This window comes from Petromyzon marinus, unplaced genomic scaffold, assembly GCF_048934315.1.
Source record: "Petromyzon marinus isolate PM22_M1 ecotype Great Lakes invasive population unplaced genomic scaffold, UKy_Petmar_22M1.pri1.0 PM_Scaffold_26, whole genome shotgun sequence".
NCBI classification, from domain to species: domain Eukaryota; kingdom Metazoa; phylum Chordata; class Hyperoartia; order Petromyzontiformes; family Petromyzontidae; genus Petromyzon; species Petromyzon marinus.
In genome coordinates, this window is record NW_027423235.1 from 1,045,004 (window position 1) to 1,117,092 (window position 72,089).

General features: G+C 44.6%; 2 protein-coding genes and 2 long non-coding RNA genes across 4 annotated transcripts; all 4 read left to right on the top strand.

Annotated features, from left to right (window-relative positions):
• Positions 1 to 3,202: 3,202 nt before the first annotated feature.
• LOC142923079 (uncharacterized) lies at positions 3,203 to 28,439 on the top strand. The gene is made up of 5 exons (XR_012940501.1): positions 3,203 to 3,594; positions 4,482 to 4,577; positions 23,944 to 24,049; positions 27,372 to 27,529; positions 28,269 to 28,439. It is a non-coding gene; the product is annotated as an uncharacterized LOC142923079 (long non-coding RNA).
• A 9,841-nt stretch (positions 28,440 to 38,280) lies between these two features.
• On the top strand, positions 38,281 to 39,681 carry LOC142923069 (exosome complex exonuclease RRP44-like). The gene is made up of 3 exons (XM_076064006.1): positions 38,281 to 38,386; positions 38,738 to 38,905; positions 39,664 to 39,681. Exons 1-3 carry the CDS (start codon positions 38,297 to 38,299, stop codon positions 39,679 to 39,681), a joined length of 276 nt encoding a protein of 91 aa, XP_075920121.1. The 5' UTR covers positions 38,281 to 38,296.
• Positions 39,682 to 42,689: 3,008 nt separating this feature from the next.
• Positions 42,690 to 45,749, top strand: LOC142923080 (uncharacterized). Its single transcript, XR_012940503.1, has 3 exons — positions 42,690 to 43,167; positions 44,986 to 45,050; positions 45,670 to 45,749. It is a non-coding gene; the product is annotated as an uncharacterized LOC142923080 (long non-coding RNA).
• Positions 45,750 to 49,924: 4,175 nt separating this feature from the next.
• On the top strand, positions 49,925 to 56,606 carry LOC142923078 (exosome complex exonuclease RRP44-like). The gene is made up of 3 exons (XM_076064011.1): positions 49,925 to 50,081; positions 51,780 to 51,997; positions 52,975 to 56,606. The coding sequence occupies exons 1-3, from the start codon at positions 49,938 to 49,940 to the stop codon at positions 53,195 to 53,197; spliced, it is 585 nt and encodes a 194-aa protein (XP_075920126.1). The 5' UTR covers positions 49,925 to 49,937; the 3' UTR covers positions 53,198 to 56,606.
• The last annotated feature ends 15,483 nt before the right edge of the window (positions 56,607 to 72,089 follow it).

Sequence of the window (72,089 nt, forward strand, 5' to 3'; positions counted from 1 at the left end):
AGGTATAGTGGTTAAGCAGTGGAGACGGTATAGTGGTAAAACAGTGGAGATTTTAAAAGCAAAGTTTAAGATTTGCATTTGTCAATTTATATTGAGCCGATACATATGGCAAGTGAAATTAAGAAGACTTAAAGTGAGTTTTGCAGAAAGAGAGGATACATGTGTGTCTCTTGGAGAAGGAAAGGCATTGCTCAAAACTGTGCTGCAAGGTCACGTGCCATGAATCACATGAGTTTAGAAAAAACGTGACTGTAAACCGACAAGCCTGTGAATAATTATCATGGTGAAGACACCTCTATACGTTGGATACTGAAGGAAATCCATCGTGCTACACATCGTCAAAGCCCGACAACACCTGACATTCGAGAAAGAAGTACAATTGCATCGTTCTACACATCGTCAATACCCCACCACATCTGGAGAGTCACCAGCTGCATCAAGCACCTGACTGTTGTATTGTTCGAAAGACACTGTGTGTAACGACTTTACATCCGCCGGCACTGCGGGTTTCTAAATGCCTGCCATGTCACCTTCTCAACACTAGCGTCTGAGACCGTCTGATACAGACTGAAAGCTTATTTCCTTTGTTGCACTGTTTGTCTTTTCATGAATGTCATATTGTGCACTGGGTTATGCCTTATTAACCTAAATTCTGAATTTAGCTATTCATGTATTTCTATTACAGTATCACATATTCTTTGGACCAAGTGTCAATTGCCTATTTGATGACTGGTACTCTGATTCTTTTTTTTACAAATCAGGGACTTGTTTTAATTAAAATGTGTCTGTGTGTGTGGTTGAACGGTGTAACAAATCCATGCGTTACATGTGTAGTGTTGCAGCGCCGACCTGGTCAAGGCCTATGATACAATCAGTAGGCCAGGGCTCTGGATTGTTACTCGTATTTCCGGAGTCCCTAACCCTCTGCTCACAATCATTAAGGACCTTCACGATGGTGGGCAGGCCCGGATAAAGTTGCGTGCCCGGGAGTCAGAGCAATTTCCTGTTTACAGTGGGATGCGACAGGGATCTACTCTGGCTGACACATTATTTAGCATCATCTTCGACCACATAGTTCGAGAAGTTTTTTTATGGCTGTACCGGTGGATTTTTTAATATTTGCTACAGATACAATGGGAGGCTGATTGATGCCTGGGTGAGGTCAAGGGATGGCTCCCTACTGGTCAACCATGTTATGTACACTGATCATTTGGAAGTTGATGCTCACACTGAAAAATAGTTGGAGGTTCTGCTGCTAAGCCTGGAGCGTGTGACAAAGAGGTGGTGCCTTACCATCAGCCCCACCAAAACTAAGCACCCACCTGAGTATTTTGTGTAATTTAATACTCCGCCCCCTCAACTACTCTTGAGTGATGGGGTAATTGTAGAGAGAAGTTTACGTACCTGGATAGTGTGCTTATGCAAAAATTCTGGTTTGGCAGCAGAGGTCTCACTCCGAATCGGTCAAGTGGCATATTTTCATCAGCTTCGTAACACTTTGGGGTATCTACCTGGTCTGTCACTCGACACAAAACGCTGGGTCTTCTTGGCCAATGATAGAATAAATAAAAAATCTGAACCAGCTTTACACTTTCAGACTGGCCTGCCTACGATCCACCCTGGGTTTAACTAGGCTGGAATGTGTGAAGAGCTCACAGTGAGCTCCACTGGTGGGCAGGGCTGCATTGCCTGGGTCATGTAGCCTGCTTGCTCAGCCACCGCATGCCCAAGCAGCCTCTGTTTTTCCAGATAGAGGGGGCTAAATGGGCGTGGCATGGCCTGGAGAAGAGATGGACTGATGCAGTACAGGAGGATACGGAACTAAGTGGACTTGCCAAAGACTGGTACCACTGGTGTCAAGATCTGCCTCTATGGAGGAAGCTCGTGAAGGATGCTTATGGGAAGTTGGTGGCAGTTGCCCTCAAGCAAAAAAGGAGGGTGAGAGGAGCGACGCTCACAACAACAGACGGTGCACTGGATGACTAAAACGCAGCAAGTTGGCACAGTAGGATGCAAAGGTGGTGCGTCTGCTAGTCATCTCAGTCAGTCAACCCATCGCACTGGGGTCTGTCCCCTGATCTCCTGTCGGCAAGCCTTCAACACTTCAAGTGGCCTCGGAGTGCACCAGGCCTGGCACAAGCGCCATGGTGACGTCTCCGTCACTTAGTGGCGAATGAGGGCTGTTGTTGTTATCTGAGTCGGTTAGGGGCCTCCCCTAGGTCCACTCAGCCTCAAATAAGTATCTGATACGGTGTGTAAACATCGCCACTTGGGAGACAAATACGGACAAGTGTGGTGCTGGCAACCCACCCCTCGTGTGCGGTGCCGGCCGTCATAGGTGCTCACTAACAGCACTTGCTCCTACAGTGTTTCAAGGCTATACACAAGATTTCTGTCTTTGTTTGTGTCTATGTGCAGTGTCTGTATGAGTGGTTGGGAGCAGTTGTGTCTGTGGGGATCGACCTGAGTTCGATTCCCATTCACAACCATCAGTGACTAATAAATAAAACCGGTCGTGTGCCTCCCCTACATCTACTCAAACTTAAAATAGTACCTCGTGCAACGTATAAACATCAACACTGGGGAGACAAAGGCATCCGGATGCGGTGCTGACCACCCACCCCATCATAGGTGCTAACTCGCTAACAGCACTTGACTCAATAGTCTGTTAAGGCTATACGGGGATCTGTCTTTGTATACAGGTGCATGTGTCTGTGTGTATGTCTGTGTGGGAAATTACAGTACTCACTTCCCGTCGGCTTACTCATCTCTCCACCCTGCAACAAAATCACAGCAGCGCACGTGAGACTCTAATCATATCACAGCTTACAACCACCACCACCATCATCATTACCGTCCTCATCATTAAACATTTCGAACAGACACACATTCACATATAGATGTTCTCTCAGATTAATGTTATCCTGATACAGCGCGCGTGTGGATGTACTCACGGAAGACATCGCCTTGAAGGCAGAACGAGAAGTCACGGATGGTCACGTTTTGTCAATAGATTTCGTTAACTGTGTTAATGAAGTGTTCAACCTCACGGATGTTTGTCAATGAGGTTTACCAAGTAATTTAACCGCGTTATCGATGTTCACTGACGACGTTGTCGAAGTGTGCTCCCGAATGCGATCTTTAAGCACACAGAGCGCGCGTCCACCTCCGTCTGTAATGATCGACCGTTGCTAGGGAAGTGACGTCACTTGTTAAGGTAACGAACCCCGGAAACCACGTGGTCCACTGTATCCTCCAGGCCTGATTAGTTACACGACTGTCAAATTTTTACTTTAAACTTTCGTAACTTGCAGGAATTCATATTTTTGGTTCTTTCGGTAAAGTCACGTAGATAGAAAATAACATTTTAAGTGAAGGCAAAAAACCCACGAGGTTTCGGTGGCAACACAAGCGGTCTTCATCACGTGTTGCGATCGAAACGTCGTGGGTTTTTTTCTTTTATTTTAATTTATTTTTATTGTTATTATTTTCTATCTACGTGACTTTACCTGAAAGAACCAAGAATATAGTAAGGATTGTACCCTGGTCGCCACGGATGAAGAGGCCGAGCGGGCTCGGTTCGACTGTTGCCAGGTACCTCCACCACTCAGCTCGCAGCACACACACACAGTGTCCACTATGTAAAAATCAGGCTAAACTAAACCTTTCTAGAAGTTACTAAAATAATGCTATAAAAACAATGCAACAGTGATCATAAGAAATGTGATTGAAAGTTAACAATAGCGACATATATAACATATATTACTAAACCTAGCATCCTTCGCTAGCTGTTTGAGTCAATCCATAATAGCAGGAGTAACAATTATGTATGTTGATTAACTGCGAATAACCCAATCAATAACAGATATCCATTGTAATTTACATCAATACATTACCCCCCCTCCCCCCCCGTCTTCGTATCGGATCTGCTTACAAGCGACGACGTCACATTTATCCCCCGTCTACGTCTATTAAAGATCGAAACAGGGGAAGGATTTCACCACAACTCTGGCTGTCACCTGACGAGGCGGGTTGTTGTTGTAGTTACAGGCGAAACGTCACGGTACTTGAATTGTAAATGTTGTGGGTTTACTCTCCAACACACCGATGTGCTGAATTAGTCACTAATTGGCATGTTTTGTTTACGTGACAAACTTGACTAAGATTTACGCGAGCTAACCCAAACAAACAAAAACACCCTCTAATAAGTAAATATTTGTATTAATTCCATGAATGGACCTTGGCCTGGGACTGTGGGGATTGAGAAGTTATGGATGCAGCTTCTGTTTGTGCTGCCATCAGAATGACCAACAAATAAATAAATAATACACACGGATTGGTGACTACAGTACTAGACCCCCAGTGCTTTTATATTTAAAAGTGTATGTGCTTTGTGGTTGCTTTATTGCGCGTGTGTACGTACTGTGTAACACTTGTTTGAACGCAGGTGATGGGGTTGTCCATGTTGGGTGTCATTACAGCCAAAAACAAGCAGCAGTACGAAGACCAGGACGCCGTGGCCGACCATGAGGACGGAAATTGGCCTCGCCCGGTCACAACGTACGACAGCAGTACAGGTTTCCCTCCACACATGCACACACCTACGAGTTTCCCACTACATAGACGAAGGTCCCCCATATAGCCTTAACAGACTGTTGTGGCAAGTGCTGTTCGCAAGCACCAATGAAGGTCGGCATGGTATATCAGGGGGTAGGTGGCCAACACCACACCCGGCCGCCTTTGTCTCCCAAGTGGTGACGTATACACACACCGCTCCAGGTATTTATTTGAGGTTGAGTCGACCCAGGACCGGTTCAGATAAATAATCGTCACTGGCGTTGGCCATGAGCGGGACTCAACTCGCATGTTTACGGGGTTTGGAGCGTAGCATACTATCCACTGCGCCACTGCTACCTTCACATAACGCACACAGAAACAACACACAGGGACCCACACGCACGGACACACAGGGACCTGCTCAACATTGAAATGTGCAGCCCTTGTGTGGCGGCCTGCGTTGAATTTGGGCGTTCATCTCGTCACCCATACAAAAGGTCTCGACAATCAATGGCAGTCCCCCTTGCCCTGCCTGGCACGCACATCGGGCCAGTCACCCCACGCACAGCGCACACAACGTGCGCGTCGCGTATGCCAAATCAAGAGTCGTCCCCGAGTGTCCGGCAAATTGGACCGACTATCCCGGGCCCCGCGCTTCGGGGGAGGCCCCACGTGTAGACATCAGTGTCACATGTAATGCTTCCGGTTTAGTTTGAAGGCATCGGGGGGGGGGGCCCACGCACCCCCTATGGACGGCCCTGGTCAAAGCACACGGCAGCGCGGAGCACGCGCGTCACGCGCACGGGCCACGTGCGTCACGGGTACGTGACATCTACAAGGCAAGCACCTGCATCGCGTGGTCATCACTTGTAAGGCATGCCCTTTGTGCATGGGACGTGCGTAGTGTGTGCAACACGTGGCACATGTATGTCACACATGCGCATCGCAATGTGATGTCATGTGTACGTGGACATTTGAATCGCATGTAGCTGTCTGGTGGGCAGGACGGATCTACGCGTGGGCAAGTAAGGGGGTGGCTGAGTAAGACTGATACGGAGACACGTCAAGCCACACACTCACCACACACTCACCGGCACACTCACACACACCACATTCACCGCACACTCACTTACCGGCACACTCGCACACTGGCACTCACTGCACACTCACACACCGCACACTCACCACGCACTCGCTTACCGGCACACTGACTGCACATTCACACACACTCAGCGCTCTCACCACGCACTCACTTACCGGCACACTGACTGCACATTCACACACTCACCGCATACTCACTTACCAACACTCTGACTGCACATTCACACACACCGCACTCACACCGCATTCACACACACTCACACACACTCACACCGCACTCATTCACTCACACACACTCACTCACACACACTCACACAAATTTATACACACTCACCACACACTCACACTCACCGGCACACTCGTGTGCAAGCACACTAGTGAGCTTCCACAAGATGTGCTGCACATTAGTGAGGCCACACACCAGCAGGTTTACACATCAGTGAGCTTACACACTAGTGTGCACACACACAGTCGTAAGCTTACAGATTAGATAGCGTACACACCAGCTCACCGGTGAGGTGAGCTACACACTGGTGAGTTAACACACCCACCTGTTCACGTGCGCAAAGCTCTTAACCCTAAACCTAACATATCCCAAATGCCATGGCTAAAGTTATTTTACACACGCACGTCCATACACGCATGCGCATATGAAGGCACGCATGCACACATACGTGCACACAAACACACATGCACGCACATGTTTAAACATATACAATTCCATGGCGTTGGACTTGAGACTCCCAGAAGTGGAATCAGGACTCCTGAGTGTGCGATATAGCTCAGTGGGCCTTACTTGGTAAAATTTAAATAATTAATTTAGCTTCAGGATGTAGGGTTCTGAAGATATTTCATCTTTCAGTCCTTTCTGACCGTTTGAGTGTGGGTGAGTGAGTGACAACTACTTATGCATTTTTTGTTATTACAAATACAAGCATTTCCAGCTATTGACATGAAATGTATTAACTCTGGAAGATGATGGTGATACAGGTGGTGGGTAGTGGTAGTGTAGCGTTTAGCACGCTGCGCTACGAACCCGGCGACCCGAGTTAAATTCTCGCTCATGCGCAACGCAGGTAACGACTCTCTGAACCGGTCATGGGCCTCCCCTAGGTCGACTCAGCCTCAAATGAGTACTTGGTGTGGTGTAAACATCACTACTGGGGAGACAAAGGCGGCCGGGCGTGGTGTTGGCCACCCACCCCTCGTGGGCCATGCTGGCCTTCACAGGTACTTGCTTACAGCACTTGCCCCAATAGTCTATTCGGGCTATACGGGGAGTCTTTGCTTTGGTGGTGATAATACAGATGGTGATTGATTATACAGATGGTTAGGATGATGATAATGATACATTTGGTGATGATGGTGGTGATGATGGGACTGTAAGAGTGGTCCTTGAAGATATTTACTGTGTAATATTAAGACACACTAATATAAATGTAATCATTAAAGCACAATATATAACACTTGTAATTTCTGTTGAAAGCATGCGCTTTTAATGGTCACGTGTATTTGTACGTGGTTGTGCATGAATGCACGTGTTTTTATTTTCTGTATTAGGTGCTTGACGACAGCCCTTGGCCCAACAGTCTATATTGGTTGTACAGGAAATCTTTGTGTTTTGATTTACGAATGTTCCATTCACGAAATGTAGTGAAAACGAAATTGACAAATTAAGGATACTTTTCGACTTACAAAATAGAATTTCAGCGGAAACAATATATCACATGGCACGCGCCATGAGATCATCAAGCAAGAAGCTGTCATCCATTCACGACAGTGTCACGGTATCCCCATAGTGCAAAAGTAACGCCTCGTCACCTCTCCAGTCATTCCAACATGCAGATCTATTGGTGAGTTCCTTGAAGATGTTAATTATTTTTGTTTTAAATTGATTATTATTCAACCGTTGTAATATTTGTTCTCTATTATTTTTTGCATTGTGAAATATTGGTGTTTATTTTGGGTTTATAGTAGAAATGACTGTCTGAAACACATCACAAGTTTTTCGTATTCAATTAATGGGAAAAGCCATTCCGATTTGCGATATTTTGTTTTACGGGCGTTTTTAGAAGAACGCATCCCTTTCGTAAGTAGAGGCATACATGTACAGGAATCCATTGCCAACCGCTAATTTACCAACCACGAAATTTTAGTAAACACGGATTGACTACTGGACACCTGTTTACTAACCACGAGCATCTCGCTTTGAGTATTCGCGAGTCGCGCCGAGTAGTGAAATCAAAACAACACGATGTACCTTATGGGGGGGGGGGGGGTTCTTGTATTTGTTCTCGTATTTGTACGAGCTGTTGTTTGTTTATGTTACCGATGTTTACGGGGAGCGTTAGTGCAGCGGGTTAGCGAGCTGTACTATGAATCCATTAATCCTGGTATAATTTCTGCTCATGGCCAACACCAGTGGCAATTATCTGAACCATTCCTGGACCTACCCTCGGCCTCAAATGAGTACTTGGTGCATTGTGAAAACATCAGCACTGGCAGAGACAAACCCCATATGCTGTGCTGGCCTGCATAAGTGCTCATAACGGCACTTACCCAACAGTCTGTTACATGGGGGGATCTTAGTCTTGGCGTGTAAGTGAGAGTTTGTGGACTTTGCATGTTCTTCCCCTGTTGTGCACGCGTTTTCTCAGGGTTCTCAGCTTTCAAAAAAGAACAACCAATTCTAACTGTAAGATATTACCTGCAAATTACTTAAACAAGGATTACACACCGTGGCAACATCGCCCCCTTCTGTGAAAGCTGGACAGGACCCTCCTGCAAAAGAGTGAGACTTCTCTGAATAAACAAATGTAGCACGGCAATCTTTGAGATAATAAAAAAAAACTATTCACCCCTAGAGTGGACAAGGTAGCGAGGGCGATCCTAGCAAGCGAGGGAGCTGTACTCAGACGGAACGGACGACGGCTCCCAGCCGACCTCTTCGCCTTTGTCGATCTTGTCATCGTTGGAGGCCGGTCTCAGCTCTGCGAGGATCGCCTCAAACTTGGGGCGCTCTAACGGCGCGTGGCTCCAGCAGCGGTGCATCACCTTGCGGCTGTGGGGCGAGGGGAGGGTGCAGTGAGGGTGTGAGGAAGGCGAATCGTGCACAAGCTCGGACTGCGCTTTCACCTCTTCCAGTGTGCGTTCGTTCTCAGAATGGTTGAATGAGTGCCGATGATGTTAATGACGTCACAGAGGGGGATGAAGGGGGTCAGGTGGTGAGGGGGGTGAGGGGGGGGTGAGTAGGTAGAGGGTCATGAAGGCATAAAATATCTACAGAATGGATTCACACAGCGGCGTCTAAATGGCACTGCATCTCCATACGTAGTGCAGAAACACTGATCATGTTTATCTTGTAGAGAGAGAAGCAGTCTGTGGGTCTCTACAGTGAGGGAAAAAAGTATTTCATCCCCTGCTGATTTTGTACGTTTGCCCACTGACAAAGAAATGATCAGTCTATCATTTTAATTGTAGGTTTATTTGAACAGTGAGAGACAGAATAACAACAAAAAATCCAGAAAAACGCATGTCAAAAATGTTATGAATTTATTTGCATTTTAATGAGGGAAATAAGTATTTGACCCCTCTGCAAAACATGACTTAGTACTTGGTGGCTAAACCCTTGTTGGAAATCACAGAGGTCAGACGTTTCTTGTAGTTGGCCACCAGGTTTGCACACATCTCAGGAGGGATTTTGTCCCACTCCTCTTTGCAGATCTTCTCCAAGTCATTAAGGTTTCGAGGCTGACGTTTGGCAACGCGAACCTTCAGCTCCCTCCACAGATTTTCTATAGGATTAAGGTCTGGAGACTGGCTAGGCCACTCCAGGACCTTAATGTGTTTCTTCTTGAGCCACTCCTTTGTTGCCTTGGCCGTGTGTTTTTGGTTATTGTCATGCTTGAATACCCATCCACAACCCATTTTCAATGCCCTGGCTGAGGGAAGGAGGTTCTCACCCAAGATTTGATGGTACATGGCCCCGTCCATCGTCCCTTTGATGCGGTGAAGTTGTCCTGTCCCCTTAGCAGAAAAACACCCCCAAAGCATAATGTTTCCACCTCCATGCTTGACGGTGGGGATTGTGTTCTTGGGGTCATAGGCAGCATTCCTCCTCCTCCAAACACGGCGAGTTGAGTTGATGCCAAAGAGCTCCATTTTGGTCTCATCTGACCACAACACTTTCACCCAGTTGTCCTCTGAATCATTCAGATGTTCATTGGCAGGGAAAAAAGTATTTGATCCCCTGCTGATTTTGTACGTTTGCCCACTGACAAAGAAATTATCAGTCTATAATTGATGAGTCTATATTTTTAATGGTAGGTTTATTTGAACAGTGAGAGACAGAATAACAACAAAAAAATCTAGAAAAATGCATGTCAAAAATGTTATAAATTAATTTGCATTTTAATGAGGGAAATAAGTATTTGACCCCCTCTCAATCAGAAAGATTTCTGGCTCCCAGGTGTCTTTTATACAGGTAACGAGCCGAGGTTAGGAGCACACTCTTAAAGGGAGTGCTCCTAATCTCAGCTTGTTACCTGTATAAAAGACACCTGTCCACAGAAGCAATCAATCAATCAGATTCCAAACTCTCCACCATGGCCAAGACCAAAGAGCTCTTCAAGGATGTCGGACAAGATTGTAGACCTACACAAGGCTGGAATGGGCTACAAGACCATTGCCAAGCAGCTTGGTGAGAGGTGAGAAGAGTTAAAGCGATTATTCGCAAATGGAAGAAACACAAAAGAACAGTCAATCTCCCTTGGTCTGGGGCTCCATGCAAGATCTCACCTCGTGGAGTTGCAATGATCATGAGAACGGTGAGGTCGTGGATGGGTATTCCAGCATGACAATGACCCAAAACACACGGCCAAGGCAACAAAGGAGGGGCTCAAGAAGAAGCACATTAAGGTCCTGGAGTAGCCTAGCCAGTCTCCAGACCTTAATCCCATGGAAAATCTGTGGAGGGAGCGGAAGGTTCGAGTTGCCAAACGTCAGCCTCGAAACCTTAATGACTTGGAGAAGATCTGCAAAGAGGAGTGGGACAAAATCCCTCCTGAGATGTGTGCAAACCTGGTGGCCAACTACAAGAAACGTCTGACCTCTGTGATTCCCAACAAGGGTTTTGCCACCAAGTGCAGAGGGGTCAAATACTTATTTCCCTCATTATAATGCAAATCAATTCATAACATTTTTGACATGCATTTTTCTGGATTTTGTTGTTATTCTGTCTCTCACTGTTCAAATAAACCTACCATTAAAAATATAGACTGATCATTTCTTTGTCAGTGGGCAAACGTACAAAATCAGCAGGGGATCAAATACTTTTTTCCCTCAATGTATATGTGCTTTCTTGAGCAGGGGGACCTTGCGTGCGCTGCAGGATTTCAGTCCTTAACGGCGTAGTGTGTTACCAATTGTTTTCTTGGTGACTATGGTCCCAGCTGCCTTGAGATCATTGACAAGATCCTCCCGTGTAGTTCTGGGCTGATTCCTCACCGTTCTCATGATCATTGCAATTCCACGAGGTGAGATCTTGCATGGAGCCCCAGGCCGAGGGAGATTGACAGTTCTTTTGTGTTTCTTCCATGATGCGCACCAACTGTTGTCACCTTCTCACCAAGCTGCTTGGCAATGGTCTTGTAGCCCATTCCAGCCTTGTGTAGGTCTATAATCTTGTCCCTGACATCCTTGGAGAGCTCTTTGGTCTTGGCCATGGTGGAGAGTTTGGAATCTGATTTATTGATTGCGTCTGTGGACAGGTGTCTTTTATACAGGTAGCAAGCTGAGATTAGGAGCACTCCCTTTAAGAGGGTGCTCCTAATCTCAGCTCGTTACCTGTATAAAAGACACCTGGGAGCCGCTTTCTGATTGAGAGGGGGTCAAATACTTATTTCCCTCATTAAAATGCAAATCAATTTATAACATTTTTGACATGCGTTTTTCCGGATTTTTTTGTTGTTTTTCTGTCTCTCACTGTTCAAATAAACCTACCATTAAAATTATAGACTGATAATTTCTTTGTCAGTGGGCAAACGTACAAAATCAGCAGGGGATCGAATACTTTTTTCCCTCATTGTATGTGAGGAGTCTGTGGGTCGCAACAGCACGTACGTCTGGAAGTAGGACATTCCAGACTAAGAGGGTTCATAATGGCCGTGTCAACGAGACTGAACCAGCCAGCACAACTCACTGCTAATAACACATCACATAATTCACCCTTAAGCAATTGTTCAATCAATTAATTAAATCACTACAATTAAAATCAAAGAATATCCCAGAACAAACACTTCGCACTCTCCTCCGTCAGCCACCTGCATCGACAATAGAAACGCATCAGTCCAGCAGTGGATAAAACCTGGCGTTGGAGGTATGGGGGGGCGGCTTACACTTGCGGTGGACAGCAGGGGGGTGGCTGCATGCAGTAGCCATCGCAGATGAAGCGGTAGAACTTGTCATCGACTGCCATGCACCAGGGTAAGGGGCCTCTCCTACACCCACACACATCACACCGAGCGGTACACACGTCACACCGAGGAGCACGCACGTCACACACCGAGCAGGTTGCACAGGTCTCCTTTATCAAGACAAACGTGGAGCAGATTACAACTACAACTCTTCTACGCCTGTCACAATGCCCCCCTCTCCCCCCCCCCCCCCCCCAGTTTATGGGGGGGCGCGGGCCTCACTCCCCCCTTCGCGTCAGCCCCCCCTAATAAATGGTCCGGTTGCATTGTGAATGCACCACTCGAATGACGTGCAGTCCCGTGGCGCACTGTAACGGGCTCGTGATTTACTCAATAAAATTCAACGTAAAAAAATAAAAACGATCCCAAGACATTATTTAAAATAATGTATGGCCATCGTGTGTCAGCATCACAGGCGAAAATTGGCATGTAAAAAAAAACTTCACTGCGACTCACTCAATTGGGATTGCTCGCAGCAAACAGCACTTGACCCGCTTACAGGTTAGGTGCTGAATAACCGTGTGTCACACAGAGAACAGTTGCCACTGAGGCTGCCCTTTTCAAATGCTTGAGATGAGATGTGATTATCGCGTGTAAATGTACACACTAAAATAACGAAAAAATTATAAGCGAACTATTATCGTTTCAGGTGGCAGGGTGGTGCAGCGGTGATCTTTGACCCTCGCAACAGGAAAGGCCTTGGTTAATGATCCGACTGGCACTTTGCGGAGTTTTCTACGTTCTCACCTTTGTTCTGTATGGGTTATCCAGTTTGCTCACATAGCTAGAAAACACACAATCACAATGTAACTGGGTATTGGCCAAGCATCCCAATGCTAAAGTTACCTGCAAATTACTTCATTGGGATGACACTCGGCAGCAGAGCCGGATGATGGCATTGCTGGGGCCCTATGCCATTGTCAAGTTTAAGAGGCCCCTTCTATGAATGCCTGTATATTTTTGTCAGCAGAATGAAAATAACTGCTTTGGAGAGTCTTTTTTTCTCACCCATCTTTATTTATTAAGCAATTATGTTAAAACTCGAAACCTCGTGTCCATTTCTTGTTTCGTATTTAGAGATCCCCCCCCCTCTCTTAATGCGAGGCCCTAAGCTGCAAGTGTAGCCGGTCTGAGCTCGCCTGTGATGAATCACATGTATAATTGTGCACTCTAATTTTCTATGGGTGGCCAGGAGAATTTATTATTATTTAAGTGAATGCAATGGTGATCAGGGGATTGGATCCAGAGCCCCACGGGAGGAGAGAGGACAGGGTGGACCGGCTGCATGAGCTTACTCTCCGGCACTGCACAGCACAACATCGCCTCCCTACTGCAAAAATACTCGGCAGGACCCTCCTGAAAATGAAAGTCTTCGGAATCAGTGAGGCCTGTCCTTGGGAGGACAGGCGTAGTCTTGGTCGTCACAAGCGAACATTTGTTTCTCCACATGAATTTGTATCCCCGGGTTACCATCAGGGCTGGGCGCTGCAAGCTTAGCTTCTGAGATCTGATGAGACTGGCCGTTTTTTAAAAGGTAATTTCGGCATCTGGAGCCCAAGCATGCAACAACTTTATGCAACTTCTTGGTTATTTTGATAAAGTCACGTAGAATGGAAATAAAATAATAAAAATAAAACATAATAAAAAATAAAATTCTCACGACGTTTCTGCCAAAACACAAGTAGCCTTCTTCAGGTGAAGGAACAGAACTGTCGGGACAACAGCGCTTCAATAACTGCTGCTAAGATTCCCAGCGTCTTTTAAGCTAGGTGGGAGAGGTAAAGCGCCTTGACAAAGGAGTTTACATATCAAACAGGAGAATTTAGCATTGAAATAGCTGTGTTAAAGTGTTGGATCAGCAGCGTGTTAAAGTCAGAAATAAGCATGTAACTGGGAGATTAGCATGATGTTAATGTGAGGGATTAGCATGTGACTGGTCACGGAAATAGCTATGTTAAAGTCAAAGTTTACATCTCAACAGAGGCGTTTAGTATATGGACGCTAAAGGACTGCAACTACCCAACTATCATACAATAAACCGATGTGAAAAAAATAAGTATAAACAACATCAATATAATAAATGTACTCAATATGTTCTTCAATACGTTGAGCTATAAACATAAAGTAACTGAGTATACATTACACTATATAATGAATACCATATAGTAAACGAATTAATAAAACTAAAATATAAACTACATCAATGTTATTAATAAACTCTATATACTCTCCAATCAGCTGAGCTACTAACAATAAGTCATTATACATTACAATGCCATATGGCGAAAAAAAGGGTGGCGGTTTTTTCCTTCTTTCCAACGTTAGCACCACGGAGAGCGACGAGCCTCGTTCAGACGGACGAGTCCATCCATGCTCGGAACGGAGGAGGGGGGAGAAACAGCCACGATGTGCTGCTCTGTCCTGTGTTGCGTTACAACCATGCCATAAACTAGACTACTATACATTGTAACGTTATACCTTCCAATCTAAACTACATTGTATAATATCGTATACACAGCCCAATGTAAGCTCGAACATTATGCAGTATATTTATATGTCTTCAACTAAACTTTTTCCTACATTACACGACTATACACCGTAATATACACTACCATAGACAAACCCACCCTTGAATTATAAAATGCGTTACTTTACACTACCCTATACTTTAGACTGTAAAATGTTAGACTTGTAATATTACACTATGTATTATTCTACCAACCCTACTGTATACCACACTGCTGTATATTCACAATACAATTACGATACTATATATTGCCTTATGAATTATGTTAAACATTACAATGTTATACTATTTATTATTATGTAACATGCTATAAACCATACCATTGACCGTCGTGTGAAGAGGCAGTGCCAGCGAATGGACTGCAGTCTGAATGTCACCATAAAATACAATCAATTAAGAACTGAAATTGTTTATAACGTCTTTCCAATGAAATTTTGATTTAAAGCTTTTGTGACTGCAGTAATTAATATGCTTAGTTCTTTCGGTAAAGTCACGTTGAAGGGAAACAACAAAATAATAAAATATATATAAAACAATAAAAATTCTCACGACGTTTCGACCATAACACAAACCAATTCCTCAACCACATCAATTCCATACACCCAGCCATCAGATTCACCATGGAGGTCGAAAAAGATGGCAAGCTACCCTTTTTGGATGTCCTAATTAAAAGGAGACCTGATGGTTCAATGAGCCACTCTGTCCACAGGAAAGCTACGCATACGAATGCTTACTTAAAACTGGATTCCCACCACCATCCATGTCAGAAGAACTCCCTCATCAAGACTCTATAGCATAGAGCCCAATGCATTTCCGACCAGGAACACATTGCCAGTGAACTTAAGCACGTACACCAAGCTCTCAAGGCTAATGGTTACTCCGACTACACAATCCGCAAAGCCATCACTCCAGCCATGAAGAAGGATCCTCTTGAGGAGCCATTCAAAACCATCACCTTACCCTACATTGCGGGGGTCACAAAAAAGATCTCCAAAATCCTGAATAAACACAAAATCCAGGTCCGATTCAACACAGTACATAAAATCCGTGATCTGGTTCCGTCTGTAAAAGATGTGGTTCCAGACATACAGTACCCGGGCGTCTACAAACTAAGTTGCCTCTGTGGTAGCAGTTACATTGGAGAAACCAAACGACATATCTGGGACCGCATCCGTGAATATAAAGCAGACTTGAAACACGGTAGGACGAGCACCTCAGCCGTGGCAGATCACTGTTATAATTCAGTGGGCTCACATGACATTGACTTCTCCAAGACGGACGTTCTCTGCAAGCCATCCGGCTACCATGAGAGATTCGTTCATGAGGCCATCCACATATACAAACACAGAAACAATTTCAACCGAGAAGATGGATTCTGGCTTAGTAACCATTGGAAAGATGTTGTAAACCATTTTGGTACTTAATTGATTGTATTTTATGGTGACTTTCAGATCGCAGCCCATTCGCTGCCACTGCCTCTTAATACCTTTCACACGACGGTCAATGGTATGGTTTATAGCAGGGGTGTCCAAACTTTTGTTTCCCGAGGGCCACATACAGAAAAATATACGAAGGATTGGGCCACTCACTAGACGTGAGGTATACTGCCTCACTTCTCATGCACTAATATTGTCAAAATCAATCAAATGCAGGTAAATTACGTTTGATTATTGAACATGTTTGAAGAAAAAAAGCCTCCATCATAGCTCTTCATTAGTAGATTTAATTTTATTTTTTACAAAAAGGTTGGCAGGTAATTCTCTCAGTGACAGCCTCAGATTGGTTCTTAGGGTGCTGATCCCCCTTCATTGTCCATATGAAGGGAGAGACAAGAAGACAAATAGGGGATGTGGATATTTCAAGCTTATTACACAAATAAATTATTGGGCTTGTTAACACATCAACTAACGTTTGTTAAAAACATTGTCATCAACTTTAATTGACTGAATTTATGAAGTAATTGGGCTTATTAACAAATGAAAACGGTGTGTATATTTTTAACTCACCTGTAATGGGAATAATGTTATGCTCAGTGGGAGCAGTGATGCTGCGCTTTGGTCTGAAGGATAGCTGGCAGGTCAGGAGTAAGTTTGGTGGTTGAGATGCGAAGGACGTCACGGAGATGGCTGTCGGTCGTTCTGGTTCTCAGCCTGCTTTTGTTCAGCGTTAACAGAGAGAATGTCTGCTCACATATGTATGTTGAGCCGAACAGACTCATCATTCGTTTTGCATGGCGTCTCGTCAGAGGAAACTTGGCCTTTTCCAAACTCCGGTAGAAGTCAGGTAGGGAGAGAAGCTGATGCTGATTCTTCAGAGTATCATCACACTGAATTTCGATCAGTTCTAATTGCAGACTCTCCTCCACTTCTTTTGCATCCATTGAAAACGGAGCCGCAAACAGTGTGATTTCCTTCTCAATGACAGAAAAATCTTGGAAGCGCTGACTGAATTCTGTCATGAGAGATGTGATCACAGACACATATTCTCCCATTTTTGCAGAGAGCTTGGCATTTGGAAATGCGCATTGATTTCGGTCAGCGTGGGGAAGTGCGCTACATTGAAGTTGCGCAGTTGTGACTCGAAGAGACGGAGCTTCGCACGGAATGCTTTCATGTGCACATACAGCTGTGGTACCAGCTGCTCTTTGCCTTGTAGTCTCTTGTTCGGGGTGTTGAGATGATCAGTGAGATCAACTAAAAAAGCCAGGCCTGCCAACCATAAAGGGTCACTGATCTCATGGAGAGGTCTGCCCTTTTCTTTCAAAAACTTGTCGATATTTGATCTCAGGGAATAAAACCACTGCAGCACGGAGCCGCGACTGAGCCAGCGCACTTGAGAATGGTAGAGTAGGTCCCCGTATTCAGCATCGACATCAGAGAGGAATGCTTGCAATTCTCTGTGGTAAAGCCCTCGGGCCATATTTTTTTTGACATTTTTCACAACTGTGTTCATCACATCGCCAAGCTGGATTATCTTGGCACAGAGGGCTTCTTGGTAGATGATACAGTGCATTTTAACAGTCTCACCTCCGCTCTCCTGCACCTTGGCACTCACCATAGAAGCCATTCCTTTGCGCTCGCCTGTCATTGCTGGAGCCCCATCCGTTGTAATTCCACACAGCTTGTCCCATTTAAGTCCAGCCTGGTTAATTGAATCTGACACAGCTTCAAAACATATCCTTCCCAGCTGTTGTCCCCTTTAGACTCCGAAGATCAAGCAGTTCCTCCGTAATGCAAAAATTCTCATCAACTCCCCGCAAAAAAATTAACAGCCGTGCAGTGTCCGTGGCATCTGTGCTCTCATCACATGCAATCGAGTAAAAATCGAAAGCACAAGCTTTATCTGACACTTGCTGTTTTAAGTTAGCCGACAAGTCTTCAATTCGCCGCACAACCTTATTTCTGGACATACTAACATCGTTAAAATCCTGCATTTTCTCCAGGCACATTCCCACGACTTTAGTGAGGCACTGTTTGATGAAGTCACCGTCTGAGAAAGGTTTCCCGTGTAGGGCAATGAGTTGAGCTACTTCATTGCTGGCTATTGTTGCATTTTCTTGAGCTTTGTTAGCATGGAAAAAAAAAACCCTGCTGCTGCGTTAGCAGGCTAGCTTGCCATTTGCTTTACCTTCTCTCTCCGCTCGGCGCCAGTGTAGGACGTGAAGGTCTAATGTTTCGTTTCATAATGCCGTCGTACATTGTACTCTTTCATCACGGCAACACTCTCATTACAAATCAAAGAAACACACTTCCCCTTGGTTTCTATGAAAAAAAAATCATTTTTCCACCGAGTCTGAAATTTTCTGCACTCGCTTGCAACTTTGCGTCTCTTCGGTTCCCGCATTTCTGGTGACCCTGAGCAAATGTTTTTTTCGATTGCTTGCTTTGTGGAGACGCTGCCTTGTTCAAGACAATAGCGCCATCTAGTGTTTAAATTAAGAAATGCAATACAGTGGGCCATAGTCCATTATATTTTTAAACTTTGATACGGGCCAATTAAAAATGGATGGCGGGCCGCAGTTGGCCCGCGGGCCGTAGTTTGGACACCCCTGGTTTATAGCATGTTATATAATAATAAATAGTATAACATTGTAATGTTTAACATAATTCATAAGGCAATATATAGTATTGTAATTTTATAGTGAATATACAGCTGTGTGGTATACAGTAGGGTTGGTAGAATAATACATAGTGTAATATTACAAGTCTAATATTTTACAGTCTAAAGTATAGGGTAGTCTAAAGTAACGCATTGTATAATTCAAGGGTGGGTTTGTCTATGGTAGTGTATATTGCGGTGTATAGTTGTGTAATGTAGGAAAAAGTTTATTTGGAGACATATCAATATAATGCATAATGTTAGAGCTTACATTGGGCTGTGTATACGATATTATACAATGTAGTTTAGATTGGAAGGTATAACATTACAATGTATAGTAGTCTAGTTTATGGCATGGTTGTAATGCAACACAGGACAGAGCAGCACATCGTGGCTGTTTCTCCCCCCTCCTCCGTTCCGAGCATGGATGGACTCGTCCATCTGAACGAGGCTCGTCGCTCTCCGTGGTGCTAACGTTGGAAAGAAGGAAAAAACCGCCACCCATTTTTTCGCCATATGGCATTGTAATGTATAATGACTTATTGTTAGTAGCTCAGCTGATGGAGAGTATATAGAGTTCATTGATAACATTGATGTAGTTTGTATTTTAGTTTTTTTATTAGTTTACTATATGGTATTCATTAGATAGTGTAGTGTATACCCAGTTACTTTATGTTTATAGCTCAATTTATTGAAGAATATATTGAGTACATTTATTATATTGATGAAGTTTCTACTTAGTTTTTTTTCACATCGGTTTATTGTATGATAGTTGGGTAGTTGCAGTCCTTTAGCGTCCATATACTAAATGCCTCTGTTGAGATGGAAACTTTGACTTTAACATAGCTATTTCCGTGACCAGTCACATGCTAATCCCTCACATTAACATCATGCTAATCTCCCAGTTACATGCTAATTTCTTACTTTAACACCCTGCTGATCCAACACTTTAACGCAGCTATTTCAATGCTAAATTATCCTGTTTGATATGTAAACTCCTTTGTCAAGGCGCTTTACCTCTCCCACCTAGTTTAAACGACACTGCGAATCTTAGCAGCAGTCATTGAAGTGCTGTCGTCCCGACAGTTCTGTTCCTTCACCTGAAGAAGGCTACTTGTGTTGTGGCCGAAACGTCGTGAAAATTTTATTTTTTATTACGTTTTTTTTTCCATTCTACGTTACTTTACCGAAAGAACCAAGAGGATGAATCCCTGCAGTCACGAAAGCTTTAAATCTGAACTTTATGCAATTAAAAATCATAGTGTAAGATAAGACTACAATCGTTGTCTGCTGTGAGGATCTTCTGTACTCAGGGCCCCGAATGTTTGTGGCAAGTGAAAGTTTGTCTCAGCAAAATATAAGATTTCTCACAGTAGCATACCGTATGACCACACGTCGCTCTGCACCTTGTAGAGCCCATGGAACATGCTTTCTGAAGACATCCACTTTACAGGCAGAGGCACCTAATGGACATGACCACATGGCCACAAGCACAACAACAATACGTTCAGTAAATTCAGTTCAGGCCGATGCATCGCGATTCGTCTTACGTTTTTTGCGTCAGGCCACATTCATCTGGCCAAATTAGCGTCATCTAGCCCTCCACTACTCTGAAGGGTTAAATGTGTAGTGACATCACGGGATGTCACTGTGTAGTGCCGGCCCTAGAGAGGCACGGCGTGCGGTGTATTGACATCGCGGATACCACTCTGGTGTGGGTGTAGTACCGGCCCTAGAGGGGCTCGGTCAGCGCTGATTGATCCCGCTGGATGGCATCACGCTTGGCGTGCAGTGCCAACCCAACAGGATAGGGTGTGGGAGTGCCGGCCGTAGGAAACGGGTTACTAAATGCTATGGCACTCTGGTTGACCCGAGAGGACACGTGACCGGTTAAGTCTACAAAGGGGCCCCAAGTGGGGTCTAGGGGTGGTCACGTGGTCGGGGTCCAGATCCTGCTGTTCGATGATTCTAGAAGGTGGTCGTGGCCAAGGGCGGAGCCAGCCACGCCACAGAGAATATAAGCCGGGTCCCCCAGAGGGACCGGCGTTATTGTTCATACTGAAGAATCTTTGTCTACGTCTACGTTCTACCGAGTCTCCAACACATGGACTGGGACCCGAGCTGTGGTCCCGTTCTGTCGTAGCTAGTCATGTTGTAATTAGTGTAGTTAGCCTGGTGGTCACCACCACAGGTTCTTATTCTGGGCCAGTTACCCCGTGTACCACATGGGGTGGGGAGGAGGAAGGGGATTTGTGAAATTGCCCCATATTTTGAACTGTCGGCAGAGCAGGGAGATTGAATCCAATTGCCGACCTCTGGATTGCAAGTCCAGGGTGGGAGAGCCATTGCACCACCGTGTGTGGCAGCACCCCCGCTCTTTTTTTTTTAGGGGCTGTGCAAAATAAAATAAAAACATTGAGTACAATGAAAGTGATGGGCCTTCCATTCCGATGATGGTGATGACATTGGCGATACTGATAATGATGCTGATGATGCTAAGTAAGGTGAAGGACTCACTTTGCCCTTCACCACGTAGTTGGGGTCAGTCTGGACGTTCCGTGCCAGCCCAAAGTCGCAAATCTTGGCGATGTGTCCATGCGTTAAAAGCAAATTCCTCGCAGCCAGGTCGCGGTGGATGCACTAAAAAAAAGAAAAAAATTCCCTGTGTGGCCTTCAACAAACTTGGGGCAACTTCTGTGAAGGTCGGCCATGGTACACGACGGGGTGGGTGCCCAGCACCACGCCCGGCCGCCTTTGTCTCCCCAGTGTAGATGTTTATACACCGCACCAGGTACTCATTTGAGACTGAGTCCATCTGGGGAGGCCCATGACCGGTTCAGATAATTGTCACTGGTGTTGGCCGTGAGCGGGAATCGAACTCTGGCCATTGGGTTCGTAGTGCAGTGAACTAACCACTGAGCGACCACTCGCCACCCAGACAGACATATTAAGGGCAACAAAGACGTGCACCACAGACACAGTCACATACAAAGACACAGTTAAACACGCACAGTCACAGAGATACAGTTAAACATACTCTTTGGTTCTTTCGGTAAAGTAACATAGGTATAAAATAAAACAAATCACGACGTTTCGGGCGCAACACAAGTGTCCCTCATCAGGTGGGAAAGCATGATCTGCTGCTGAGGCAGACTGTTTTAAAAGGTTTGAAATAGGTGTAGCCTAAGGGTCATGAAGAAGTGGGCGGGGCTAGTGATGTTAATGTGAGAAATTAGCATGTAAATGTAAGATCGGAGAGCGGCCTCCTCGACGAGGGCTTCAAATCAAGACAGTTAAACACGCGCAGTCACACATGGTCAAATTGAAACACAGAGGTGAATTTCCGGAGGTTCTTAAAGATGGTCATGGCCCTGTAGGGATAGAGACAGACAGGCACGGAGATACATACAGAGAGACACAGAGACAGGTTAAAATCATCACGTATTTTCATCATTATGTTCCACCACTCTTTTAACCGAGGAGAGAGGCTCACTGCTGATTCACTCATCTCGCGACTCACATTCTTGTGAGCGAGGAAGGCCATACCGCTCGCGACCTGCTCCGAGAAGCTCGGGAGGTTGTCCACCCCGGATGGAGTAGAGTCGCTCACGATCGCTTCTCTCTCCGACGACGACGCGTCCCAGCCTGCGGCGCACAAGGAAGCCCGGACGATTCAGAAATGCCCTAACTATAGAGTATCTATAGTAGATCATCGATTATACGGGGGGGAAGGGGACGCCAAATTTTTTAACAACGCCGGATATTCACTACATAATAATTTTAAAAAGCTAATTTTTTGCACATTCTTGCATAGCATTGTTTTTAAATGTTGTGAATGTTTTGTTGTCTTTTAAATTAGTTTACTATATGGAATTGGTGTGAATAAACATACAAATACACAGAAATAAATATCCTACTGTAAAATGTAACCTATTTACTGTACCGTACTTACCAATCCAATCTCGAAGACTCTGAATGGAGTGATGTATATACGTGCAGTATTGTCATTTTTTAAAGTTGTATTTAGTGTATAATGTACCGTCCGTAATATTTAACACTGAAATGAAGTCGGTGGCCGCTCTGGTTAATAACGCGGTCTACTTCGCAGTAGACACAGTTAGAGCGAACACGTACATGATTAGAAAAAGAGAGTCGGCCAAGTGTTGTGTGGTGTAATTACCCAAATTTGAGAAATTTACTCGCAAATTATACCATCGGGGAAGCTGCCTAATAACATCACAAACCCACTTGGCAGGGTAAAGCCCGCTTGCAAGGCTGTGGCTGCACAGGGGCAGCTGCCCCCAGTCCATGGAAACTGGTACTGATGTAGTTTACGAATCGCCATGGGCGGCATGGTGGCACATTGGTAAGTAACCCTTGCGCCTTGCAGCAAGAAAGCTGGGTTTGATTCCCGACTCGGGCGCGTTTCGGCGTGGAGTTGTCATCTTCTCTCCCCCTGTTCGTCAGAGTGTGTAAGTGCAATGAAGTGTTTGAGTGAGTGTGTGAGCGAGTGAGTTAGCGTGAATGTGTGAGTGTGTGAAGATTGTATGTTCTCCCCCTCTTCTGGGTCTCCTCCGTGTTCTCGAGTTTCCTCCCATAGTAAAAAAAAATACCCAATACAACGAGTCTGGCATTGGGCAAAACATCCCAATACTGAAAAATCACCTGCAAATTACTCAATTGGGACTACACAGTGACGGCAAAAACTTCGCAGGACCCTCATGAAGAAGTCTTGAGTTTTTGCACAGTAAACAAATGTAATAATAAATCTTGACTTAAAGCTTTTGTAACTGCAGGAAGACATTCTTTGGGTCTTTCGGTAACGTCACGTAAATAGGTTCAAATGAAATAACCAAAAATAACAAAAAACTACGACGTTTCGATCACAACACAAGCTTTTGTCATTAGGAAGAAAAAAAGAGAGGGGGACAGCTGCTGAGGCAGACAGTCTGCCTTATCTCAACCGGTGTTGTGCCTATCCTAGGTAAACTCTGTCTTAAATGAGTACCTGGTGCAGTGTGTAGACATGAGCACTGGGGAGACAGAGGTGGCTGCATGCGCGTGGTGCTGGCCACCCACCTCCTCGTGGGCCATGCCGCCTAACAGCAGCACAGTCTGTTAAGGCTTATTTGGGTGATCTTCATCTTTGTTGTACGCTTGTGCCATCTTGTGTGTCCGCTGTCACAGATTCCAGGCTACAACCCTCCGGAGTCCACCCCATGCGGCTCCCCTTCTCCCCGGCCCAAAAAACCCAGACAGTACTCGTGCATCATGTATGCGGTGTCAGCAAGAGGTAAGAGGTGCATGAGTGGGCACACACTCTGGGTTTTACATCTGCAGAGTTAGTTAAGTGTACATTGTGCTCGCAAGCAGAGGTGAACAATACAAAAATCAGTGGCGGTTATGAGAAACGCTACCCTGAAGTAACGGGCGGTTTGCACTCTGAACTTGCAATCCAGAAGTTACTGGTTCGTTTTCCCATCGCAGCATTTGAAACAGTATCGCAATTTTCTTAAATTTACAATTTTTACCTTTCCAACCAGTACAAACAGCCAGGTGAGGTGTATAAGCGTCACTATGTATGAATAGTTTAGGACATCTTATGCTCACAAACTCACCCATTCACGCACTCAACCACCAACTCAATCTCACTCAAACCACCAACTCACTCAAACCACCAACTCACTCAACCATCAACTCACTCAACCCATCATCTCACTCAAACCACCAACTCACTCAAACCACCAACTCACTCAAACCACCATCTCATTCAAACCACCATCTAACTCAAACCACCAACTCACTCAAACCACCAACTCACTCAAACCACCAACTCACTCAAACCACCAACTCACTCAACCACCAACTCACTCAAACCACCATCTCACTCAAACCACCAACTCACTCAACCATCAACTCACTCAACCCACCAACTCACTCAACCATCAACTTACTCAAACCACCATCTCACTCAAACCACCATCTCAAACCACCATCTCACTCAAACCACCATCTCAAACCACCAACTCACTCAAACCACCAACTCACTCAAACCACCAACTCACTCAAACCATCAACTCACTCAACCACCAACTCACTCAAACCATCAACTCACTCAACCACCATCTCACTCAAACCACCAACTCACTCAAACCATCAACTCACTCAAACCACGATCTCACTCAAACCAGCATCTCACTCAAACCACCACCTCACTCAACCACCAACTCACTCAAACCACCATCTCACTCAAACCAGCATCTCACTCAACCATCAACTCACTCAACCCACCAACTCACTCAACCATCAACTCACTCAAACCACCATCTCACTCAAACCACCATCTCACTCAAACCACCAACTCACTCAAACCACCAACTCACTCAAACCACCAACTCACTCAAACCACCAACTCACTCAAACCATCAACTCACTCAACCACTATCTCACTCAAACCACCAACTCACTCAAACCACCATCTCACTCAAACCACCAACTCACTCAAACCATCAACTCACTCAAACCACCAACTCACTCAAACCACCATCTCACTCAAACCACCAACTCACTCAACCACCAACTCACTCAAACCACCATCTCACTCAAACCAGCATCTCACTCAAACCACCATCTCACTCAACCACCAACTCACTCAAACCACCATCTCACTCAAACCACCATCTCACTCAAACCACCAACTCACTCAAACCACCAACTCACTCAACCACCATCTCACTCAAACCACCATCTCACTCAAACCACCATCTCACTCGAACCATTAACTCACTCAAACCACCATCTCACTCAAACTACCAACTCACTCAAACCACCATTTCACTCAAACCACAAACTCACTCAAACCACCAACTCACTCAAACCACCAACTCACTCAAACCACCACCATCTCACTCAAACCACCATCTCATTCAAACCACCATCTCACTCAAACCACCAACTCACTCAAACCACCAAACTCACTCAAACCACCAACTCACTCAAACCACCAAACTCACTCAAACCACCAACTCACTCAAACCACCAAACTCACTCAAACCACCATCTCACTCAAACCACCATCTCACTCTAAAAGATTGAAGGTTAAGGTGCAGGCAGCCCTGAAAATATATTGGCTCGCGCCACTGCAAGCTCCCTTCTGGAGGATATGTTGTTGAGCCAGACGTTTGGAAGAGGTGGGAGTAACCCACATTTTACCCCACCACACACGAACTGCCGATGGACTACCCATTGACAGTGCTGAGTGGACAACGGCAGGGCCAGTGAGGGGGGATTTAAGAAACGGTTCAATCACCTGCCGCGCTTGGAGGATGAACCGGCGGCATTTGGGTTGCCAAGCCCAGTGTGATAACCGTCACATTATGGCAGCATCATAATCTGAATATTTTTCCTGGATCAATCCGATGAGCTATAAAGCTCTTTTTCACAGGTGTCCAGCACCACTTCATCATTTGGATGAGGGGTTCCTGAATCAGGTGAGAGACAGATTTGTCCTCCTCTACCAGGTGAGGTCGGGCAATTTTACTTCTCACTTCACCTTCCTCACCTCAACTGGTAAGGTAGGAAAATCATTGCTCCTGAACTAGGTGAAAGCCCAATCAGGTGTGACCTGTGGTGCATAAGGGGACCACACCAATGATAAAAAAATACTAAACTAATTTTTTATTTTCTTGGTTCTTTCGGTAAAGTCTCGTAGAAGGGAAATAATAAAAATATAAAACAATACAATTCTCACGACGTTTCGACTGCAACACAAGCAATCATCATCGCTTCTACGTGACTTTACCGAAAGAACCAAGAATATGAATCCCTGCAGTCATGAAAGCTTTAACTAAAAATATTTTTTATTTATTTATTTACCAAGGTCACATCTATAACAGCAGCCACTATACCTGACCAGTGTTACTCATTTCTACTGTTACCTATTATTATTATGATTAGTGTGTGGACCCACCACAATGCGTTATACCCCTGCTACAACTTTATCACCTTAGTTCTCATCTGATCTCCGATGCTAAGCAGAGTTAAGCCTGGGCTTGCCCTGAGCTACAGAGGTGTGACTGTCAGGTGACCAGGGGATGGCAGTGCTGAGTGTTTTCTTCAGCTGCAAGCCGAATGTGGGGAGTTGTGTCGACTGACAGGCAAAGCTGTACCAACTCAGCGCTCAGACCTCTTGAGACACACACCCACATTACGATCATATGATATAATAATGTTTAGTTTTAGGTGGAGCGCCGTTCATGCAAATTGCATGAACAATGTCACTGCAGCCAAGCGGTGAGCCAGCACCAACAATTGCCCAAGCTCTATATACCAATATATTCCAGCCAATGTATGCGTGTTTATTCACGTGGGGGGGGGGGCAACACTTTATCCCATACAGAAGGGACAGATAATATTAGTCCACATTTTGCTCTGCTGCCTTTTGGCATATCCAGGGTATGGCACTTCCTGCATGCTCACGGGAAAGAAGTTTCGCAACATTTGCGTGATCCATGAATCCTCGCCTCAACGCTGCTGGATTACAGGCATGCACCACCGCCGCCCCGCTAATGAATGCTCCCCTCGTGTGTACGTTTGCGTGTGTGCTTGCTTCTCAGATTGACCTGCTGGAGGACCCGTGCCTGCTCAACGTGGTGATTCTACAGACGGTGTTGCAGGAGATCCGCCATCGCTCCGCTCCTGTCTACAAGAGACTTTGCGACATCATCTCCACTCCGCAGAAACACTTCTACGCCTTCACCAATGAGCACCATCGGTAGGCGCAGCTCTCCAACCGGTCCTAGCCATCTCGCCAATCCAGTGTGCACGGCACACGAATTGACGCCTCTTTACTTCTGAACTGTGGCACACGGTGGCGGTTGGTGGCGCAAAGTCTCGTTGGGACTGTTTCCCAGTGCCATGAGGGCCAGCAGAGTTGGTGGCGTAGTGGCGTTGTGCATAAGGCTGCCCCTGTCCAGATGGCTAAGGATTGGTAGCTGATTTTTTCGCCAGGGCTGAAATTAATTGCACTCCCTTTATTGAATTTTGGCACTCTGTGGGGTGGGGTTTGAATTGTATGTATGTTGAACTTCCTTCACACAGTACATAGCCAACTGTGCTACGTACAGTTGAGATAATAAACTGTGCATCTGATTCGGCTCGTGGGACTGAACGCCCCCGTGGCTTGAGTTACCGAGCAGAAAGGCGTTTTATAAATGTAATTCATGATTATTAAATACATTTCTTGTCATTAAAACTGGATTCCTGAAGGCGTTTCCAGCACTCGGAGGGAAACCTCTGACATGCCTAACAACTCACGGAACTACATGACTTACACTTCTCGCAGAGCTGTGCTCATTTTACTGCCCCAGAAGAGGTACAAATTTCCTAGTCGACCTCTTAAGCGCCATTTCAACTCCACAACTTTGTTACTGTGACTCGCGTGGAAGTGATTACACAGCAACGCCCAGTGTGATTGTCTAACAGCGCCGTAACTTGATTGTCGTGTGTCTCAGAGACACGTACGTGGAGCAGGAGAAGGGGGAGTCTTCCAATGACCGTAACGACCGAGCCATCCGATATTCTGCGTTGACTATTCCACCTGAAGACAGAAGCTTGTGTTGCCTCCGAAACGTCGTGATTGAATTGTTTTCTTTTATTTGTTTTATTTTATCTACGTGACTTTACCGAATACTACCAAAGAGTATGAATCCTTGCAGTCACGAAAACTTCAAATCTTGTCACACTGCTTTGCACATGTAACAGCCCTCTTATTTCAGTTCACTGCTGGGTGTGGGCCTCGTTCTGTGCGAGGTTGTGCAAGGTTGTTTGACCGTACGGTAGATCCCCGTTGAATGCGCGTTCACACTACGCGTTTTGGCTTTAACACGGTTTTACCATTTTATGGAAAGTTTTTAGATTTTAACGCTCAACCGCGCTCGCTACATTGCAAGTATAGCGCGTGGTCACGGACTACTTTTCTGAGCGGCGTCGGTGTTAGCAGTGTTGTTGGATGATGCTAGAAGCTGTAGTACTGATGTATGCTGTGATACCCAGCGTACCTTCCTCTTCCTCGGTCTTTGTTCCAGCAGGATCTTTGTGCGCGGAGCGTCATCTCGCTCCATTATATTTTTCACTCACCATATCTCTCACTTTAGATTTTATTAAAGGAGTGTCATACTTAGCATATTGATAGAGATACTATATAAACACAACACATTTTAAAATAAACATGTAAAACAGTGTACTGTGCTATCAAAAACAATTAAATTACGGGCTGGAACGGCACCCCCATCTTTACCGTTATTTGTTATGGGAAAATTACTCCCGCTGAACGCAGATTAGTTTCACTTAGCAATTGTCAGGAACGCAACCCCCGTGTTAAGCGAGGACTTGCTGTATCTCACAACTTTGGTCAGTGCGGGTTGGTGACGACGATAGCGCGGAACAAAACAATGGACATTGCTTCACCGCCATATGCTGCCCACCACAGCCTATAACAATCTGCTGCGGTCGACTTTACCAAAGGCTGCTTTATAATACTCCAATGGCATGACAACAATACGATGATAATATCCGAGTAGATGGGAGCCTCGGAAAGAACGATTTGCCCCCCAGCTTCACGATTAAATGAATACCACGGCTCGGGGCCGTGATCCCATTTAAGGATCCCTCTCTTTAACAGTGGTTAATGTAGTGCCTCTTACTCTTTGTTTTTTTTCGGTAAAGTCACGTATAAATAAGAAATAATAAAATAACATAATAGCGTACGACGTTTCGGTTGCAACACAAGCAGCCATCATCAGGTACAGAAGAGCTAAATTTACGAGAGAGAGGAAACACTTTACCGAAAATGCTAAGAATATAACCCCAGATGTATATACAGACACACCAGTAGGGGGGAACTAACACAGATACAACAGGGGACACAGAGAGAGAAGCATACCAAACAAACAGGGTTTAGCAAAATTTGGAAACCATATAAAGCAACACAGATGGTCGGTCAAAGCACAATTAACGCATAGTCTGGTTGATTACGCTATTTCAAAGATTGCTAAATTGCAAGTTAAGTATGAAATTTTAAATACAGACCGCGCACACACACATAGACATCCAAGTAGAGCGAACCAGCACAGACACGCACACAGTGAAGTCGCCTTAAATAGGCAGAGAAGGTAAGGCTGAGAGACAATGGGACAATTTAGCATGAGGTATGCATGGAGCAAAGGGGGCGCAGCAGCACACACTCGGAAACACCAAGGCCCACACACAGGCAGAGACAGCACAGAGACACAAATCCAAGCCAAGACACAAAGGCAGGTACACAAGCAGAGACAACACAAAGACACAAACCTCATACCTCCCCGTAGAGGTGGATCAGACTTGATTAGAAGCTTTCGTGACTGCAGGAATTACTCTTAGTTTTTTTTCGGTAAAGTCACGTATAAATAAGAAATAATAAAATAACATAATAGCGTACCACGTTTCGGTTGCAACACAAGCAGCCATCCTCAGGTACAGAAGAGCTAAATTTACGAGAGAGAGGAAACACATAACCCCAGATGTATATACAGACACCCAAGTAGGGGGGAACTAACACAGATACAACAGGGGACACAGAGAGAGAAGCATACCAAACAAACAGGGTTTAGCAAAATCACTGGTTGTAATCGCCAGGGAAACGATATACAGTCCTAGAATGAAGGACTGTGCATTTGATAAGGCCACGTAAAGGTGTTGTGATCCCCGCTCTCTATTAGGGTGAGGGCTATCTCTTTGCAAACACCCATGACCTCACGACCACAACAAAGAGCATGTAATAGATTTGTGGCTGGCCAGATGGTGTCATACACACGTGTCATTTGGCATTGTGGTGAAACAAATTCAGCTCCATTATAATGTGACTGGACATGCCCGGGAACAATGCCCCATATAAACGTGGATGTCCAGCCAGATGAGCTGGCACGCAGCTGTAGGCTGACCCCATAGCCAAGTGATATCACACTCCTCCATAATCTTGTTGTTGTGCTCAGTTGAGGTGATGCCTACCTGTAGTTCTACTGATTGGAGGCTGACACTCATTGATCATTTGAAGACGAGAACAATTCACTTTAATGGGCAACATCAAGTGCACAGATCCTCATACGCTGTTATCTACATTTTGTATCGCCTCGGTGATTTAGTTAAAGTGCAATGAAGAGAACTGGTGTATAAATCAGCCAAACGTGTGCTCAACGAGTGTACGGTTGGCAGATATAAATAGATCTTGTTGTTTTCTGCTCTACTGACAAACCATGACTTTATTTACCAATATATATTTTAAAATATATATGCGGATAAAAAATAGATGTTGCTTGACTGCTGCTGCTTATCTTGTTTAAATTAAGCCTCTTCTTTGGTTCTTTCGGTAAAGTCACGTAGAATGAGAATAAAATAATAAATTGATAAAATAAAATAACACAATAATATTCTCACGACGTTTCGGCCACAACACAAGCAGCCTTCATCAGGTGAAGGGACGAGACTGTCTGGAGGACAGCGCTGGAGTGAAAAAGCCAGGCTCAGATCGCGACCTTTAAGCTGTGTGAGAAGAAACAAAGCGCCTTGACAAAGGAATTAGCATAGAATTTAGCATTGAAATGGCTGAGTGATTAGCTTGTGACTGGTCACAGAAATGGCTATGTTAAAGTTAAAGCATACACATCCGCAGAGGCACCCCTTGACAAAGGAATTAGCATAGAATTTAGCATTAAAATAGCTAAATGGTTACTCCGACTACACAATCCGCAAAGCCATCACTCCAGTCATGAAGAAGGATCCTCTTGTGGAGCCACTCAAAACCATCACCTTACCCTACATTGCAGGGGTCACTAAAAAGATCTCCAAAATCCTGAATTAACACAAGATCCAGGTCCGATTCAACACAGTACATAAAATCCGTGATCTAGTTCCATCTGTAAAAGATGCTGTTCCAGACATACAATACCCGGGCGTTTACAAACTAAAGTGCCTCTGTGGTAGTAGCTACATTGGAGAAACCAAACGACATATCTCGGACCGCATCCGCGAACATAAAGCAGACTTGAAACACGGTAGAACGAACTCCTCTGCCGTGGCAGATCACTGTTATAATTCAGTGGGCTCACATGACATTGACTTCTCCAAGACGGAGGTTTTTTGCAAACCAACCGGCTACCATGAGAGATTCGTTCATGTGGCCATTCACATATACAAGCACAGAGACAATTTCAACCGAGAAGATGGATTCTGGCTTAGTAACCATTTGAAAGATGTTTTAAACCATTTCCGTTCTTAATTGTATTTTACGATGACCTTCAGACCGCAGCTCTTTCGCTGGCATTGACTCTTAATACCTCTCACACCACGGTTAATGGTATGGTTTACAACATGGAGTATAACAGCGCCTCGCAGCTGTCTCTCTCCCCCTCCTCTGTTCCGACCATGGATGAACTCGTCCGTCTGAACGGAGCCCGTAGCTATCCGTGTTGCTAAAGTTGAGGGTAAGAATCCACCCATTTTTTTCGCCATATAGCATTGTGATATATAACGACTTATTGTTGGTAGCTTAGCTGATTGGAGAATATAGAGAGTTTATTGATAACATTGAGGTAATTTATATTTTAGTTTTTATTGGTTCACTATATAGTATTCATTATATATTGTAGTGTATACCCAGTTACTGTGAATAGCTCAGATGTGTAGGCCTTGACTTCAACATAGCCATTTCTGTGACCAGTCACAAGCTAATCACTCAGTTATTTCAATGCTAAATTCGCCTAGTTATTTCAATGCTAAATTCTCCTGTTTGATTTGTACTAGGTGCCTCGGTGAATGTGTATGCTCTGACTTTAACATAGCTATTTCTGTGACCAGTTACAAGCTAATCACTCAGCTATTTCAATGCTAAATTCTATGCTAATTCCTTTGTCAAGGGGTGCCTCTGCGGATGTGTATGCTTTAACTTAGCTATTTCAATGCTAAATTCTATGCTAATTCCTTTGTCAAGGGGTGCCTCTGCAGATGTGCATGCTTTAACTTTAACATAGCCATTTCTGTGACCAGTCACAAGTTAATCACTCAGCCATTTCAATGCTAAATTCTATGCTAATTCCTTTGTCAAGGCGCTTTGTTTCTTCTCACACAGCTTAAAGGTCGTGATCTGAGCGTGGCTTTTTCACCCCAGCGCTGTCCTCCAGACAGTCTCATCCCTTCACCTGATGAAGGCCGCTTGTGTTGTGGCCGAAACGTCGTGAGAATATTATTGTGTTATTTTATTTTATCAATTTATTATTTTATCCTCATTCTACGTGACTTTACCGAAAGAACCAAAGAAGATGAATCCTTGCAGTTACGAAAGCTTTAAATCGAAATTTAAATTAAGCATCTTTAATTTCTGGCCCTCACTCTCAGCAATAAAAAAAGACTTGGCACTGACTCCTGGCCCTTTACATGGGGAGATTATCTGAACATTTGCAATGAATACGTTTTCACCCTTAAATGTTAAGTGTTACGTTCACAAAATGTGTCTGATTCCAATAATATGCGTTAATTGTGTTTTGACCGACCGTCTGTGTTGCTCTATATGGTTTCCAAATTTTGCTTAACCCTGTTTGTTTGGTATGCTTCTCTCTCTCTGTCCCCTGTTGTATCTGTGTTAGTTTCCCCCTACTTGGGTGTCTGTATATACATCTGGGGTTATATTCTTAGCTCTTTCGGTAAAGTGTTTCCTCTCTCTCGTAAATTTAGCTCTTCTGTACCTGATGATGGCTGCTTGTGTTGCAACCGAAACGTCGTACGCTATTATGTTATTTTATTATTTCTTATTTATACGTGGCTTTACCGAAAAAACCAAAGAGTAATTCCTGCAGTCACGAAAGCTTTGAATCAAGTCTGAACCGCCTCTACGGGGAGGTATGAGGTTTGTGTCTTTGTGTTGTCTCTGCTTGTGTATCTACCTTTGTGTCTTGGCTTGGATTTGTGTCTCTGTGCTGTCTCTGCCTGTGTGTGGGCCTTGGTGTTTCCGAGTGTGTGCTGCTGTGCCCCCTTTGCTCCATGCATACCTCATGCTAAATTGTCCCATTGTCTCTCAGCCTTACCTTCTCTGCCTATTTAAGGCGACTTCACTGTGTGCGTGTCTGTGCTGGTTCGCTCTACTTGGATGTCTATGTGTGTGTGCGCGGTTTGTATTTTAAATTTCATACTTAACTTGCAATTTAGCAATCTTTGAAATAGCGTAATCAACCAGACTATGCGTTAATTGTGTTTTGACCGACCGTCTGTGTTGCTTTATATGGTTTCCAAATTTTGCTAAACCCTGTTTGTCTGGTATGCTTCTCTCTCTGTGTCCCCTGTTGTATCTGTGTTAGTTCCCCCCTACTTGTGTGTATGTATATACATCTGGGGTTACGTGTTTCCTCTCTCTCGTAAATTTAGCTCTTCTGTACCTGATGATGGCTGCTTGTGTTGCAACCGAAACGTCGTACGCTATTATGTTGTTATTTTATTATTTCTTATTTATACGTGACTTTACCGAAAAAACCAAAGAGTAATTCCTGCAGTCACGAAAGCTTTGAATCAAGTCTGTAGTGCCTCTTGTTAAACAGTGCTTCAGTTAAACAGGAAAATTAATAAATCCAGCAGGCATGACTTGAAAAGTAACAAATTTACAATTTGGGTGGCACTCTAAATCGTCCGGTAAATCGTGTCGCCAATTATAATGTCTGCGTTTATCTGCGCGTGTCTGTGTACCCCCAGTGGAGGATTACGTGCGCAGCTTGCTGGACAACCCTGAGTTGATTGACCGTCTGGCACTGGCCTCGGAGCAGGTGAGACTCCGTATGCGTGCATCAGCTCTGCCCCCCCCCCTCATATTTATGGTGCGGGCCTGTACCCTTGTCCGACCCCTCACTTCCGCGTTGCATCCAGCTGCCTCACTGAAGAAAGGGACACTTGCCTTGCGCTGAGTACGACGTTTCGCTGGTTGTAATCGCCAGGGAAACGATATACTCGATTTGTAAGTGTTGTGGGTTTACTCTCCAATACACTGGCATGCTGCAGTAGTAACTAATTGACACGTTTTGTTTTACGTAACAAACCTTACTAATTGGCTGTACCGGGTTAACTACACACATTTACGCGCTCTTACCCAATAAACCTTTATTATGGATAATATTGGTCGCAAAAGAATACGTGTTAAACAGCTCCATTTTAGAACGTCTCATCCTCACGAGCAATGGTCAATCAATCAAATAAATCCTAGATTTATGACGTGGCATATTTAGCAAAAAGCAGAGACGGAAGGGTGAAACTCTAGAGGTAGCTCTATGATATCCGCTTTTGTGGAACGTTCTCTAACACGGATGGCCGTACTGCTCTGAGATAAATCAGACTGGATCCTTCGTCTCGTTACGTGATGGCGGTTAAAAAATTGTTGTTGACGCGTGCATGTGCCGTGCGTGTGCTGTGTACGTGTGCAGGATGTGGTGGAGTCCCGGGTAATCTTCCCCGAACATCTCCCGCTGTCCCAGCTGCAGCAAGGTGTGCGCTCCGGCCGGTTTGTCCAGGGAACCTTCCTTGCGAGTCGTGAGAATTACCTGGAGGGGACTCTGAGGGTGCGAGGGGACGGTGACAGTGATAAAGAGGTACACGTTTCACAAGCCTGCGTCTGGAAGGAACAATGCTGTCCGATCGTATCTGTGTGAGTTTTAAAAACACATTTATAATTAAGCAGTGGCATAGCGTTCTTGGCATGAGCAGTAGCTCTTAACCTTTACTGCAAGGCTGCAGTAAAGGTTAAGAGCTACTGGGCTAAAATATTTGTATTTTGAACGTCTTTTGCACCCTACGTAGGTGTCATAGCCTGGCTCCTGCCCCCCCGGCCTGTGAGTCTTGGTGCAGTTGCACTGCCTGCACACTCGATAGCTACGCCACCACAACTACAGTATATACGTTAATTGTGACTACTTTAATAATAGGGTTTTTCCCTTTTTTTTCTGGCAACAAAACTGAAACCTTTTACAAGGAATCATGTGTGCATTAACCACAATACTTGTGGTCAAAATGCAAACAAAAAACACACTATGATAATATATGCATTGTCCTTGAGACTGATTGGTCCACACCAGGGACGGCTTTCTTTTGAGCCTCGACCCAATTGGTGCGAGACCAGAGGACGCCAAAAGGCGTACGCATATATTGCAAATATTATCAGTGTTTTTTTGTTTGCAGTCCAGAAATTGCCCTGCTTGAACATATGTTACTGAAAAACATTGGTTTCAGAAGATTCATGGGCTCATAGTCCTACATTTTAAATTGTTTATTCGTTGTATTAAAACTCTTGTACAGTAAAACCTTGGATTGCGAGCATAATTCGTTCCGGAAACGTGTTTGTAATCCAAAGCACTCGTATATCAAAGCACTCGTATATCAAAGCACTCGTATATCAGTTGTGATCACGTGACGCTCGGCAGTACAAAGCTGCTCGTATTGCAAGACCCTCGCTCGTTTATCAAATTAATATTTATAAAAAAATTTGCTCGTCTTGTAAAACACTCGCAGACCAAGTTACTCGCAATCCAAGGTTTTACTGTATATGCTGCTCTCTAACAGCACTTGGCCCAGCGGTCTGTTAAGGCTATACGGGGGATCTTTTTTGTCTCCGTGCAGGTGTTGATCCAGGGGCTGCAGCATTTAAACCGCGCGATGCACGACGACATCGTGTGCGTGGAGATGTTCCCCGAGGAGCGCTGGGTTGCCCCCTCCTCGCTGGTCCTGCACGATGAGGGCGTCGCAGGGGACGTTGCAGAAGAGAATGAGGAGGATGTGGTGAGTGGAGCGTCAACACTGCCGAACCAAAATCAAACCCAGACACCTGCAGTGTGCGTGTCTCTCTCCCCGTGGTCGCATGGATTTTTCTCCAGGTCCTCCGGCTTTTCCCTCCACAGTTACAATCTGACAGGCACTTAGAGTATTTGGCTGCTATCAATTTCAAATGTGATAAGATACTTCACTGAACGATCATTTGTGGCCAGGTCACTTAAAAAGAGCTATATAGCTCTCAGGGTCCTTACCTGGTAAAGTTAAAATAGTTTATAGTTTTTAAATAGTTTTAATATAGTTTAAACAAAGAATAACAACAAAGACTCAACCACTTCAAGAGAGACCTTAAACATAATGAACACCGTGTGACCAGACAACAATCCACATTAGAGATGCTGTTAGCTTGATTTTGCATTTATTAAATGACTTTACATTACATTACTTCAAAATCAAGTCAGGAGTGCTAATCATTTCGTACAATTTTTGTATGTACGTAGGGGTTATTTGACCATACTTCGATGCGGGTTGGTGAAGGGGGGGGGGGGGGCATAGATCACGAGCATAGAAGGACAGGACAACAGTTCATTTTGCTGTACTGCGCTCTGCTGCCAGCCATTTTGGCGCAGAGCCTATACCACCTGTTATGCATATCCAGGCTCAACACGGCGTCGCTTCCACGGTCTGAGCTCCTTTTTAATGTTTATTTTAATTAACTTAATTAGAACTCAAGAGATCAGGACACGTATCATTTGCGAGAGTGACCTTGGTCACAGGGTGGCCTCTATATTGAAAACTAATTTCTTTAGAACTGCTTTTTGTATTTAGATTGTAGTCCTTGCCACGCACCTCTTTTTAGCATGGTTGGCTGTGTACGGTGCGAAATAAGTTCTACATGCATACATACCACAGTGACAAAATGCAAAACATAATAAAGTACAGCAATGAAGTTAATTAAAATTGGCACGAAAACAACTGTGGTTTATGAAAAGTCGACAATATTGCACAAACATAAACAAGTGTTAGATATTAAATCGCATGTAGTGCAAGTTGGCTTGGGCAGATTATTTATAGGCTGATCATTGCACAGTTATACTTATTAAAACGTTACGTAAACATTAAACACATATAGGGTGACTGATGTGCTAAGCAGGTAAGAGAAAATGTCAATCAGTGAAATCATAAAGAATCGAGAGATTAAGCATCAAATTGTGAATTAGATGGGAGGGTAACCTTTGTTGTAGATAATATTGGTCGCAAAAGCTTACGCGTTTTTTTTTAAACGTGTGGTATCTGATGGGCGTGTTCCGGTTGATTCTATCAATCGCCAGAACTGTTTTAACTTATAAATATTTACGGAGGACTCCTCACTGTGATCTTTTGTCATTTTAACAAAGCGTCAGTCTCATTATTGACATTGATGAGCAGCATGAAACCACATCCGCAGGTTAAGCGCTATTGTTTTGGATTGCTCCTTCCCCTTCAAGCCAAATTGTATTGTGTTACGCAGTGAGTTGGTTAAAAAAATAGTTATTTCATTATTTCAGTGTGTGAGAGAGACGCTACTGTGGTGAGTGCTCATTTGAGTTTGCGTTGTCATCTCCCGGTGCTATCCCAGCTGCTGCTGCTGTCGTCGTTCTTGCTTAGATTACGCAACACGATGTTTGTCCTTTGTTTTGGTCTCCAGCTGAAAGCCGAAAGTGGGAAGATGCGTCGGCCCACTGGCAAAGTGGTCGGCATCATCAAGCGGAACTCGAGGCCGCTGTGCGGCATGCTCATGCCCAGCCCAATCAAGGAGGTGGGCTGATCTGCATGTGTGTGTGTACGTGTGGGGAGCGGTAATGTAGCGGTTAGCGCGCTGCGCTACGAATCCTGGGACCCGAGTTGGATTATATTTATCGCTCATAACCAATAAACAGCGCCAAATGTCTGAACCTGTCTTGGGCCCTTCCCTAGGTCGACTCGTCCATAAATGAGTCTCTGATGTGGCATGTAAACATCAGCGCTGTGGAGACAAAGGCGGTCGGGCATGGTGCTGGCCGTACCCACCCCGTCGTTTGCCGTACCAGCTTGAATAGGTGTGTGCTGACGGCACTTGCCCAAACAGTTTGTTGAATGCCTTACTGGGGGCTCTTTGGGCGTGTTGCAGGCCACCCGCCACCTGTTCACGCCCGCGGACCGCCGCATGCCACGAGTGCGGGTGGAGACAAGACAAGCAGCGTCCCTGCAGGCCCACCGCATCGTGGTGGCCATCGGTGGCTGGCTGCGACACTCCCGCTACCCGAACGTACGACTGCACCGTGACGCCCCGGACGCCGTGACACCTCACCCGTCTGTCCCGTGGTCGGCATCGTCGGGCTCATCCTTCTGTCACTTGACGCGCGGCCACGCGGCTCTGTATGCAATACAGCCGTCGAACCCAAAACACGAACGGTGACACGGTGAATTGGAAGTCAGGGTGGATGAAGTGGCACCACTGTGATATTTTTTTGTTTGAAAGCATGGCAAACTCACCTGTGATTCAACCTAGGTTATTAAGGTGTTGTAAGTTGATAGTCTCAGCCCAGTCACCAATAACTGCACCAAAAACGATATTAAATTTGGTCGTGCACTTCGATTGTTTGATTTCTATCTCTGAGAAAACTACTGCGTTTGACTGCCATGTGATGATTGGCAGAGTGGTTGGAAAAGCACTGCCCCCCTACAATTTGGACTGCATTTCACTTCAATGGATCTTAGAAGTAGCTCTGTTATGTCTGCTCCTGTGGGTCGTCCTTGACCACGAAGGGTTTGTATAGATTGCTTGTCTTGTGCGATACCATTAACACAATGAGAAACAAAATTGGTGAAAAGTTAAATATATTGTTAAGATGTATTCTTTGGGTTGTATCTTTGTTTAAATAGATGTCGGTTAATATTCTACATAATGTACGTTAGGTACAAGGTTGGCATTGTGGTTGTGCTTTTCATACCTATTTGCCACTGCACAACCGTGCGACACCATGGCTGGCACGGTTTAGTAGGCTGCAGGTTGTTTATCCACTGCAAAAGCGGATCCATGTCATGGACGGTCAGTGCTTTGAACAAGGCTAGGCACGTGCAGATGACGCTGTGGTGCCACGACCCGCGGTGTACTGACTGCCGTCACACAATTAACGTGTCGCTAGCCCCGCCCCTGGCCCTGCTCGGCCCCCGGATATATTTGGATGCCTTGTGGGGCCAGCATACTACGGTTTGGTTCTGGTTCGACACGGCAAAAAGCCAGTGGGTGACCACAGACACTTCGAGAGATCTGCACTGTCTGGGTTCCAATGTACCAGTGGAAAAGGGATACCGGTGACGATTGGCCACGTATGTGCATATGCATGTTGAACTTCTTCCGTACCATACGTAGACAACCGTGCTAATCGTCGGTGTGCTTGTGCAGGGCCATTTTGTGCGCTCTCTGGGCGAATGTGGGGATAAGGAGACGGAGACGGAGGTGCTGCTGCTGGAGCACGACGTGCCACACCAGCCCTTCAGCCAGGCCGTACTTGCATGCCTGCCCCCTCCCACGTTCAGCATCACAGCAGAGGTACGCATGAGACGTGTGACGATATGTCAATTCATCGATTGAGTTCAATTCTTACGACTGCGGTGTGTTGGTGTGTTTGGTCATGCATGTGAGAATCCTTTACGTCAATGTTCTTTATTACAAGGCCCACGGGCCACTGGTGGCCCCTGGGTGGCCTTTGGTGTGGCCCCCGACGTATAGGCCCCTGACAATAGACAAATGCGAAAACACCCCGCATCATCATCATCATCGTGCTGTCAAACCTCAATAGTTTCAAGATGTTTGGCCTGCGTAGAATACCTTCTAGAGGGCCTCTCTGGAGCTCTCCCTCCAGTCGAGGTCCTTCCGCTGCACTGGCATGAACGAGAAGCCACGGGGCTCTACACCTTTACCGCAGACCGTATATAGAAAAGCCGTCGACCTGAAAGAAAGTCGATGGCTCGGACACATCATCGTAAGAAGAGAGGAAATTCACATCGGAGGAAGGAAGGCGACGGACTTATGGAAGCACCAGGGCGGAGACCCGAGAGGCAGGCCTCGAGAGATGCGGATCAAAGTGGTGAGCCAGGATGTGGAGGACTCTGCAGTAGCCGTGAAGATGGTCCAGTACAGAAATGAAAGGAGCAAGGGGACTACAGACTTTTTTCCTATAACGCTGTACTTGCGTTCCTGAAGAACACCGAATTGTGGAAAAATCGCATAATAAATAATATAGGGTAAAGCACAGTCCGTGATAACACGTGAGATGCGTACGCAGGCTTAACAAAGACTTCGGGTACGTGAGTAGCATCTAGAAGCATCCAGAAGCATCCCACCTTGTGTTATGCTACACCGAGGCAACCGTACAACCGCTTATTCTGCCTCGCACAACGCAGTTCTGTTCACTCGATCGCCTTTTATCCAATTCGCATCCATGTTATGAAAAAAATGTGTTCCCTAATGCATTCATCGCATTATATCTAATTCACGATATGAAAACACGCAGAGTTATAGGAGAACGGACTGTACTTTCAAAATATTCAGTCGCCTATTGAGAAGATAGAACGCCATTAGAATGAAGTTGGTTTACCCATGTATGGCTCACCCTGTGTTTTGTTTGTTGTAAGGCAGCGTTTTGTTGAACCTGGTGCTGTGTGTGTCCCGTACAAGTACCAGGCTGGCAGGGAGGACCTCCGTGCGTTGTCCATCTGCAGTGTGGATCCTCCAGGCTGCACAGACATCGACGATGCCCTACACTGCAAACCGCTCGACAATGGGAACACCGAGGTATTCATTTGGTGGTGGTAATCGTGGTCACGGTCGCGGTAATTCGTGCCTATTCCTTTCATGGTTTTGTCAATGCTAGCGGAGGTGACAAGGGGAGTCTAGTGGCACAATGATAAGTGCACTGCACATTCATCCTGTCAAGCTGGTTTAGTTCCAGTCATGGCTAACACCGGTACAGAGTGATATCTAAAAAAACTGCCCAAGTTCTCCCCTTCACCACCTGAATTGACCATCGTAATAAAGCAAGGTCAAATGACAATCGCGACCCATTATGGCATGGAGAAGCCCTCATCCTGCAGTGGATTGACAAAGGGGTGGACAATATTCCTGTTATTAAGTTTCCAAACATTGTTGCCTTAGTGCCCGTATTCTTGGTCTCTGCTCGGCTCAGGACTGACTTCAACATGGCTCGGTTCTGGCTTGATCTGCTCCGTTGCCTCCAAAGAAGCATGAGTGGCTCAGCTGTGCCTTGGCTCAGGCTCAGCTCACAGAAATTCTGAGCGTGGCTGGGAGCATGCAGAGATATACGAGGAGGCACAAGAGACACAGAGGCTCAGGGCTGGAACCATGCTTAGAGGCAGCTCGGGTTTTAAGCCTTGCTTTGATGTGGATTATTGAGAATTATAATCATAATATTTATACTGGAGGAATCCGATGAGCTATAAAGCTATTTTGCACATGTCCAGCAGAGGCGAGTAAGAACATTACAACAACAAACAGTACAAAAACATCATAGTAGTGCAAAGTACAAGAAAGATAAACAAATAACCCAAACACAAACAAATACAACGAAACCATCCCCATCCTACCAGGCAAAGCCCACTGAGGTATTGATTTATTTTTGATTAGTGACCTGGCCACAAATGAATAGCTCAACAAAGTGGCCCATCATTTGGACATTTATAGCAGCCAAAATAATAGAAATAATCTCAATGCATTTTGCGCGAGAGCCAAGCCTGAGCCAAGCCATGGCTAAGACCCCACTGGCCTAAGTGTCCACGTCACTGGCCGAATGCCTGGTTCACAATGAATGCACCAGGTAGTAATGGATGTGCATTTCATTTCACATTATTGTGCTTTGGTTGGAGTGGCTATGGTGGAGGTTATGCATGCATGTGGAGTGAGTGACTTCCGACAGACGTCTAGTAGAAGGCGTCTTTTTTATTAAAAGCACACAGGGCGATACACTTCGTAACGCGGCTACACCTAGGCTGTACAAGCACGCAGCCCATCTCCGTCCTGCGTAGCTACGCTGGCTGGTTGACGAGCGTAGCGGCGGAGACAGAGCTGCTCTTGCAGAAGAACCAGCCACGTGGTCGAAGACAAAGAGATGACGACGGTAGCGACGCAACCAGGACCCATACCCCACGCTAACAGCCCCGAAGTTCTGATTCGGTGCTCTTTATATCTGCCTGGAGTGGCCAAGCTCCACCTCTGGCCACGCCCCGTTTCTAGAACCTTCTAGGCCCTTCGGGATGGTTCCCGGAGCTTCTCGACTGACTCCGCCGTTGACCTTTACCCCAGATACGCCCCTTCATAATAAGGCATTATGTAATGCAGCTATAACCTTAATTACCCTTACAGGCCGGCAGGTATCACCCTGTCATTACACATCCATGCATGTGAGGGTGGTGACGGTGTATTAATGTGTGTTCTAGGTTGGGGTACACATCGCCGATGTGAGCTACTTTATCCGGCCGGGGAATGCCTTGGATGAGGAGGCATCTCTGCGTGGTACCACAGTTTACCTGTGTGAGAAGGTGAGATGTGGATTTCTTCTTGCAACAATATCAAGTGTTTTATGACCCGCCGATTTCATCCTTTCATTCTTAACTTTACGACATGATGTAAAATATTACGATGTAATGATCATCGCGGTACCAGTTTCCCCACAACTGTAATTGTATTTGACATTTTCACCACATTTTTTGCGTGCTTTTCAGTACTTCCTGTATGAATAACGATAACTTAAAATTAATTAGAATAAAAAAATGTGCAACAACAATGCTATATATCTCTCATGATGTTTTAAACAAGGTGATTTTTGTGGATTTCTTATCATATGATGTACCGTGACATCATGAGCGGCAGGCTATCGGCGCAGTGGTAACACTCGTGCCTTGCAGCAAGGAGACGCTGGGTTTGATTACTCAACTCTTGTGCCTTTTCGCTTGCAGTTTTGTTTGTTCTCCCCCCTGTTAGTGAATGGGTTTCCTCTGGATTCATCAGATTTCCTCTAAATAAAACCCATACAATCTTAACTGGCATTCACGAAAACATCCCCTTGCTGAACAGTTACCTACAGGTGACTTAATCATGTGTGGGTTTGCTTGCAAAACACTCGTTGAGTTGGTGCATATGTATATGCCAGATTGTGTTTATTGACAGAGAAGTGGTTGCATTTTGATTTAAAGCTTTCGTGACTGCAGTAATTCATATTCTTAGTTTTTTCGGTAAAGTCATGTTGAAGAGAAACAACAAAATAATAAAATATATATAAAACAATAAAAAATTCTCACGACGTTTCGACCATAACTCAAACGGTCATCTTCAGGTGTGTTGGTTTGCATAAATTTATTTTTAAACGGCGCATTTATTTATTTATAAAAAACGTTAGCGTCACGCGCAGCGATTTGGCAGTTTACCCAGGACTAGTCCATCTATATTTTGAAAAGACGAGGGGGGAGACGAAATTTTTTTTTTTATATATATATAATGTATGCTGTCTGAAAGCCAATGTAAGCGTGAACAATCAATTAAGAACTGAAATGGTTTATCAAATCTTTCCAATGATTGCTAAGATAGAATCCATCTTCTCGGTTGAAATTGTCTCTGTGCTTGTATATGTGGATAGCCTCATGAACGAATCTCTCATGGAAGCCAGATGGCTTACAAAGAACCTCTGTCTTGGAAAAGTCAATGGCATGTGAGCCTACTGAATTAGAACAATGATCTGCTACGGCCGAGGTGTTGGTCCTACCGTGTTTAAGGTCTGCTTTGTGTTCACGAATGCGGTCCGAGACATGGCGTTTGGTTTCTCCAATGTAACTACTACCACAGAGGCAACTTAGTTTGTAGACACCAGGGTATTGTATGTCCGGAATCACATCTTTTACAGACGGAACCAGATCACGGATTTTATGTAATGTGTTGAAACGGACCTGGATCTTGTGTTTATTCAAGATTTTGGAGATCTTTTTTGTGATCCCAGCAATGTAGGGTAAAGTGATGGTTTTGAAAGGCTCCTCAAGAGGGTTCTTCTTCATGGTTTGAGTGATAGCTTTGCGGATTGTATAGTCGGAGTAACCATTAGCCCTAAGAGCTTGGTGTACGTGCTTGAGTTCACTGCTCATGTGTTCCTGGTCGGATATGCATTGGGCTCTATGATACAGAGTCTTGATGAGAGAATTCTTCTGTGATGGATGGTGGTGGGAATCCGGTTTCAGATAAGCATCCGTATGGGTAGCTTTCCTGTAGACAGAGTGGCTCATTGAACCATCAGGTCTCTTTTTAATTAGGACATCCAAAAAAGGTATCTTGCCAGAAGTGGTTGCATTTATGTGTTTGTGCGCCTGCAGAGGATTGATATGGTGCCAGAGTTATTGAGCTCAAACCGGTGTTCCTTGAGATCCAACGTCGACCGGTGAGATGCACCAACAACTGTGAACTCGCGAGTGCGCATATTGCAACCCATACTCAGCAGCTAACGTGCGTTGTTGCCAGGTGCACATGTAATCCCATGATGCGTGGCACTGTTAAAATGTCATGGTACAGATCCACACAAGCATGTGTACATACATAAGCAGCCAAACCAGGATGGCACAATGGTAACACGTGTCTCACAGCAAGAATGGCCTAGGATTGATGCCCGACTTGGTTGCCTTTCCATGTAGATTTTCTATGTTCTCCCCCTATTTAGCATGGGTTGACTCCAGGTTATCAGGTTTCCTCTCATCGCTAACATAAATGTGTTATTACTACTATGATCCTTAACCAAGAAAAGCCTCACTGAATCTCATCGAACAATGGTTGCTACGTATATATTCCAGTTGAGTAATTTGTAACAACCCAAACCGGTATTTGGCCAAATATCCCGATGCTGAAAGAATGACTCGACTCACAAAAACTTGGCAAGACCCTCCTGAAAAAGAGTCTCGAGACTTTGCGAAGCTTTCCTGAGTGAACACCCTGCACCACTCCAATGACGACGACTCCGCCACTCGACGGTGAATGGCGATGGTGCATGTGCTGTGCGCGTGCAGGCTGGCGTTCTCGTGCATATGGGAGATGACTCCAAAGGCTGAGATCGTGAGCACACGTTTTACCAAGAGCATCATCAATTCCAAGGTGATTTCCCCCCCCCCTCCCCCACAGACGTTCAGTTTTTGTAAAACTCTCGTTTGCTTTCACGTGTATTGTATCGGTGCCTTGCTATGTTAGTGCAGTTGAGGTTTCCGGATGGCTGAGAGGTCAGAGCGTTGAGCTTGCACCTCTGGGTTCACAAGTGGAGCGAGATGAACCGGGTTCACAAGTGGTAGTATGTATGTTGAACTTCTTTTGCACCGTACGTAGCCAACTGTGCTAATCGGAGGTGCGAGGTAGAACATGAAAGTAGTTAGTTGATGGTCTCTGTCCAGTCAACAATCACTGCACAAAACACAGGTTTTTTTTTAGGTCGATCGTGTAAATATGTAAATGTGTCATTAAACCCACCCCCACCCGACACAGCCAACTAATAAGGGTTGTCACGTAAACAGAACATGCCAATTCGTCACGAGTACAGCACACCGCTGTGTTGTACCAGTGACGAATTGACCACGTTCTGTTTATGTGACAACCCTTACCTGTCGGCTGTGTCGGGTGGTGGCGGGTTTAACGACATATTCATGTATTTACACAATCTAACCCAAAAAACCTGTATTATGGATGATATTGGTCACGAAAGCCTACGTGTTAAACTCACTGCACAACCCTCAGTGGTCATCGGGAGCCACGTAGACATCTGTTGAGTTCTGGCTTGGGCTTGGATCAGGCGTGGGCATTGTGTAATTGCGAGGACCCCATGGTTCACCCGTGGTGTGTTCATCGTATCCCCGCAGGCGTCTCTGACGTACGCAGAGGCTCAGCTAATGATGGACGACGCCGGGCGGAAGGACCCGGTCACCAGCAGCTTGCGTGGCCTCAACTCCCTGACCAAGATCCTCAAGCAGAGGCGCATTCAAAACGGGTAACTCACTGTCAAGATCCTCATCCCCTCCACCGCCTCTGGAGCGCTGAGCAGTATTAATGGGTGCACCACATTTAGTCGATCGGCAGGTCGCCTGTGGCGCGGTAAAGTGTGGTTACTCCCGTGTCTTCTAAGACATCCGGCCAGCGTGAAAGAGTTGGCTAAAATACATTGAGAGGGACTGTAAAAGGGTGTATCTCTAGAGGGGCCCCCTCTTATGGGAGCCCCCTTCTTCCAGCAGTGGCTTGAGCAAGCAATTGCAAGGCTGCACCTGTAGCTTTTTTTGACCCCATGATGCATGAGGCTTGGGTGAATACCATGCACAAACAAGTGTTACAGGATTCATACTCTTTGTTTTTTTTTCAGTAAAGTCACGTAGGTAAAACTATAAAATAAAATAACAACTAAATTAAATCACGACGTTTCGGGCGCAACACAAGCGTCCTTCTTCAGGTGGGACAACCACAGCCAGAAACAATTGCTGAAGTGGGCAAAAAAGGGCTGTTGTAACAAGAGGCTATATAGGTAAGAGAGTGGGGGGGAGCAAGGGGGGAGAGATAGAGAGGGGGGGTGTGGGGTAGGGGAAGTGGGGTGCTGCTAGAGGGATTAAAGGGGCGAGCACGGCAAAATGCCGGGGGGGGGGGGGGGGGTAAGTGAGCGGGGCTGGGAGTGGGAGGCTGAAGAAGCTGGAGATGTGGAAATGAAGGCAACAATAAAGAATTTTGATTTAAAGCTTTCGTGACTGCAGTAATTCATATTCTTAGTTTTTTCGGTAAAGTCACGTTGAAGAGAAACAACAAAATAACAAAATATATATAAAACAATAAAAAATTCTCACGACGTTTCGACCATAACTCAAACGGTCATCATCAGGTGTGTCGGTTTGCATAAATTTATTTTGAAAACGGCATATTTATTTATATATATAAAAATAACGTTTGCGTCACGCGCAACGATGGCAGTTTGCCAGGACTAGTCCATCTATTTTTTTTTTTGAAAAGAGGAGGGGGGAGACGAAATTTGTTTTTATGTATGCTGTCTGAAAGGCACTGTAAGCGTGAACAATCAATCAAGAACTGAAATGATTTATCAAATCTTTCCAATGATTGCTAAGATAGAATCCATCTTCTCGGTTGAAATTGTCTCTGTGTTTGTATATGTGGATAGCCTCATGAACGAATCTCTCATGGAAGCCAGATGGCTTACAAAGAACCTCCGTCTTGGAAAAGTCAATGGCATGTGAGCCTACTGAATTAGAACAATGATCTGCTACGGCCGAGGTGTTGGTCCTACCGTGTTTAAGGTCTGCTTTATGTTCACGAATGCGGTCCGAGATATGGCGTTTGGTTTCTCCAATGTAACTACTACCACAGAGGCAACTTAGTTTGTAGACACCAGGGTATTGTATGTCCGGAATCACATCTTTTACAGACGGAACCAGATCACGGATTTTATGTAATGTGTTGAAACGGACCTGGATCTTGTGTTTATTCAAGATTTTGGAGATCTTTTTTGTGATCCCAGCAATGTAGGGTAAAGTGATGGTTTTGAAAGGCTCCTCAAGAGGGTTCTTCTTCATGAAGAAGAACCCTCTTGAGGAGCCTTTCAAAACCATCACAGAACCCTCTTGAGGAGCCTTTCAAAACCATCACTTTACCCTACATTGCTGGGATCACAAAAAAGATCTCCAAAATCTTGAATAAACACAAGATCCAGGTCCGTTTCAACACATTACATAAAATCCGTGATCTGGTTCCGTCTGTAAAAGATGTGATTCCGGACATACAATACCCTGGTGTCTACAAACTAAGTTGCCTCTGTGGTAGTAGTTACATTGGAGAAACCAAACGCCATATCTCGGACCGCATTCGTGAACATAAAGCAGACCTTAAACACGGTAGGACCAACACCTCGGCCGTAGCAGATCATTGTTCTAATTCAGTAGGCTCACATGCCATTGACTTTTCCAAGACGGAGGTTCTTTGTAAGCCATCTGGCTTCCATGAGAGATTCGTTCATGAGGCTATCCACATATACAAACACAGAGACAATTTCAACCGAGAAGATGGATTCTATCTTAGCAATCATTGGAAAGATTTGATAAATCATTTCAGTTCTTGATTGATTGTTCACGCTTACAGTGCCTTTCAGACAGCATACATAAAAACAAATTTCGTCTCCCCCCTCCTCTTTTCAAAAAATAGATGGACTAGTCCTGGCAAACTGCCATCGTTGCGCGTGACGCAAACGTTATTTTTATATATATAAATAAATATGCCGTTTTCAAAATAAATTTATGCAAACCGACACACCTGATGATGACCGTTTGAGTTATGGTCGAAACGTCGTGAGAATTTTTTATTGTTTTATATATATTTTGTTATTTTGTTGTTTCTCTTCAACGTGACTTTACCGAAAAAACTAAGAATAACAATAAAGAAGTTAAGGTTTTACCTGGTTAATAACATCCTTCTAGATTGGAGTGTTACAGGCTGCTGCGGGGCTACATTGTGGGCAATAGAGGACAATGCAGTGACATAAATTGTTTTACTCTACTTAATGCTCCCATGTCTGTGCTCCCCCACCTTTGCCAATGCGTACTGACCACCACGGTTAAGTACGGTAAAACCACCCCACGACCCGCATGACATGGGGCGGCCCTCTTCCAGCAGTGGATTGACTTAACGAGCTGTGCATGTTCAACTCAAATATCTGAGTTTGTGAAGTGTCTTATATTAAGATTCTGTGTTGTTTTGGCTGGACATGATAATCGCTCATGTCCCTTCTCCACCCGTAGGGCATTGACTCTGGCATCCCCTGAGGTCCGATTCCACGTGGACAGCGAAACCCATGACCCGATCGACCTGCAGACCAAGGAACTCAAGTGAGTCTCGTCAAGAAGACACCTCCCATGACTGCAATCCGACTGTTGTGCAGACCTCTCTATCAGAATCAAAATATATATTTCTACTGGAAGAATCCGATGAGCTATAAAGCTCTTTTTTCACACATGTCCAGTTGGGGCAGGTCACAACGTTACAACAACAACAACAATACAAGCACACGTTAGGATTGCAAAGTATTGGAAAGGTAAACAAATAACTTAAACAAATATACAAATAAAACTAAACTATTTTTATCTTTCCAAGTAAAACCCTGACCACAAATGATAGCTGAACAAAGTGGCTTATCACGTGGGAAATTTATTATCAGCAAAATAATCTAAGATAAAGATTCTTGACCCTTGTGATTGATGAGTTGTGGTGGCGGAAACTGGTGCGTGTACACAGGGAGACCAACTCGATGGTGGAGGAGTTCATGTTGCTCGCCAACATCTCCGTGGCGGAGCGCATCGTAGACGAATTCCCCGAGTGTGCGCTGCTCCGAAGCCACCCGGCGCCTCCGCCTTCCAACTACGACATCTTGGTGAAGGCGGCGAAATCAAAGGTAGAGTTAGAACCCCTTTTAACGACCACCCTTGTTAACTAATCGCTTAACAACAGGCCTCCAATGTGTAGGCTTAACCGACCATTTCCCTGTTAACGACGGGCTGTTGTAGGTACAGTAAATATGAATTAATGCCACGTAGAAGGGAAACAATAAAATAATAAAAATATAAAACAATAAAATTCTCACAATGTTTCGACTGCAACACAAGCAATCATCATCAGGTGTGAAAACCACAACAAGAAAATTTGAAAAAAAGTGCCAGTTATTTTTAACGTTAGCACCACGGAGAGAGATTTGACAGTTTGTTCAGATGGACGAGTCCATCTATGTTCGGAAAAGAGGAGGGGGGAGACGAAAAATAATGGATGCGTTCTGAAAGCCACCTTAAGCGTGATCAATCAATTAAGACCCGAAATGGTTTATCAAATCTCTCTCCGTGGTGCTAACGTTAAAATAACCGCCACTTTTTTCACATTTTCTTGTTGTGGTTTTCACACCTGATGATGATTGCTTGTGTTGCAGTCGAAACTTCGTGAGAATTTTATTGTTTTATATTTTTATTATTTTGTTGTTTCCCTTCAACGTGAATTTACCGAAAGAACCAAGAATATGAATCCCTGCAGTCACGAAAGCTTTAAATCAAAATGAATTAATGCATTTATTAACAGTGTTTATTTTAATATGATGTGTTTATAATGTTTAGTATCTTTATGTATTAATATCCATTGTTTAAATATTATAAAGTACGTTTTTTGGGTGAACAAGGGAAACTTTCGATGCTATCGGAACGAATTAAGCTTTTAACACGTCTTTCCTATACTCACTTAATGACCAAATCATTTAATGCTCGTGTTCGTGGAACCAATTACCGTCTTTAAGAGGGGTTCTACTGTCTCTAGATTGCTGTTAACCTTCCTTCAATATCATCCTCCTCGCAAGGAATTCAGAGGTCGCCGGGTGGCTCAAATTTTAGTTTGAGGTCTTTTGGTTTAACCGGGTGAGAACTCAAGAGACCATAATAGTCTCATTTGCAAGGGTCACCTGGGTCACCCTATGACCCAGAGATTACAGCTGGATCCTGGCTTCTAAATCCAGCACCCGCATTGAACATACTGTGTTATCAAGTGTAGGGAGTTGAAGGACTCGGCTCGTTTCCCAGCTACTCCACAGAAATAAGCAACAAAAAACCATCACGATAAATGTAGTACTGTATTTAATTTTAGATAAATTCCAGCACTGAAATGTTGAAATATCAGGTCGACTTATTGTGATGAACATTATGCTCAAAATGGGTGGGAATGTGCTACCCCCTACTGTGAAGCAGAGGTGTCTTGAAACGATGTCAGTATTGGCCTGAGCGAGCAGTTGCAGGGCTGCACCTTTTACCTTCATCTTGAGATGTAGCCGTATAGTTTCCACTCGCCCTTAGAGGCAGAACAACTCAAAAGCTGTGATGAACCACAGACAACGCTGGAAGGCAGCCAGGCACTGTGCCAGATGTAGATTAATCCACTTGCTGTACTGCCTTCTCCTGGCAAGCCAGGTTATGGAAACCTGAATGCCTACAGGAAGTGCGCTGAATAACGTTTTCTTTCCAATACACCACAACCCTTGCTGCTTCCCCAGCACTGATCTACAAGCCACGTGCGGGATAGTCACCTCACAAACGCCGGTGTGCCCGATTTTTTTGCGCAGAACATCGAGATCCAGGTGGACTCGGCTAAGGCGTTGGCCGAGTCCCTGGACCGGGCGGCGGTGCCGGGAGCGCCACCATACCTCAACACTCTGCTGCGCATCCTGGCCACGCGCTGCATGATGCAGGCCATCTACTTCTGCTCCGGCATGGAGCCCGACACCCACCACTACGGGCTCGCCACCGCCGTCTACACCCCCTTCACGTCGCCCATTCGACGGTGACGTGCTCTGGCGTCAGGCACACGCGTGAAATCGACCTTCGCGATTATTGAGGGGACTATGTTGTTGTCTTGGTGTGGTCTGGGACTGTGCTGCCTTTCCCAAGTTTAGGAATTTATTCATTAATTGATGTACTTATGCAATGTTAACTTGTCATTATGGCACACCTCCGATTAGCACGGTTGGCTACGTACGGTGCGAATAAAGTTCAACATACAACTTGTATATCTTTTTTCTATTATTTACTTTTAGTGATTTGTTTACCTTTCCTATACTTAGCACTCCTATCATCTACCTACTGGACATCTGTCAAAAAGAGCTTTTATAGCGAATCGGATTTCTCCAGGATAAAGATTTAGATTTTGACTTATTTTTCTAAAAGGTCCTATAAACGGGAAGTTTGGCCAATTCCTTAAATGGTTGTTTGGCTTGTGTTGGAGAAAAACTAGAGGATCCGGAGAACACCAACGCCTACAAGGAGGGTGACAGTGTTCCACGTGCAGAATCAAGAATCCATTGCCGTGTTGCAGCGGCGGCCAAAAGTGAATTGCAATTCTGCCATGGATCGCTAACGATTTTGTTGTGGATCTTAAATAAGAACACAGATATGAGCAGGCAGCAATTTGCGTTACATCTGATGACAAATAAAAAATCCTCAACAAAGAATTAAATTCATACATTAACAAAGATAATTTCCACCAGCAGATGGTGCTAGAACGTGGTATGTCCAGAGTACAGTATTCTATCACAGCGTTAAATCCATCTGAGTCATTGTTTGCGTAGCTTTCTGGTGGATCGTGAAACCCGCTGAGATCCACCAGAATGAATCGCAGTGCTTGGTGGATTAATACCGCTGCTCCGTTGGCATCTCGTGGCCATACCGCAGCCTGTATCTACTGTAAATTTAATCTTCATATTAAATAGAGGCTACAACAAATGTGAATATTGTTGTTGTTGTCTCCCTGTACCGTTACAGATACTCGGATGTGATTGTGCACCGGCTGCTGGCCGTGTGCGTGGGCGCCGACCCCACGTACCCGGCGCTCACCGACAAGCTGGGAGTGCACAGACTGCGTGAGTCTCGGGATCAGTATGAGACTGGGGACCATGGTGCATCATCATCAATCCATCGATTACAAGCATTTCTTGAGGCGGCCCCATACCTGCGCGATAAGTGTAACTTGGTTGCATGCAACTGAATCGGGTTAGATCGCGTAAATATATAAATGTCGTTAAAACCCGGCACCACTTGACACAGCCATCTAGTAAGGGTTGTCACGTAAACAGAACATGCCAATTCGTCACTAGTACACACCGGTGTGTTGGAGAGCCAAGCCACAAGATTTACAATCTGAGTACGACGTTTCGCCAGTAATTACAACCAGCTTCATCAGGCGACAGCCAGATTTGTGGAGAAGTCCACGTGTTTCGTTCCTTATATAGAGGCATAGATGTGGTGATCACACTTCTGCGAGCCCTTTGATCTTGTCCTTCCTGTCCATTGTGTATTAAAATAGTCGTATCAACAGTAATCCCTATTGAAGTATGGTACTCTGTATAGACATGCATTTACGCAATGTATTGGCCAGTCGTAGCTAGTTTTGCTCAGAACTTCAACATTATCAAAATTAATTGAGTGTTCTTGTTGGCACGCGTGTATTTAATATTTATCTGATATTATTTTAGTCCCGTGCTGATCATTCGTCCTGTTTGCCCGACATAACATTGGCCATAAGTGCAGTTAATCCTGTACAAACCTTCTGTTGATAGCTTCGGTAATACATATTTTGTACCAGAAGTCGAGTTCAAGAAACATAAGTACGTTTTTATTACAACTTAAATATATACATATATAAATATACATGTCCATCCAACCACATCTCAATGTCTATGTCTGGGAGAACACGCTAGTTTATCCCTCTGCAGAGTCTCCACCACTTTTCTTTCTTTTTGTTTCCCAGCTGCTGGTCTTGGCGCTCCTTCCCTCTGTCTCCTCCTCGTTCATTCTCCTCTTCCTCATCTTTCTCCAGCTGCCGTGTGCAGCACAGGGAGCTCCAAGTCCAACGCCAGAAACTGTCCTTTCTCTCTCTCTTAGAAGATGGGATGTGCTTAATCTCTTTCTTTTCTTCCTGAACACTCTCTGACCTCCAAGGTTGCTCACATCTTCCTTCCTCATTCACCACTTCCTGCTTTGTATCGTCTTCAATCGTGTCGACCTCCTTCAGCTCTACCTCATTTGCCTCTAACTCAATAGCTCCTACTTCTTTTGCCTCTACCTCTATTGCCTCTACATCATTCGCCTCTACCAAAATCGCCTCACTCTCCTCTACCTCAATAGCCCCTACCTCCACTTCTACCTCAATTACCTCTACGCCATTCGCCTCTAACTCATTCGGCTCTACCTCCATAACCACCTCCTGCTTGGCCTCTCCCTCAATCTCCTCTACCTCTTTTGCCACTTCCTGGATGGCATCTACTTCATATGCTTCAACCTCATTTGCCCCTTCCTGCTTTATCTCCTCCACCACGTTCTCAACTTTTTTTGCCATTTCCTGTTTGGCCTTTACCTCATTCGTATCTACCTCATTGATCAAGACCTGCATGGCCTTTTCTTCGATCGTGTCGACCTGAATTGCCTCGACCTGTTTCACCAATTCCTGCTTTGTATCTCTCTCAATCCCTTCTACGACATTGGACACTAACTCTTTCACCACTTCCTGCTTGGCCACTGCATCTACCTCAATCACTGCTACCTCTACCTCACTCGCCACTTCCTTCTTGGGCTCTCCATCATTCCCCTCTTCCTCAATCTCGTTTTCCTTCATCTCTTCTACTTCCTGAACTTTCATCTCAGTCCTTCGTAGCTTCCTATTCCTACGTTTCCTCTGAACACCATCCTCTCCTTCTTTCTTTGTCTCCACAACATTATCAACTTTCTTAGCCACTTCCTGTTTGGCTATTCCCTCATTCCTATTTACCTCACTTGCCTCTACCTCTTTCGCTAAATCCTCCTTGGCATCTCTCTCAATCCCTTCTATGACATTGGCCAATACCTTTTTCACAAATTCCTGTGTGGCCACTGCATCTATCTCAATCACCGCTACCTCTACCTCATTTGCCTCTACCTCACTCGCCACTTCCTTATTGGGTTCTCCATCATTCCCCTCTCTCTCAATCTCGTTTTCCTTCATCTCTTCTACTTCCCGAACTTTCATCTCAGTCCTTCGTACCTTCCTATTCCTACGTTTCCTCTGAACACAATCCTCTCCCTCTTTCTTTAGCTCCACAACATTATCAACTTTCTCCGCCACTTCCTGTTTGGCCATTCCCTCATTCCGATCGACCTCATTTGGCTCTACCTCTTCTGCTAATACCTGTTTTGCATCTCTCTCAATCCCCTCTATGACATTGGCCGCTATATCTTTCACCACTTCCTGCTTGGCCACTGCTTCTACCTCAGTCACCGCTACCTCTGCCTCATTCGCTAATTCCCGCTTGCCATCTCCTTCTAATACCTCTTCCTTATTCAACTCTACCTCATTAATCACATCCTCCAAAGCCACTACCTCCATCATCTCTACCTCAATCGTCCCAACCTCCTCCACTTCCTGCATGGGCTCTCCCTCACTCCCCTCTCTCTCAGCCACCTCTTCTTTCACTGTCTCCTCCAGAACTTTCTTCTTGTTCTTATGTTTCTTCCTACTCCCACGTTTTCTCTTCATACCATTTCTATCCCCCACTTTCTCTATCTCTTCCATCTCATTCTCAGCCTTCTTGCTATTCTGACATGTCTGCTACACATCCTCATTACTAGTGTTGACTTCCACCTGCTGCTGCTCTTCTGCCTTTTGCTGCTGCTGCTGGTGGTGGATGATGAAGTTCTTCAGCTCGGTGCTGTTCTGGAATTCCAGCAGCTCCCGCTGATACTTGGCCTGCTGCTGTGCACAATGATCCAGCAGGATCATCTCAAGCTCTCCAATCTGGCGCTCAGCTTCTAGTTTTGTGGCACAAAGCATCCTCTTGTGCTGCCCCTTCGAGCGACGGTCTGGGGAGTAACATGGGAAGGAGAGCAGCACCACAATTGATTTTTTAATGGGTATTTGAGTATTTCCTGTATGATAATAGGTTTTTCCCATTTTTTCTGGCAACAAAACAGGTGTTAAGATGTTAAAACACCAAACTGAAACCTTTTACAAGGAATCATGTCTGCATTAACCATGATGCTTGTGGTCAGAATGCAAACAAAAAACATACTCTGATAATATATGCATTGTCCTTGAAACTGATTGGTCCACACTAGGGACAGCTTTCTTTTGAGCCTCGTCTCAAACGGTGTTAGACCAGAGGATGCCAAAAGGCATATTTCCTGTATGTTATTTTGGTAAAGAACCTTGGCACCATTGACAGGAATCTAACTTAACTTGAGATCGATGTAACAATGATAACACTGTAGGGAGGTCTGGAGCTTGACTCATGTGCCGGAGACACCTCCTCCTCCAAAGAACTTCATTAGATTTATGGGCTGGCTGGGGAGGCCGTATTAAGTTTGCGAGGTCTAGAAACTCCAGGCCAAACATAGATAAACTTCTGTTATCTCCGAAAAAGTAAGATGGATTGATGACCAAGCTGTGGAGGTCTGGCTAAATTTATAAGATGTCCATTGTTTCATAAGAGAGAGCATGAATCGGATAAGAAATACACTATTCATTCTTATACACTGGTCCATTCATACAATTAGTATATTAGTGGGCTACGTTAGAGAAGATAAAGGGAGGAGAGTAGAAGAGGAAGGCCGGGGTGCCCGGAGGACAGAGAGTGCCCAGAGGGGCCAGAGAGCCAGGGGCAACCCTGATGTTTATGCTGGTTGGATAGCATGTGCTCCCGTGCATTTGAGGTTGCTCTCAACAGAAGTCATTCCTTGCACGAGAATGGCTGAAATGCTGAGTAACCACTCAGAGGTAGTGGAGACGGTATAGTGGTAAAACAGTGGAGATTTAAAAAGCAAAGTTTAAGATTTGCAGTTGTCAATTTATATTGAGCCGATACATACGGCAAGTCAAATTAAGAAGACTTAAAGTGAGTTTTGCAGAAGAAATCTTGGAGGAAAGAGAAGATACATGTGTGTCTCTTGGAGAAGGAAAGGCATTGCTCAAAACTGTGCTGCAAGGTCACTTGCCATGAATCACACGAGTTTAGAAAAACGTGACTGTAAACCAACAAGCCTGTGAATAATTATCATGGTGAAGACACCTCTATACGTTGGATACTGAATGAAATCCATCGTGCTACACATCGTCAAAGCCCGACAACACCTGACATTCGAGTAAAAAGTACAATTGCATCGTTCTACACATCGTCAATACCCCACCACATCTGGAAAGTCACCAGCTGCATCAAGCACCTGACTGTTGTAATGTTCGAAAGACACTGTGTGTAACGACTTTACATCCGCCGGCACAGCGGGTTTCTAAACGCCTGCCATGTCACCTTCTCAACACTAGCGTCTGAGACCGTCTGATACAGACTGAAAGCTGATTTCCTTTGTTGCACTGTTTGTCTTTTCATGAATGTCATATTGTGCACTGGGTTACGCCTTATTAACCTAAATTCTGAATTTAGCTATTCATGTATTTCTATTACAGTATCACATATTCTTTGGACCAAGTGTCAATTGCCTATTTGATGACTGGTACTCTGATTCTTTTTTTTACAAATCAGGGACTTGTTTTAATTAAAATGTCTCTGTGTGTGTGGTTGAACAGTGTAACAAATCCATACCTTACATGTGTAGTGTTCTAGATTTAAAGTTTTCGTGACTGCAAGGATCCATACGCTTTGAACTCGCGAATTTAAAAACAGAAGTGATATAGTCATCCTCTCAGCCGATAAAGGCAACGCTACTGTAATTATGGATAAAGATTCATACAACAACAAAATCCAGAATCTGCTCAACGATGGAAGTTACTCAAAAATTAAAAATGACCCTACCAATAGCCTAGCGATAAAAACCAACAAGATCATCACAAGTTCGACCTCCCCAATCGACCCAACTAAACGTCCCTCCCTAAAACCTTCTGCTGCAAGACCCCCTAGATTCTATGGTCTTCCCAAGATTCATAAAGAAGGCACCCCACTACGACCCATCATATCCACGATCAACTCCCCTACCTATAGACTAGCCCGTTTTCTGTCAGATACCTTGCTGCCTTTCACTGGCAAGACCGCCTCAGCAGTACTTAACTCAGCCCAATTGGTCTCTATGGTCAAAGACGTTGTACTGTCCCCTGACGATACCCTTGTCAGCTTCGATGTGGTCTCTTTGTTCACCAAGGTCCCAGTACCTGATACCATTGAAATAATTGAAAATTTGGTCCAACATGGACTAGACCCCGATACACCTGCACTGGTTAGGCACTGCCTCAACAATACCTACTTTACTTGGAATGGCTCCTTCTACAAACAAAATGAGGGTACCCCCATGGGATCCCCCTTGTCACCAGTGATAGCCAATATTTTCATGGAGAAATTTGAATCAGACGCCATCCAGACTTCCACCCTCAGACCTTCCCTGTGGAAGAGATATGTGGATGACACTTTCGTCATTTGGCCACATGGCCTCCCAGCTCTGAACCTTTTCCTACACCACATCAATTCCAGACATCCCGCCATCAAATTCACCATGGAAGTGGAGAAAGATGGCAAGCTACCATTCTTAGATGTTCTGTTTGAGAGGAGACCTGATGGCTCATTGGGGCATTCTGTCTACACGAAACCCACCCACACAGATTCCTACTTGAAACCTGATTCCCACCACCACCCAGCCCAAAATAATTCTCTCATCAAAACGTTATACCATAGGGCTCATTGCATTTCGGACCAACACCACCTGACCAGTGAATTAAAACATGTACACCTGGCCCTCAAAAGGAATGGATACTCTGACCGTACCATCCGCCAAGCTATTTCTCCCTCCATACAGAAACAACCACTTGATACTCCGGTCAAAACCATCACACTACCATATATAGCAGGCGTTACTAAATAGATTTCCAAAATTCTAAACAAACACAAGATCCAGGTCCGGTTCAATACAGTACACAAAATTCGTGATCTGATCCCATCCGTGAAGGATGTCATTCCTGACTTACAGTACCCCGGGGTTTACAAATTGAGTTGTACCTGCAGTGATTGCTATATCGGGGAGACAAAGCGACATCTCTCTGACCGAATTCGCGAGCACAAATCAGATTTGAAACACGGCAGAACGAATTATTCTGCCGTAGCTGATCACTGTTACAACGCTGTGGGTGATCACGATATAATTTTCTCCGATACCAAGGTTCTTTGCAAACCCTCGGGTTTTTATCAGAGATTTGTTCACGAGGCAATTCAGATCTACAAACACAGACACAATTTCAACCGAGAAGATGGTTCAAATTAAGCAACCATTGGAAAGATGTTTTAAATCGAACCAAACTAATTTTCAATGGTACAGTATATTTTTCAAGTAGTGGTACCCCAAACTTTCGCAGCTCTTAAAAATGCCCTTTTCACACCATCAATAGGTAAACTCCCCCTTCCCCCCCCCCCGCGCCAACCGGCATGTGCACCCGCATGTACACCACCTCTACACTGTTCATCATGCTAAGTCGGCCAATCAAATGCTAATTTTTATGCAAATTCCTTTATCAAGGCACCTTGTTTCCTCGCACACAGCTTAAAGGTCGCGGTCTGAGCGTGGCTCTGTTTCACTCCAGCTCTGTCCTCGAGACAGCCTGGTCTCTTCACCTGATGAAGGCCGCTTGTGTTGTGGCCAAAACGTCGTGATTTTTGTTGTTTTATTTTTTACCTACGTGACTTTACCGAATAGAACCAAAGAGTATGTGTAGTGTTGCAGCGCCGACCTGGTCAAGACCTATGATACAATCAGTAGGCCAGGGCTCTGGATTGTTATTCGTGTTTTTGGAGTCCCTAACCCTCTGCTCACAATCATTAAGGACCTTCACGATGGTGGACAGGCCCGGATAAAGTTGCATGCCTGGGAGTCAGAGCAATTTCCTGTTTACAGTGGGATGCGACAGAGATCTACTCTGGCTGACACATTATTTAGCATCATCTTCGACCATATAGTTCTAGAAGCTTTTTATAGCTGTACCGGTGGATTTTTTTCTATTTGCTACAGATACAATGTGAGGCTGATTGATGCCTGGGTGAGGTCAAGGGATGGCTCCCTACTGGTCAACCATGTTATGTACACTGATAATTTGGAAGTTGATGCTCACACTGAAAAATAGTTGGAGGTTCTGCTGCTAAGCCTGGAGCGTGTGATAAAGAGGTGGGGCCTTACCATCAGCCCCACCAAAACTAAGCACACGCCTGAGTATTTTGTGTAATTTAATACTCCGCCCCCTCAACTACTCTTGAGTGATGGGGTAATTGTAGAGAGAAGTTTACGTACCTGGGTAGTGTGCTTATGTAAAAATTCCGGTTTGGCAGCAAAGGTGTCACTCCGAATCGGTCAAGTGGCATATTTTCATCAGCTTCGTAACACTGTTGGGTATCTACCTGGTCTGTCACTCGACACAAAGCGCTGGGTCTTCTTGGCCAATGATAGAATAAATGAAAAATCTGAACCAGCTTTAAACTTTCAGACTGGCCTGCCTACGATCCACCCTGGGTTTAACTAGGCTGGAATGTGTGAAGAGCTCACAAATCCTTGAAAGATCTGGACACATTCCCATCAGTGAGCTCCACTGGGGGGCAGGGCTGCATTACCTGGATCATGTAGCCCGCATGCTCAGCCACCACATGCCCAAGCAGCTTCTGTTTTTCCAGATAGAGGGGGCTAAATGGGCGTGGCACGGCCTGGAGAAGAGATGGACTGATGCAGTACAGGAGGTTACGGAGCTGAGTGGACTTGCCACAGTTGTTTGACGGTGGGGATGGTGTTCTTGGGGTCATAGGCAGCATTCCTCCTCCAAACACGGCGAGTTGAGTTGATGCCATAGAGCTCCATTTTGGTCTCATCTGACCACAACACTTTCACCCAATTGTCCTCTGAATCATGCAGATGTTCATTGGCAGGGAAAAAAGTATTTGATCCCCTGCTGATTTTGTACGTTTGCCCACTGACAAAGAAATGATGAGTCTATATTTTTAATGGTAGGTTTATTTGAACAGTGAGAGACAGAATAACAACAACAAAATCCAGAAAAATGCATGTCAAAAATGTTATAAATTGATTTGCATTTTAATGAGGGAAATAAGTATTTGACCCCCTCTCAATCAGAAAGATTTCTGGCTCCCAGGTGTCTTTGTAGACACCAGGGTATTGTATGTCCGGAATCACATCTTTTACAGACGGAACCAGATCACGGATTTTATGTAATGTGTTGAAACGGACCTGGATCTTGTGTTTATTCAAGATTTTGGAGATCTTTTTTGTGATCCCAGCAATGTAGGGTAAAGTGATGGTTTTGAAAGGCTCCTCAAGAGGGTTCTTCTTCATGGTTTGAGTGATAGCTTTGCGGATTGTATAGTCGGAGTAACCATTAGCCCTAAGAGCTTGGTGTACGTGCTTGAGTTCACTGCTCATGTGTTCCTGGTCGGATATGCATTGGGCTCTATGATACAGAGTCTTGATGAGAGAATTCTTCTGTGATGGATGGTGGTGGGAATCCGGTTTCAGATAAGCATCCGTATGGGTAGCTTTCCTGTAGACAGAGTGGCTCATTGAACCATCAGGTCTCTTTTTAATTAGGACATCCAAAAAAGGTATCTTGCCATCTATTTCGACTTCCATGGTAAATCTGATGGCTGGGTGTATGGAATTGATGTGGTCGAAGAATTGGTCTAGAGCAGGCCGGCCATGTGGCCAGATGACAAAAGTGTCATCCACGTACCTCTTCCATAAGGTTGGGCGCATAGTGGCAGTCTGGATGGCGTCAGTCTCAAATTTCTCCATGAAAATGTTAGCTATAACTGGAGAAAGGGGGGAGCCCATTGGGGTGCCCTCAGTTTGTTTGTAGAAAGTTCCATTCCAAGTGAAGTATGTATTGGTTAAACAGTGTCTCACCAGGGGGGGTACCTCAGTGTTTAGTCCTTGATGAACCAAGTCTTCAATGATTGCAATGGTGTCAGGTACAGGAACCTTGGTGAATAAGGAAACTACATCAAAACTGACAAGCAGGTCGTCTGGGGACAGGGAAATACCCTTGATTGTTGATACCAGGTGAGTAGAATTTTGTACCGCAGAGGTGGTCTTTCCAGTGAAAGGACGCAGGATTTCAGACAAAAAACGAGCTAGTTTGTAGGTGGGGGAGCTGATAGTAGAGACTATGGGACGAAGAGGTATATCAACTTTATGTATTTTTGGTAAGCCGTATAATCTTGGTGGCCTGGCAGCAGAAGGTTTCAACGAAAACTGTTTAGATTGATCAATTAATGCGGTTGAATCAGAAATTATTTTGTTGGTTTGTGTGACGAGGCTGTTGGTGGGATCTCTTTTTATTTTTGTATAACTACCATCGTCGAGTAATTCTTTAATTTTGTTGTTGTATTCTATTTTATCCATGATGACAGTAGCATTGCCTTTGTCAGCTGAGAGAACTACAATATCATTCCTCTTTTTTAATTTATATAATTCAAAACGCTCATCTTTGCTGAGGTTGCTAGCTGGCATCTTAGCATTTTTGAGGGTTGCAGCGATTTCAGATCTTGCTACGTCTGCAGCGATGTGACCCAGGCCCCTGAGAGCAACGTCTACTTGGGCAATTATATCATTAACTGGTATGTGTTTAGGTGTGACTGCAAAGTTTAGACCTTTAGCTAAAACGGATTTCAGACCATCGGAAATAGAACTGTTACTGCGATTAATTACGACTTTATTAACGTCTAACTTTTTGGTGTGTGGGTCCGGTCTTTTGTTGAAGAGGAGGTTAAATTTGGAAATCAGGTTTTCCTTACATTTGGTCGACATAGTAGCAGCTGAAGAGGCAGTCATATTGTCTACATGTTCCCAATCCGATGTGGACATTATTGCCGTCAATGATAAGTGTGATTTGTAGAGTGTCTTGTCTAATTGATCTAGTTGTGTGCGTATAAGTCTGATTTTTTCTGAGATAAGAGCTAAGCTAGTTTTGAAAAGAATTCGTTTCGCATTAGAAGAAGTTACAGCAGCAGAGGTCAATGTAAATGCGATTGGTATTACCCCAGAGTCGCGGCATCTCTTCAGGAAGGTGAGAGACTCGATCAGCTGAGCTTTCTTATCCCGGAGTTTGTTGAAGGATCTTAAAGTTATGTGAAAACCCTCCCCGTAGAGGCGATTAAATTTTGATTTAAAGCTTTCGTGACTGCAGTAATTCATATTCTTAGTTTTTTCGGTAAAGTCACGTTGAAGAGAAACAACAAAATAACAAAATATATATAAAACAATAAAAAATTCTCACGACGTTTCGACCATAACTCAAACGGTCATCATCAGGTGTGTCGGTTTGCATAAATTTATTTTTTAAAACGGCATATTTATTTATTTATAAATAAAAAACATTTGCGTCACGCGCAGCGATTGGCAGTTTGCCCAGGACTAGTCCATCTATTTTTTTTTAAAAGAGGAGGGGGGAGACGAATTTTTTTTTTGTATGCTGTCTGAAAGCCACTGTAAGCGTGAACAATCAATCAAGAACTGAAATGATTTATCAAATCTTTCCAATGATTGCTAAGATAGAATCCATCTTCTCGGTTGAAATTGTCTCTGTGCTTGTATATGTGGATAGCCTCATGAACGAATCTCTCATGGAAGCCAGATGGCTTACAAAGAACCTCCGTCTTGGAAAAGTCAATGGCATGTGACTAATGAATACCATATAGTAAACTAATAAAAAAACTAAAATACAAACTACATCAATGTTATCAATGAACTCTATATACTCTCCATCAGCTGAGCTACTAACAAGTCATTATACATTACAATGCCATATGGCGAAAAAATGGGTGGCGGTTTTTTCCTTCTTTCCAACGTTAGCACCACGGAGAGCGACGAGCCTCGTTCAGACGGACGAGTCCATCCATGCTCGGAACGGAGGAGGGGGGAGAAACAGCCACGATGTGCTGCTCTGTCCTGTGTTGCGTTACAACCATGCCATAAACTAGACTACTATACATTGTAACGTTATACCTTCCAATCAAAACTACATTGTATAATATCGTATACACAGCCCAATGTAAGCTCGAACATTATGCAGTATATTTATATGTCTTCAACTAAACTTTTTCCTACATTACACGACTATACACCGTAATATACACTACCATAGACAAACCCACCCTTGAATTACACAATGCGTTACTTTACACTACCCTATACTTTAGACTGTAAAATGTTAGACTTGTAATATTACACTATGTATTATTCTACCAACCCTACTGTATACCACACTGCTGTATATTCACAATACAATTACGATACTATATATTACCTTATTAATTATGTTAAACATTACAATGTTATACTATTTATTATTATATAACATGCTATAAACCATACCATTGACCGTCGTGTGAAGAGGCAGTGCCAGCGAATGGACTGCAGTCTGAATGTCACCATAAAATACAATCAATTAAGAACTGAAATTGTTTATAAAGTCTTTCCAATGAAATTTTGATTTAAAGCTTTCGTGACTGCAGTAATTCATATTCTTAGTTCTTTCGGTAAAGTCACGTTGAAGGGAAACAACAAAATAATAAAATATATATAAAACAATAAAAATTCTCACGACGTTTCGACCATAACACAAACCAATTCCTCGACCACATCAATTCCATACACCCAGCCATCAGATTCACCATGGAGGTCGAAAAGATGGCAAGCTACCCTTTTTGGATGTCCTAATTAAAAGGAGACCTGATGGTTCAATGAGCCACTCTGTCGACAGGAAAGCTACGCATACGAATGCTTACTTAAAACCGGATTCCCACCACCATCCATGCCAGAAGAACTCCCTCATCAAGACTCTATACCATAGAGCCCAATGCATTTCCGACCAGTAACACATTGCCAGTGAACTTAAGCACGTACACCAAGCTCTCAAGGCTAATGGTTACTCCGACTACACAATCCGCAAAGCCATCACTCCAGCCATGAAGAAGGATCCTCTTGAGGAGCCATTCAAAACCATCACCTTACCCTACATTGCGGGGGTCACAAAAAAGATCTCCAAAATCCTGAATAAACACAAGATCCAGGTCCGATTCAACACAGTACATAAAATCCGTGATCTGGTTCCGTCTGTAAAAGATGTGGTTCCAGACATACAGTACCCGGGCGTCTACAAACTAAGTTGCCTCTGTGGTAGCAGTTACATTGGAGAAACCAAACGACATATCTGGGACCGCATCCGTGAACATAAAGCAGACTTGAAACACGGTAGGACGAGCACCTCAGCCGTGGCAGATCACTGTTATAATTCAGTGGGCTCACATGACATTGACTTCTCCAAGACGGACGTTCTCTGCAAGCCATCCGGCTACCATGAGAGATTCGTTCATGAGGCCATCCACATATACAAACACAGAAACAATTTCAACCGAGAAGATGGATTATGGCTTAGTAACCATTGGAAAGACGTTATAAACCATTTTGGTACTTAATTGATTGTATTTTATGGTGACTTTCAGATCGCAGTCCATTCGCTGCCACTGCCTCTTAATACCTTTCACACGACGGTCAATGGTATCGTTTATAGCAGGGGTGTCCAAACTTTTTTTCCCGATGGCCACATACAGAAAAATATACGAAGGATTGGGCCACTCACTAGACGTGAGGTATACTGCCTCACTTCTCATGCACTAATATTGTCAAAATCAATCAAATGCAGGTAAATTACGTTTGATTATTGAACATGTTTGAAGAAAAAAAGCCTCCATCATAGCTCTTCATTAGTAGATTTTAATTTTATTTTTTACAAAAAGGTTGGCAGGTAATTCTCTCAGTGACAGCCTCAGATTGGTTCTTAGGGTGCTGATCCCCCTTCATTGTCCATATGAATGGAGAGACAAGAAGACAAATAGGGGATGTGGATATTTCAAGCTTATTACACAAATACATTATTGGGCTTGTTAACACATCAACTAACGTTTGTTAAAAAAATTGTCATCAACTTTAATTGACTGAATTTATGAAGTAATTGGGCTTATTAACAAATGAAAACGGTGCGTATATTTTTAACTCACCTGTAATGGGAATAATGTTACGCTCAGTGGGAGCAGTGATGCTGCGCTTTGGTCTGAAGGATAGCTGGCAAGTCAGGAGTAAGTTTGGTGGTTGAGATGCGAAGGACGTCACGGAGATGGCTGTCGGTCGTTCTGGTTCTCAGCCTGCTTTTGTTCAGCGTTAACAGAGAGAATGTCTGCTCACATATGTATGTTGAGCCGAACAGACTCATCATTCGTTTTGCATGGCGTCTCGTCAGAGGAAACTTGGCCTTTTCCAAACTCCGGTAGAAGTCAGGTAGGGAGAGAAGCTGATGCTGATTCTTCAGAGAATCATCACACTGAATTTCGATCAGTTCTAATTGCAGACTCTCCTCCACTTCTTTTGCATCCATTGAAAACGGAGCCGCAAACAGTGTGATTTCCTTCTCAATGACAGAAAAATCTTGGAAGCGCTGACTGAATTCTGTCATGAGAGATGTGATCACAGACACATATTCTCCCATTTTTGCAGAGAGCTTGGCATTTGGAAATGCGCATTGATTTCGGTCAGCGTGGGGAAGTGCGCTACATTGAAGTTGCGCAGTTGTGACTCGAAGAGACGGAGCTTCGCACGGAATGCTTTCATGTGCACATACAGCTGTGGTACCAGCTGCTCTTTGCCTTGTAGTCTCTTGTTCGGGGTGTTGAGATGATCAGTGAGATCAACTAAAAAAGCCAGGCCTGCCAACCATAAAGGGTCACTGATCTCATGGAGAGGTCTGCCCTTTTCTTTCAAAAACTTGTCGATATTTGATCTCAGGGAATAACACCACTGCAGCACGGAGCCGCGACTGAGCCAGCGCACTTGAGAATGGTAGAGTAGGTCCCCGTATTCAGCATCGACATCAGAGAGGAACGCTTGCAATTCTCTGTGGTAAAGCCCTCGGGCCATACTTTTTTGACATTTTTCACAACTGTGTTCATCACATCGCCAAGCTGGATTATCTTGGCACAGAGGGCTTCTTGGTAGATGATACAGTGCATTTTAACAGTCTCACCTCCGCTCTCCTGCACCTTGGCACTCACTATAGAAGCCATTCCTTTGCGCTCGCCTGTCATTGCTGGAGCCCCATCCGTTGTAATTCCACACAGCTTGTCCCATTTAAGTCCAGCCTGGTTAATTGAATCTGACACAGCTTCAAAACATATCCTTCCCAGCTGTTGTCCCCTTTAGACTCCGAAGATCAAGCAGTTCCTCCGTAATGCAAAAATTCTCATCAACTCCCCACAAAAAAATTAACAGCCGTGCAGTGTCCGTGGCATCTGTGCTCTCATCACATGCAATCGAGTAAAAATCGAAAGCACAAGCTTTATCTGACACTTGCTGTTTTAAGTTAGCCGACAAGTCTTCAATTCGCCGCACAACCTTATTTCTGGACATACTAACATCGTTAAAATCCTGCATTTTCTCCAGGCACATTCCCACGACTTTAGTGAGGCACTGTTTGATGAAGTCACCGTCTGAGAAATGTTTCCCGTGTAGGGCAATGAGTTGAGCTACTTCATTGCTGGCTATTGTTGCATTTTCTTGAGCTTTGTTAGCACGGAAAAAAAAACCCTGCTGCTGCGTTAGCAGGCTAGCTTGCCATTTGCTTTACCTTCTCTCTCCGCTCGGCGCCAGTGTAGGACGTGAAGGTCTGATGTTTCGTTTCATAATGCCGTCGTACATTGTACTCTTTCATCACGGCAACACTCTCATTACAAATCAAAGAAACACACTTCCCCTTGGTTTCTATGAAAAAAAAATCATTTTTCCACCGAGTCTGAAATTTTCTGCACTCGCTTGCAACCTTGCGTCTCTTCGGTTCCGGCATTTCTGGTGACCCTGAGCAAATGTTTTTTTCGATTGCTTGCTTTGTGGAGACGCTGCCTTGTTCAAGACAATAGCGCCATCTAGTGTTTAAATTAAGAAATGCAATACAGTGGGCCATAGTCCATTATATTTTTAAACTTTGATACGGGCCAATAAAAAATGGATGGCGGGCCGCAGTTGGCCCGCGGGCCGTAGTTTGGACACCCCTGGTTTATAGCATGTTATATAATAATAAATAGTATAACATTGTAATGTTTAACATAATTCATAAGGCAATATATAGTATTGTAATTTTATAGTTAATATACAGCTGTGTGGTATACAGTAGGGTTGGTAGAATAATACATAGTGTAATATTACAAGTCTAATATTTTACAGTCTAAAGTATAGGGTAGTCTAAAGTAACGCATTGTATAATTCAAGGGTGGGTTTGTCTATGGTAGTGTATATTACGGTGTATAGTTGTGTAATGTAGGAAAAAGTTTATTTGGAGACATATCAATATAATGCATAATGTTAGAGCTTACATTGGGCTGTGTATACGATATTATACAATGTAGTTTAGATTGGAAGGTATAACATTACAATGTATAGTAGTCTAGTTTATGGCATGGTTGTAATGCAACACAGGACAGAGCAGCACATCGTGGCTGTTTCTCCCCCCTCCTCCGTTCCGAGCATGGATGGACTCGTCCGTCTGAACGAGGCTCGTCGCTCTCCGTGGTGCTAACGTTGGAAAGAAGGAAAAAACCGCCACCCATTTTTTCGCCATATGGCATTGTAATGTATAATGACTTATTGTTAGTAGCTCAGCTGATGGAGAGTATATAGAGTTCATTGATAACATTGATGTAGTTTGTATTTTGGTTTTTTTATTAGTTTACTATATGGTATTCATTAGATAGTGTAGTGTATAACCAGTTACTTTATGTTTATAGCTCAATTTATTGAAGAATATATTGAGTACATTTATTATATTGATGAAGTTTCTACTTAGTTTTTTTCACATCGGTTTATTGTATGATAGTTGGGTAGTTGCAGTCCTTTAGCGTCCATATACTAAATGCCTCTGTTGAGATGGAAACTTTGACTTTAACATAGCTATTTCCGTGATCAGTCACATGCTAATCCCTCACATTAACATAATGCTAATCTCCCAGTTACATGCTAATTTCTGACTTTAACACCCTGCTGATCCAACACTTTAACGCAGCTATTTCAATGCTAAATTATCCTGTTTGATATGTAAACTCCTTTGTCAAGGCGCTTTACCTCTCCCACCTAGTTTAAACGACACTGTGAATCTTAGCAGCAGTCATTGAAGTGCTGTCGTCCCGACAGTTCTGTTCCTTCACCTGAAGAAGGCTACTTGTGTTGTGGCCGAAACGTCGTGAAAATTTTATTTTTTATTACGTTTTTTTTTTTCCATTCTACGTTACTTTACCGAAAGAACCAAGAGGATGAATCCCTGCAGTCACGAAAGCTTTAAATCTGAACTTTATGCAATTAAAAATCATAGTGTAAGATAAGACTACAATCGTTGTCTGCTGTGAGGATTTTCTGTACTCAGGGCCCCGAATGTTTGTGGCAAGTGAAAGTTTGTCTCAGCAAAATATAAGATTTCTTACAGTAGCATACCGTATGACCACACGTCGCTCTGCACCTTGTAGAGCCCATGGAACATGCTTTCTGAAGACATCCACTTTACAGGCAGAGGCACCTAATGGACATGACCGCATGGCCACAAGCACAACAACAATACGTTCAGTAAATTCAGTTCAGGCCGATGCATCGCGATTCGTCATACATTTTTTGCGTCAGGCCACATTCATCTGGCCAAATTAGCGTCATCTAGCCCTCCACTACTCTGAAGGGTTAAATGTGTAGTGACATCACGGGATGTCACTGTGTAGTGCCGGCCCTAGAGAGGCACGGCGTGCGGTGTATTGACATCGCGGATACCACTCTGGTGTGGGTGTAGTACCGGCCCTAGAGGGGCTCGGTCAGCGCTGATTGATCCCGCTGGATGGCATCACGCTTGGCGTGCAGTGCCAACCCAACAGGATAGGGTGTGGGAGTGCCGGCCGTAGGAAACGGGTTACTAAATGCTATGGCACTCTGGTTGACCCGAGAGGACACGTGACCGGTTAAGTCTACAAAGGGGCCCCAAGTGGGGGCTAGGGGTGGTCACGTGGTCGGGGTCCAGATCCTGCTGTTCGATGATTCTAGAAGGTGGTCGTGGCCAAGGGCGGAGCCAGCCATGCCACGGAGAATATAAGCCGGGTCCCCCAGAGGGACCGGCGTTGTTGTTCATCTTGAAGAAACCTTTGTCTATGTCTACGTTCTACCGAGTCTCCAACACATGGACTGGGACCCGAGCTGTGGTCCCGTTCTGTCGTAGCTTGTCATGTTGTAATTAGTGTAGTTAGCCTGGTGGTCGACACCACAGGTTGTTATTCTGGGCCAGTTACCCCGTGTACCACATGGGGGGGGGGGAGGAAGGGGATTTGTGAAATTGCCCCATATTTTGAACTGTCGGCAGAGCAGGGAGATTGAATCCAATTGCCGACCTCTGGATTGCAAGTCCAGGGTGGGAGAGCCATTGCACCACCGTGTGTGGCAGCACCCCCCACTCTTTTTTTCTTAGGGGCTGTGCAAAATAAAATAAAAACATTGATTACAATTAAAGTGATGGGCCTTCCATTCCGATGATGGTGATGACATTAGCGATACTGATAATGATGCTGATGATGCTAAGTAAGGTGAAGGACTCACTTTGCCCTTCACGTAGTTGGGGTCAGTCTGGACGTTCCGTGCCAGCCCAAAGTCGCAAATCTTGGCGATGTGTCCATGCGTTTCCAGCAAATTCCTCGCGGTGGATGCACTAAAAAAAGAAAAAAAATCCCTGTGTGCCCTTCAACAAACTTGGGGCAACTTCTGTGAAGGTCGGCCACGGTACACGACGGGGTGGGTGCCCAGCACCACGCTCGGCCGCCTTTGTCTCCCCAGTGTAGATGTTTACACACCGCACCAGGTACTCATTTGAGACTGAGTCCATCTGGGGAGGCCCAAGACCGGTTCAGATAATTGTCACTGGTGTTGGCCGTGAGCGGGAATCGAACTCTGGCCGTTGGGTTCGTAGTGCAGTGAACTAACCACTGAGCGACCACTCGCCACCCAGACAGACATATTAAGGGCAACAAAGACGTGCACCACAGACACAGTCACATACAAAGACACAGTTAAACACGCACAGTCACAGGGATACAGTTAAACATACTCTTTGGTTCTTTCGGTAAAGTAACATAGGTATAAAATAAAACAAATCACGAGATACATACAGAGAGACACAGAGACAGGTTAAAATCATCACGTATTTTCATCATTATGTTCCACCACTCTTTCAACCGAGGAGAGAGGCTCACTGCTGATTCACTCATCTCGCGACTCACGTTCTTGTGAGCGAGGAAGGCCATACCGCTCGCGACCTGCTCCGAGAAGCTCGGGAGGTTGTCCACCCCGGATGGAGTAGAGTCGCTCACGATCGCTTCTCTCTCCGACGACGATGCGTCCCAGCCTGCGGCGCACAAGGAAGCCCGGACGATTCAGAAATGCCCTAACTATAGAGTATCTATAGTAGATCATCGATTATTCGGCGGCTACAGGGGGGAAGGGGACGCCAAATTTTTTAACAACGCCGGATATTCACTACATAATAATTTTAAAAAGCTAATTTTTAGCACATTCTTGCATAGCATTGTTTTTAAATGTTGTGAATGTTTTGTTGTCTTTTAAATTAGTTTACTATATGAAATTGGTGTGAATAAACATACAAATACACAGAAATAAATATCCTACTGTAAAATGTAACCTATTTACTGTACCATACTTACCAATCCAATCTCGAAGACTCTGAATGGAGTGATGTATATACGTGCAGTATTGTCATTTTTTTAAAGTTGTATTTAGTGTATAATGTACCGTCTGTAATATTTAACACTGAAATGAAGTCGGTGGCCGCTCTGGTT

Bases quoted from the DNA above. Each gene is read 5' to 3' on its own strand.
- LOC142923069 (XM_076064006.1), top strand. From the start codon at position 38,297: ATGCGTCGGCCCACTGGCAAAGTGGTCGGCATCATCAAGCGGAACTCG. The intron at 38,387-38,737 runs GTGGGCTGATCT...GGCGTGTTGCAG, and splicing joins TGCCCAGCCCAATCAAGGAG to GCCACCCGCCACCTGTTCAC.
- LOC142923078 (XM_076064011.1), top strand. From the start codon at position 49,938: ATGGTGGAGGAGTTCATGTTGCTCGCCAACATCTCCGTGGCGGAGCGC. The intron at 50,082-51,779 runs GTAGAGTTAGAA...TTTTTTGCGCAG, and splicing joins TGAAGGCGGCGAAATCAAAG to AACATCGAGATCCAGGTGGA. The intron at 51,998-52,974 runs GTGACGTGCTCT...GTACCGTTACAG, and splicing joins TTCACGTCGCCCATTCGACG to ATACTCGGATGTGATTGTGC.